At 44.3% G+C, this 72,089-nt stretch overlaps 1 protein-coding gene across 1 annotated transcript; it reads right to left on the bottom strand.

Annotated features, from left to right (window-relative positions):
* Positions 1–1,366: 1,366 nt before the first annotated feature.
* LOC134591172 (lysophospholipid acyltransferase 2-like) lies at positions 1,367–59,473 on the bottom strand. Its single transcript, XM_063444449.1, has 13 exons — positions 59,249–59,473; positions 38,537–38,682; positions 33,887–33,964; positions 33,714–33,803; positions 26,260–26,315; positions 25,358–25,412; positions 25,139–25,268; positions 16,158–16,332; positions 5,802–5,905; positions 5,640–5,704; positions 4,697–4,829; positions 2,637–2,788; positions 1,367–2,316 (listed from the first exon to the last, which is right to left on the bottom strand). The coding sequence occupies exons 1-13, from the start codon at positions 59,324–59,326 to the stop codon at positions 2,175–2,177; spliced, it is 1,404 nt and encodes a 467-aa protein (XP_063300519.1). The 5' UTR covers positions 59,327–59,473; the 3' UTR covers positions 1,367–2,174.
* Positions 59,474–72,089: the final 12,616 nt, after the last annotated feature.

Below are 72,089 nucleotides of genomic sequence, written 5' to 3' on the forward strand. Positions count from 1 at the left end.
TCAATCCAAGCCTCTCTGTATCTCTTTTGTCCCCCATGCACCTCTGTGTGTCACCTAACCCCCTTCTGTCTCTTCAACCAGCACCTTTGTGGGTGTTTTTCTCCCCCCTCAGTGGGTCTCTTTGTCCCCCCTCAGAGTGTCTCTGTCCCCCCAGCCTGTCTGTGTGTCTCTTTGTCCCTTCAGTCCTCTGTGCCTCTCTTGCTTTGCAGTCCCCTGTGTGCATCTCTTCCCCCAGCCCTCTACTCGCTCCTTAGCCCTGTATTCCTGCCCCTAATCTCAGCCCTCTATGGGCCTCTTCCCCTCAATCAGTGTGCCTCTTTTTTCTATCTCCACCCTCTGTGTGCCTCTCCCCCAACCCCAGTCCTCTCTGTGCCCACCTCCCTGTGGCGTGCCTGAGCCGCGGACCATGGAAGAGGAGCTGCTGTAACCTTTCCCTGGTCTGACAGAAGCAGTTCAGCACACCCTGCGTGTTTATATGTGCCAGTGTGTGTGTGTATCTGTGTTTGCATGTGCGAGTGTGTATCTGTGTGTGTGTATGCATCTGACACACAGATACACACACACACACACAGGCACATAGTGGCACACAGATACATACACTGACACACAGATACACATACTGACAGATACACACACCTTGACACACAGATACACACACACTAGCACATACACCCACACACTGGTACACACACTGACAGATGCACTGACACACAGACACTGACACACATATACACACCTTGACACACAGATACACAAACTGACACATGCACACACAGATTCACACACTGACACAGGTACACACACATATGTTTACATTTCCTGTACACTTACCTTTTTTTCTGCAGGAGGATGTTCAGGACTGCTGGCTGAGCCTCGTGTGCTGCTCAGTCCCTGCTTCTCCTTCTCTCCCTCCAGCTGCCTGCGCGCTCTGACTGGGAAGAAGTGCTGTCACTTCCTCCCAGCATCCGATAGTACAGGGGTCCAGTCACGGTTTTAGATTACCGCAGCGCATGACCCCTGTATAGCGATACTCATTGGGTGGCCCTAAATGCTTGGGCCATCCGACGGACAAATCGCAGCAGAACCCCAATTTTGTTCGGAACACTAATTGGGAAAAGCTGCCTTATACTATACCAAGTTACCCCTCTCTTGCTATTAGTCTTCTTAACCTTACCTTATGTAATCAAACCCTCTTTAACCTTAAACCCTTCTTTTCCCCAACTACTTCTAACTTTATCTTTAACCCTGCATGCATTTACTCGCTTTCCTCACAGATTCAAACACAATACACAACACATTACAAATAAGAATATGCAAATACATAAATACATATTTTTTGTTTTTTTACATTTATACATATGCAGTTGTCAAATATGAATATGTTTTTAGATGGCTTTTAGGCCTGCAATGTCCAGTTAATACATTCATTATATTGATTTATATGCCTTTTTTGGGTTGGGTAGCAGGGGGACCTTAAAAGTTAGTGCCTACCTGACAAGTAAATCCAGCCCTGAAACTTATATAGCTGACCGGCATGCCCAACAGTGCAATTTGACCAAGTTTATAGTACCTTTGCAAACATTTATAACATACCGTACTTTCAGGTTTTCTTGCTTTATTTTAGTTTGTATATTTGTTTTAAAATGCTTGCTTACTGGTTAAAAAAATGTCAAGAGATGGACATTCCTTTAAATATATATATTTTGTAAAGACAGGCATTCAGTCAGTTTCTCTGGAAATTGGTTTAATTTGGCTAGTGGACGATCTGTCCATGATAAGCTCCAGGCTTACCGTACTTAAAAAAGGAACAAAAAAACCTACAAACCAACAGTAAAGTATAAAAATATGTGATATTGTGATTATTGTTAAAAATAAATATCTAAACAATTATTAGCTGAATAATTGTTATATACATCTTTCACCAGTAAAAGCATCATTGTCTGGTTGGCGATAGATACATCTTCTTTCTTTGACGTTTCTTACTTCTTGTCCCTAGGTCTGATTGAGACCTTTAAGTTTTTTTAGGTCTGTAATGTTTGGTGACATACTGTGGACTGAGGCTTGACCATGGTTGGTACAGAGTGATGTTTCAATGGTGATAAGGATCAGTAGAAAGCAGTACAAAAGACAGTTTACATATCTGCATCATAAACAATGCAAGATCCTTATTTGTTTCAGGATTGCTTCTTCATATGGTTGTAGTTTCGGTCACAAACTGTCTTGTTGACGCTCTTGTCTGCAATATGTGGTTTCCTATTTTTAGGTAATATTAGAAGCACCAAAACAGGGAGAATGTGTAGACAGAAACCAAGAGATCTGCAAGAAAAAATTATATGAAAGGCTTTTTATGAAAATTAGCTTGGTCATAAATCTCTTATCTTACACTCAGCAGTGAACTGAACTGATCTGCGGTCTGCTTTACCTACAATTTGCATTCATGCAGTACTTAATATTGTTCCCTGACTGGTTTGTAACAGAAGCAATTAAACACTCATCAACCGCTCATTGCAGTTTGCACATTAACCATAGTAACTGATTTGAAAAAAAATTACGTGTGCTTTTTACATTATTTAATTATTTAATTAATGATCCACTCCCAAATTATCAAGAGAGAAAAATGGGCTCGTGACTCTTACCTGTACAGCTCCAGTGACTGCCCAAGTTCAAGCAAAAGAAAGGGTGCCACAGTGTAACTCATTGTTATCTGCGTACATAGCCAGGTTAGCACATCATATACAGCTCTGTTCATCGCTGTGCCTTGGAACAGCGGTCGTATAGTACTCCTCATCTGGCCAAGCAAAAGAAAATAATTTGCTATTTAATCCTTTATAACTACAGACTGCATGCTATGCATCCCAAACTCCGTGTTTAGTTCAGTTATTGCCATGCCATAAGTCATAAAGAGACTGAACAAAATGTAAGGGCTGAACATGTATTTTGTTGAAATCCTCCCAAGGTGGTTTACAGACCAAAGTGGGACAACCTCAAATCCAGGATATTTCAGAAGCAAAGGTCTGGGCACTCAGTGGTTAATCCAATGCAGGCTTTATTGGACACAGGAAGGCTTTTAAAATTTTCTAAGTAATTGGCTAAAATGAGAATTCCCTAGATAAAAACATTAGGAACTTGCTCTATACCCAGGCACCCCGTGCTTCTCACACACTAGTTTTTCCTTGATACTTTTCTAGCTGCTCTTTACTTCTTCAAACAAACCTGTTTCTCTCGTTACCCAAATTGTCATGTGTGTCTGATAATCAGAAAACTTTACTTACAACCATTTGTATGAATGAATGCATTGTTGTATCTTGTTTGTTTAACTCATTATGATTTATTTAGCTTAAATATATGTGCACATACATACATTCAGCATGTTACGTGTGGCAGTGTATGCATGTGGACAGCATCAGAGGCGGCTCTCTAATTAGGTGGTTTAGGCGGCCGCCTAAGGCCTCGCGCTGGCTGGGGCCTCGTGGCCACCTAAACCGCCTGTGGGCAGACTGTGTCAGGTCCTCGGTCACTGACCGAGGACCTGACACCAGGAGGAGGCCCGGCGGCTTGCCCGGTATGCCGCTGGGTGCGAGGCTCCTCCTGGCTGCCCGGCCAGCCACCGCAGACACCGGTCTGCAGCTCCGCAGTGAGCAGAGCTGCAGACCATGTGTCTTGCGAAAACCAGCCAATCAGAGCGTTGCCGCAGGTTACCATTGCAACACTCTGATGGTCTCGCGAGATTACATGGAGCTGCAGACCGGGAGCAGTGGCCACCGGACCACCAGGGAGCCCACTGGACCACCAGGGACTAAAGGTAGGTTCTCTCACCCCCCACCACACTCAGCCTCCCTACCACCCTCCCCACCCCCCTCAGCCAGCCTCCTCACCCCCCCCACCACCCTCAGCCTCACCACCCCCCACCACCTTCAGCCTCACCCCCTCACCACCCTCAGCCTCACCAGTCTCAGCACCCTCAGCCTCACCACCACCCTCCCTCACCCCCCCTCCTTCTCAAATCAACCCCTCCTCACTCTCAAATCAACCCCCCCCTTCACTCTCAAATCAACCCCCCCTCACTCTCAAATCAACCCCCCCTCACTCTCAAATCAACCCCCCTCACTCTCACATCAACCCCCCCTCACTCTCACATCAACCCCCCCCTCACTCTCACATCAACCCCCCCCCTCACTCATCAACCCGCCCCCCCTCACTCTCACATCAACCCTCCCCCCCTCACTCTCACATCAACCCCCCCTCACTCTCACATTAACCCCCCCCTCACTCTCACATCAACCCCCCCCTCACTCTCACATCAACCCCCCCCTCACTCTCACATCAACCCCCCCCTCACTCTCACATCAACCCCCCCTCACTCTCACCATCACCCCCGCTCACTCTCACCATCACCCCGCTCTCCCTCTCACCATCACCCCCCTTTCCCTCTCACCATCACCCCCCTCACACCATCACCCGCCATACACACAACACACTTCAGTCTCAGACAAAAACGCAAACATGCTCACAGAGACATACATTCTCACACACGAGGATACTCTCTGTCAGACACACTCTCAGGCACATACACAGGTAAACTGTGCATCAATGTGTATATGTGACACTTTTTTGTTAGTGGGGCCTCTGGACAACATTATTATACTTCTGTTGAATCTTACCATAGGATGTCTACCATGGCAAATACTTTACTCACCCTGCGAGCAGCTAATGAAACTGGAATAGCAGTGCAGAAAGTGAGGTAGTATCCAGGATGTACACCATGCCAGAATGCCGACAGTATGAATGTGGCAAACAGCGGGCTAAATGGGATCCGGTCATAGCAAACCCTGCAAATGAAAGGAGTGTTAAATATACTTTTCAGGTTGGTATATGATCTTATAGGCACATTGCCTTTACGACTGATGGAATAGGTGTAAATGAACTAGGTATTAAAAGGGACACTATAGTCACCAGAACAACTACAGCTTAATGTTGTTGGTCTGGGGAATATAGTCAGCCCCTGCAGGCATTTTGCTGTAAATATTGCCTTTTCAGAAAAAAGACAGTGCTTTCATTGCTCCCTATGGATAGCTCTAGTGGCAGTCACTCAGATGGCCACTATAGGTGCTTCCTGGGGGCTGAACCTTCCTCATAGAGATGCATTGATTCAATGCATCTCTCTGAGAAGAGGCTGATTGGCCAACATTGTGTTTGGCTCAGTCCTCATTCCACCTCTATGGCTGAGATCATCAGAATTGACAATCTCAGCCAAGGAGGCAGATCTGGTGTGGGGCCAGCACTGCAGACCCGTGCGATGCTAAAACATTCGATTTTTCTACCTTATTAAGGGGGGACGGAAGGGCTAACAGGATTTTTTTAACTCTATAGTGTCAGGAATACATGTTTGTATTCCTGACCTATAGTGTTCCTTTAAGCTTTTGGCTACTGTAACTTCTCTTACACCACACATTAATGATTGAGCCTTATTACCCATTGTACAGCTCTGCAGAATCTGTTGGCATTATTTAAATAATAATAATTATTAAGGATGAAGCATTGGGATCTTTAGAGCAGCCATTTTGAACAGAAACCCTGTCAATTAGCAGTATTATGACAGATTGTGAAGGATCCAGAAACCCTTAGAATTGGTACTTAACTCTTTTAGCCAAATCGCTGTTTGTATGTTCCAGTTGTCAATGAACACCTTGAAACTTGTAGCTGTCTGAGAGAGTGAAAGAAATATGAATTTAAGAAGTAGGCAGAATTTTTAAAGGATAACAGATATTTAGAAACTAAAGATATTTAAATTGATCACTAACCTCAATTTTTACTATATCCAGGTTGGACAGCAAATCCCATCTCTCTGTCCCGTCCTCAGATATCCCATTAAATCCAAAGCCAGCAGCGTTGTTTATGGCATCTGCTACTCACACATGAAAAACAATACATTGGTATCAGAATCAGAATTCACTGATGCAAGTTCTAGAGCAGTTTGTGTTCTATATTTCCTGTAACAATGTTATAGCAACCCTACAATGCTTCGTGTCAGAATAGCCAGCAGATATATATAGATATGAAGAAAATTTTTAAACTGAAAATAATTTTTCGTTATACACAGACTCCCTGTTTCCCCACCACCGTCAGCCCTCCGGTGCCCCCAGTTCTGACGAACAGTGACATTTGCCCCCATCTGCCCCTCGCCCCTCAATACTCCTCTGTTCCTACCGCACAATATGCAGTCAGTCCAGTATATCCGAACATCTCATCTGTTTCCTCACTGAATTTCCAGCTGTACAAGATCTCCAGTGAGGAATCAGATTAGATATTTGCATGTCCCTGACTGTGTCAACTCAGCTCATACATTGCCTCTGAGTCTCAATGCTGCTTGCCCGTGACAGGGCTAAGAATAAAACAAACTGCCTCAGTGAAGACCATGGCAAGGACACATGCTATATCTGCCATACCCTAGGTACACCACTGCCACTTAGTCACAAAACCTGGCCAAATATAGTGTTCATATTTTTATTTTGCGTTTTTCACACAAGCACTGTTCTTTCACTGTTGATGATGTCGTCATCATCATCCTTACATGTTTTATTGCAATACACTACCCATATTTCTCTTCAGCAATGTCCCAAGAGTACAACAGTAACCTACAACGTACAGGTATTATTATTTTATTTTTTGTAGTTGCAGGGCTAAATATGGCACCTGTTCATTTCAGTCTGAATACGTGGAATGGACAAATTAATTTTCTGAGTCTATGTGACCTTTGAGACAATATATGGCAGCCCAGGAAAGAAAATAACCCACGTTATGACATGCCATTTGCCATTTGCGTTCCATCCACGCTGAAGTCCCACGTGACTGGAACCAGGAAGTACAATGCGTTCCATCCACGCCGAAGTTCCACGTGATCGGAACCAGGAAGTATAACGCCGACGGAGGAATGGAACGCAAACTGCGTTCCACTCGAAAAAGACCTTGAATTTTGATTATGCACAGCATATAAAGAACTGTATGGACTTTCAAACATTAATCTAGCCAACTGAGGAAGCCACGTCAGGCGAAACGCGTTTTGGCAGTATTTTGTTTATTCAAATAGATTTTATCCACATTTATTTTTATCTGTTATTCAATAAATTTTTCATTTTACATCTATCTGGATTTTCTGCTGTTTACCACTAGGAGGAATTTTCCATACTACAGGTATCCAGATCAAGCATCCAGACCGGATATCCAGACCATCCACAGAGGGATTTGGATCACCCTAAAAAGATCCTAAGGCCATCCACACCAGAGCCAGGTCCAATATTGGCTCTACTCTTGTGAGTGTAATTATTTCATGTATGATTTAGAGTTATCTGCACTATTTGTATACCTCTCTGTCTCCACAGCATTGCTGAATTCATTGAAAAGAGAGGAAAGGATAGTATTTGCTCCACCTATTGTGTTTGTATTATATATATTTTTAGTGTTGGTATAGGGGATACCACACAGGTGTTTTAGAGCTTTACAGTCACTATTAGATATACCACTGGTCTGGTATTTATTTCTTGCATTTGCAAAATTAGGTAACACAGGGTATTCCAAATCTAGTGATTTCAGTTGTTTGGTGTAGATACTTTATCACAAATTCTGGCCACATTTAGTGGTTATACTTCAATTTTTATTTTTTTTATTTTTTTAATACATGAATTCAATTTTGGCAGGACATGTAATAATCCTAATATGTGCAATATTTGCATTGTCCCATGTACTGGTTTTCTTGGTTTTTTTTTTTTTTTGGGGGGGGGGGGGGGGGGGGGTCACAGGACCAAATATATTAGATGCCCCTTTCAAACTTGAAAATTTTATATGGTTTTCTGGGTCTGTCACTTTTGAGACAGTATGACACCGTAGGAAAGACAATTACCCACATGATGCAATACCATTTTCAAAGGTAGGCAACCCAGAATATTCCTAATGGAGTATTTTGAGTTAAAAAAAAAAATATTATTTCATGAAGATAGAATCTTTATGGCCTACTAATTTTGGCTGCGTTGGAATTTCACTGAAGAGTTACAGTTAAGAGATCCAGTTAAGAGATATACTGAAACAAAGTAGAAGGCCTACTTTGTCTCTGTATATTTTCTACGCCTGACATTTCTTGGCACTGGGATAAGCTACCGCCATCAAGAAGTGTCAATTCCAGGGTGACCAGATCCACCATGTTTTCTGGGACACATAGCATATATACATATTGATGGAGAGCACATGAAGAGGGTAGCCCTGAAATATATAGAATTCAGAAGAATGTGTATAAGATTAAGCAATTAAGCAATGAAGAATCCTGTACAATATGCATTATACATAATGCATGGCAACCCTTTTCATGCATATTCATAACTATGACAAAATTATATGTGTCTCTGTAAACATGGTGGATCTGGTTACCCTGGTCAATTTCCCAGCCGTCTCCACTGAACACTGTCCGGAACTTTCTTAAAGGACACGGAGGCTCCTACTATGCTTATTCTCTTTCTTTATTCCTAAGCAGCAACAGAGAGAGATACTGTAAATATTCTACAAAAATTTAAATAAGAACATCATTTACCCCAAAGGGTTAACCATATATAACACATTAGAGTGGCCCTAGCATAATAATGTCCCATGGGACCTTAAGCCACTCCTCTTTCTTTTGCTGCTGCCTCCTCAGCTAAGTACAATTTTCTTCTCCTGTCATGATTTGAGAATTTGCATTGTGTAATTTTCACTGTTTGGGCTAATTACCCTTTATTACTTGTTTAATTATTACATTTATCTCTCTTAAGTCTCTCTTTAATTGTGTTTTTCAGCTTTGTATTCCCTCCCCCCCCCCCGTCAGGTCGATTTGTTTATTTTCCGACCGTTGCTCTTCTCCCTGCCTTATCTGTGTGCCTTATCACACCTGAGGCTCTCCTCACACGTTGGGTGCTGTTCCTTTCCGCTGTCCTGGAGGATCACGGCGCCAGCCGCGGCTCAGTGCCACTTGCGCATGCTCACATCGCAAGTGCACATCGCGGCGGCCGTAATTTTGATACTAGGCCATAATTCTTACCTTGAGACAACTGGCCAGGATTGTCGGCCTCTTCTCAGCGTCAATCCAAGCCATATTCCCCGGGCCTCTGCACCACAGGGCACTCCAACGACTGAAAGCCAAATACCTTCGCTCAGGGCACTCACACTCAGACTCTGTTCCTCTCGACTGCACCGCCAAAGAAGAACTCAAGTGGTGGCTACAACACATGGAAGCATGGAACGGCCGAGCGATCTTCGGAACCACCCCAGACATCATAGTGGAATCCGTTGCAAGCATGCTCGGCTGGGGGCGCGCTGTGGAGCTACCTCCACTGGAGGAAAATGGTCCCTAGAGGAACAGAGATTACATATCAACTGCCTCGAACTGCTAGCAGGATAGTTTGCTCTATGGAGTCTTTTTTAAGTATATCGACCAACTGCTCCATTCTATTACACATGGACAATATATCAGCGGTCCGATATATCAACCACCTCGGGGGCACGAGGTCAACAATACTAGCAGAACTGGCGAAAGATTTCTGGCAATTCTGTCTGGACCGCAACATTTTGGTACAAGCAGAGTACATTCCGGGGATGTCCAACAAAGTGGCGGATTGGAATTCCAGACACCTACGAGATGCCAGCGACTGGCGGATGAACCCGGTCATCTGCAGCCATTTACGATCACTTTGGGGCCCCCTGGACATCGATCTCTTCGCATCACGCTTGAACACACATTTGCCAAAGTTTTTTAGCTGGAGTCCGGATCCGGAAGCTCTGGCGACGGATGCTTTCCTCCAACCGTGGCCTAAAAGCCACTACGCCTTCCCTCCTTTCTCCCTCATCGCACGAACTCTACTGCATCTCAGACGTCACCGAACCTCCTTGATCCTCATAACCCCCTTTTGGACGTCACAGCCCTGGTTCCCTACGCTCATGGAAATTTCCATAGATCTTTCGAGATTACTACCGGTGACAACCGACCTCATACTGGATGCCGACGGGAACTCACACCCCCTTCTACTTCAGGGACATCTCAAGCTCTTGGCATGGCTCCTCTCAGGGGACCCTGCTACATCCCAAATGTTCCACAGGCAACTCTGGATCTCCTGGCAGGAGCTTGGGCCCCAGGAACAAGGAAGTCATACCTACATGTCTGGAACGCATGGAATAGTTGGTGCATGGAACAACACGTGGATCCCATATCTGCAAATGTGAGTCAGGTTCTAAGTTTCCTTACTTCACTTTTCGACTATGGTCTGGCATATCGTACAATCAACTTATATAGATCAGCGATTTCGGCAGGTCATCAGGGCTGGAATGGACTCCAAGCAGTAAAGCACCCATGTCGACTTCTATGTGGCATCAAGTTTGCATTCCTACCAAGACCTAAATATGCAGCCTTGTGGGATGTTGGCCTAGTTCTCCGACTTTTTTAAAATTGGCCAAAAAATGAGGAACTTTCGATCAAGCAGCTCACTGCTAAGTTGGTTACTCTATTGTGTCTAATCTCCTGTAAACGTGTCTCAGATGTCCGAGCACTGGCACGCTCGTTTACACCAGAAGGTGTCTCCTTTAACATATCAAGACGTACGAAGACATCCATTACATCAGTCTTCTACCCAGCCTTTCCACATAACGTTAATTTATGTCCAGTAGCCTGCCTCAAGGAATATGAGGCAAGGACCGCCTCGATTTGTGATCCCCGGTATCCAGATCTGTTTCTGGCACTCCAACAACCTCACCATCCGGTCTCTACTATTACCATATCTCGCTGGGTTAAATGGATCATGGAGTCGGCAGGCATTGATACCTCCACGTACGGAGCACACTCAGTAAGGGGTGCTATGGCATCAAAAGCCTTTTCTCTAGGTTGTAGACTGGAAGACCTCCTCTGTGCAGCTGATTGGTCCAGAGAATCTATGTTCCGAGAATTTTATTTTATTTCTGACCAATTTCTCATTTTTCAACTTCAGTGATCACGCAGCTTTGAACTAGCATAATAGGAGCCTCCGTGTCCTTTAATAAAATTACCAGATTTTACTAATTTCATGATGTAAAGTCATGACTTTAGAAAGGACACGGTGGCGAGTATTATCCCACCCAATCCAGGTAAGTTGCACTCTCCCTGTGAATATACTGTCACGTAATGGGGCACGAGTTGTGTAATAATGTGATTTTGTCCTTTCACCTGATGTCTAGTTCTGAACTGACAAATTGTTTTTGGTAGATAAGATCGTAATATAATATGGATAATAATATCCAAGAACGTATTTTACCATTTTCATTCTTTGTCTTACAGCCTCCTAATTGGGTTGTTATTCTGGTCCATGCCTGCCCATAGAGTTCAAGCAGAAGGTTGCCTGTTCCATCCGGAGCCCGCTGCACATTTATTGGCTACATCGTTTTTCTGTTTGAGGAAGTGTTCACCGACAACATCAAAAGAAAGAGGAGTGGCTTAAGGTCACATGGGACATTATTATGCTAGGGACACTCTCATTGGTTAATGTGTTATATGTGGTTAACCCTTTGGGGTAAATGATGTTCTTATTTAAATTTTTGTTGAATATTTACAGTATCTCTCTCTGTTGCTGCTGAGGAATAAAGAAAGAGAATAAGCATAATAGGAGCCTCGGTGTCCTTTATAAAATCATGACTTTACGTCATGAAATTAGTCTCTGTCTATAGAGGAACCTGTGGTCTCAATGTGAAGGAAAGCACTCATAAGGCATCAAAATAAACAAAAGTACTGCTTCATTTTAAGAAAACATGCTTTAGCATATAGTCAATGTCTTAATCCTATTACCTTGGCATATTAAGGAAAGTTTGGTAATGGGACTGAACTGGTGACTGTATGACATTGCACAACTGCAAAAAATGAAGTTGTCTTTATTATTTTACTTTAGATATGTTATCGTGTGCACTTAACAACAACTGGGCCACTAATTGCTCATTAAATATACATGTTATGTATTAGTTAGTGTACTGTGCATATATACATGGATATGAATATATGTGTAATATTATAGACATAATAATACATATATTAAAAATGAACACAAATTAATATAAATATATGTATATATACATAATACTCTCAGAAATCACATAAATTAAAAATTCTATCTGTACATTGTGGATTGCTAGTAAAATGTATAGATTGGGAGAAAACTCTATTTAAAAAGAGATCTTTCTATCACATGTCAATCGCATGTCAATTCTTTGGCACAAACTTCTCTGCTGAAGATCTGAGTTACAAGAAGAGCAGGAAAGACTCCCTATAGGCAATCGTCCTGCTCTCCAAGCACTGCAAACACAGCACAGGAGCTCAATGTTTGTGAATGTATATTATACAGTTGCAAGAAAATACGCCTTCTGAAGTGGCCCAGTCAGAGTCCTGACCTCAACCCGATTGAGATGCTGTGGCATGACCTCAAGAAAGCGATTCACACCAGACATCCCAAGAATATTGCTGAACTGAAACAGTTCTGTAAAGAGGAATGGTCAAGAATTACTCCTGACCGTTGTGCACGTCTGATCTGCAACTACAGGGTACTATTTATTAAAGAATACACCCCTGGGTAATTCAAAAGGCATTTTTTTGAACCTTAGCATGGGATCATTTTTTTCACTAGTATGTTCCAGGTGTAGTGGTAATGAGCATTTTATTAATGTATTTTTTTTACTTTTTAAAACTCGTTTTTAAACTTTTTTTTTGCTTATTACATTTTTTAAGCTTTCTTAACTTTTTTACACTATTTTTTATAAACTTTTTTTTTACCGTTAACCCCTAACAAGCAGTTAGCACCACTAACAGTAAATTCCCCACTTTCACATAACTCCCACCCCAGCTAGCAAAATATATAATTTTAAAATATTTTAATAAATTAAATAAATGGAACCACTGAGGGTTAAAAAATAAATAAAGGTTAATCCTCAGGTGTTAAAAAAAATAAGATCACAGTATAATACTGTGATCTGTATTTTGATCACTGTAGGCAGTGATCAACTGGCAGGGAAGGGGTTAATTTTTATTTGGACTGGGTAAAGGGGGGTGGGATTTTTTTACTTTTTTAAAATGTTATTAAAACATTTTATTTAAACTTTATTTTAAACTTTTTTTTAATTTTTTTTTAATTTAAATTCTTTATTTTTCTTGTGCATGGATAGACAGTTAACATTGTTCTTGCGATGCCACAACAGCATTGGCAAGCTAATTAGAGACAAATGGTTTGACATGGCATGCAATTTGACAGCACATTTTTATAATAATGTCGTGTTAAAGCCGGAAAGGTTGTGCCAAAATATGAGACCTAATTTTAAACCAGAAGTACTACAAAAACAAGCTTAAATCAATGCATATTCCGTTTAAGTTTCAAGTAGCCCTCCCTTTATGCTTACAGCCTGGGGAGACAAAGTTGGCTAAGTCAGTGGCAGTACGGGCTAAAATATACACTGAACCTAAACAAGAGCAAATTGAGTAATAACTAGTGAAACATTCGCGATAAGTTGCTGCGATACTATAGATTATTGCTGGTTATCATTGCATCATTCTATTATAGGTAATAACTAGACTGGTGAGGTATGACTTTTTAGCTATGCTTTCTGCTATTAATTTAGTTATCTGATCTCAGCTTAGGTAAAGACAGTCACGTTTAGCTCAAAGCATGGGGTACAGTTAACAGTGGTTAAAACAATGGTTGGTTCGTATGTGATGTGTAGACCGGTTGCGCTATTCTCATATAGGCTATGATGCAGTAGAAAACAGTCAACAACGCTACATCTTGCCTACAATATGGGGTAACATTATTACACAGTGGAAAGCAATGTGGGACTTTGATAAGATGTCTGGTGGACATAGCGGAGCTGGGCTATGGGAGCGAGAGTCGCTGGGTCGCTAATCAGGTGAGTGCGACGGCTCTCGGTTGCGCAGGACAGCTGGTAAGTGAGTTACCAGCCCAGGTATATACGAAAAGACAAAAGAGGAGAAAAAACAAAAGCAAAATAAACTTAGACATACGCGGCAGAACAAAATACTCATTAGTGACGTAATCCACATAGGACCGGGCGTCCGCAGCCGCAGGCCGGTAAGTCCATGGTGCACATGGTGATTCTGCGCTGCCATGCAAATAAACAGTCAGCCTATGCCCAGGGTTGGAAAGCTCAGGGCAGGTCGGTGTAATGTCCTGTGTGGTTGTGGGCAGGTTCGGTGCCCCAGTAAGCTTCTTTCTCCAGTCAGTCGTGGAGGGGCTCTGCTCCCGTTTCTCTCCTCAGTGGGAGTCCGTGCTGCATCTTGGTGAGCGTTGCTCTCAACTGTTTGTGTCCGGAAATGTGAGGTTGTTTTCCACTGGTCCAGAGTTTCTGAAACCGCCGAGTGATGCTCAGGTCGGGCATGCTTATGTGTCTCGCCCTGATGCGTGTTGGTGCGTGTGCTGGCACCCGGGGAGCATGGTTTCGTTTCCCGCCGTTGCCCCTGGGATCCCTCTCTGGAGGTTCGTGGGGAGAGTCTGCCCATTTGTCTTTTGGCTGCCGGTCGGATCCAGACCACCGCTTCTCTTCTCGCCAGCTGGAAGGACTGTACTCGGTTCTTGAGCTTCGTCCAGTGGTGAGTGCAGAGTTTTTCAAAGAACTCTGTGGTGCTTTTGGGAGGCTTATTCAGTGTGAGCTTTGTTGCTAGCCTCATTTGTACCGCCTTTTTGTTTGGGCCTCGCGAGTCTTGTCTAGCTGTAGACTTTGTTGGTTGATCAGGCAGTGTTGCTGGGGCGGTCGTCCCCAGCGTGGACCGGGATATCCCCCGCCGGTCCAGAGGGGGGGGCAGCAGGGTCTTGGTTTTCCCACGCTTGTGAGCGGGCTCCGTGCCGGGAGGTCGGCCGCCTCTCCCTGGCTTCAGGCCCCACTCCAGTTCAGGCCGCGTGACCGGTACAGGTATCTCCGTGGAGCTTCGGCTCGGGATTGGTATCATTCTGCTCTGTATGTAGTGCCCTTTCATTTCCTGGGCCTTGTGTGCTATAGGCTTTGTTGGTTCGGTTAGAATGAGCGTTTCTGCGTTTTTTGGTGCCGGAGCTCTTAGAGCACATGTCCGGCCATCTTGGCTGCCTTGCCCCGCCCCCTATTTTAAACTTATTAAATCTTTTTTTAAAAACTTAGCTAGCCTAACACCAAATTCCCCAATTCCCCACTAACTTCCACCCACCCCAGCTAGCTAAATATATAATTTAAAAATATTTATAACAGTTAAAGAAAAAAAAAAATGAAACCTCAGGTTTAAATAAGATGACAGTAAAATGTAGTCCCTGTCAATTGATCACTGTAGTCATTGATCAGTTGGCAAGGAAGGGGTTAATTTTTATTTAAAATGGGTAAAGGTGGGTGGGATTTTAAACTAACTTTATTTATTTTTTACACAGGGAGAAGATCAGCAGTGATCCGTCTCCCTGCACTTCACAATGGATGCAGAAAATTAGGGAGGCGAATCGTGAGTCCCTGCAGCACATGTGTTTGCTCTGACAGCCTATCAGAGCGAACACTGCTGCAGGGACAGCGCGATCGCCGCAATCTGGGGTTTACTTCAGTAAATTACGGAAATTTGGTCCTTAACGCAAGGATAAGCTTGACGGAAAATTTTCGTCTTTGGTCGGGAAGGGGTTAAAGGTTTATGCCAACCACCTGACCACTCCAGTGATTTGATTTGGTCATGTTGGTAAGAGTATGTATGTGCAGTGTTTCTGCTTGAAATACTGCATATACTGAGTTATTGTTAATTGTGTGCCGAGGGCTAGTTGCACCCCCAGCACACGTAACTTTGGCTCGGCTGCCTAATGTTAATTCTGTGCATATTTTACATCTGCTCCTTCCTCACACCCACTGTGAGCTCCCTCCATTGCAGGTAGTATATATTTTTTTAATATTTTATTATTTTAAAAAAATTGGGGGAATTTTATCTAATTTTAAAAGCTTGTCCAACAATATTATATCAAGGCCTTAGTAGCTAATTGTATGGTCACTCTCTTATGTATATTAAAGTATATTTGTGCTTATTACAGCTGTATCTGCTCAATAAAAATAGGTGTATCAGCATATGTCTCCATTTTGATGTACAATTCTTTACATCTCCTTGAGAGGCAATGATATCTTACCCATGGTCCAGGCAAAATAGTATTTGGGTCTTCTTGAGGCCCCAGCAACATAGAGGTAGAAAAAGGTGCCAATCACAGAGCGTTGTGGATCATTAAACAACAGGAACCGATCTGAGAGTGTTAGGTGAGCAACAAGAAGGAGTGAACAAAGCATCAGTTTTCTGCAGACTGCCACCTGGGGGAACAGAAACACACAGTATCAAACAATATCAAAAAATACCAAAAAATATCAAAAAGGTTTATTATTGCAAGGTGGAATTAAAGCATTTTTGTCCGATCTTTTTCAAATTAGCAATTAACTCACAGCTCCCTGTTAATGAATATTCTCACAGATGTGCAGTTAAAGGATCACTTTAGAGTCAGGAACACAAAATGTATTCCTGACTCTACAGTGTTAAAACCACTATTTAGTCCCCCTGAGCCCCTCATGCCTTCTTAAATATAGCAAAATCTTATTGTATTCAAGCCAGAAGCTGTAACTCTTCATGCTGTTTGACTCAGAAAAACAAGCAGTCTGCTGACATTATCAGAAGTCGTAGCCTGATCCAATCACAATGCTTCCCCATAGGATTGGCTGAGACTGACAAAGAGGCAGATCAGGGGCAGAGTCAGCATGATTCAAAACACAGCCCTGGCCAATCAGCATCTCCTCATAGAGATGAAATGAATCAATGAATCTCTATGAGAAAATTTCAGTGTCTGCATGCAGAGGAAGGAGATACTGAATGTTTGGATGCATTTTAGGCAGCCATGACCCAGGAAGGATCGCTAACAGCCATCTAAGGAGTGACGAGAGGAAGTTATCACTAAGCGGTAATGTAAACACTGCATTTTCTCTGAAAAGACACTGTTTACAGCAAAAAGTCCAAATGATTCTACTCACCAGAACAAAGTAAATAAGCTGTAGTTGTTCTGGTGACTATAGTGTCCCTTTAAATAAGGTTTGTACACTGGTGTCATACATGGCAATAGCACTCAAAACCTACATATCAATAATTTTACCACATGACAAGAGGCTTAATATTTTGCATTGACTTTCTTTACTTAAAACTCCAGCAGCAACAAGTCAAACTTTTTAAACCAATCAGAAAACAACAGTCACGACAGATAAGGTAGGACAGCCCCCAATCCTTCCTCTTTCTTTGGTGCTCCTGCAGGAACAGGTCAGAGTATATGCGTCTTAGCTGGACACTCTTTTATAATCCTATGTTGACTATTTTATGTACTGTAATTTATTTCACCACGGTCTCTTTAGGGTTGCTTAACCTATTCTATTGGCTTGTGCTCCCTGTACTTCCTATCTAACAACATTATATTGTGTTTGTACCTTCCCTGTCACCCTACACCTATTTGCTGTGGCTCCCTGGCCTCTCACTTTTTTTCATCTGTATACTGTATACTCCGGTCTCGGCCGCAACGTTTTCGGGCTTTTGGGGGGTATCTGTGGCTAACACACTAATTTCTAGGGCTGTCAGGGCTTCTCTATCGCGGCACTTATTCTCAGACCCGTGTGAGTTTTTCCTGCCGGATCCTCGCGCGCGACGGCCATCTTGGATCTTGCAAGATTCATGACGGACATTTTGTTTTTACATTACAGGCACTCGGTAATCGGATACCTTCTACAACTCACAACACACTCAGGCACACAGAACCTTAATTCAAGGTGAATTTACAGCCAATATTTAAGTTTTATGCTGCAATGATTTCTATCTATGCATAGTTTCATGCTGTATGAGCAATTACTGTATGTTGACAAGATTTATTACAAGGATTAACCTCTATACAACTGGTACTTGTTTTTGATGCTTACAATTCATACCAAGACTACAACCTGATAGTAATTTTGTATATGAGCTGGATATGCCTGGTGTGCAGACTGCTTGCTACAGCTGCACGTAGGGGTGAGACCCCTGTTTCTTAAAGTGGTAAACCCACATGCCCTGCAGATTCACTCTTGACCTTATGAGCGATAGGGGTAAAACCCTGACTGCGGTACCTACCAAACTGCGCTCCTGAAAGTAAATACGTGAGGCATTACCAGGATTGCAATAAACCCACGTATATACGGTACCTCCCCACTGGGGACTTTGGCTATTGGAGTCACTTAATGCCTTCCCATAATTGACAAAGGTATCATCCCCTTCTATAATAAACCGCTCAATACGACCGGTGTCTGAACCCTCACATTAGAGCACACATAGAGGTGTTGGCATACACCTATATACCAGGCTATTCCGTCTGACGTATCCACTCGAACTATGGGGCCAACACCACAAGACGCGGATGACACTATGGGCTCTGAGGTTCCCTCTAAGGACCCCCCTATCCCTTCCAAAATGTCAACGAGCTGGACTCACTGTATCACACGCTCGGACGAAAGGAAAGGCACCTGCTAAACGTAGCAAACATACAGCTTGGCAAGAATTACCCCCACCAGTAGTTTACTCGGAGGAGGATTAAGCATACCTTCAGAATCTTGACATCATCGACGAATGGCAAGCAGATGCCTCCGATTCGGATGACGAAGGTGGTTGGCAAGATGTTCCATACTCAGAATCAAAATATGTTTAGGAATCCTTTGCGGAGGACGCTGTCTTGCAAGATACACAGGGATCATTCACGTTGGAAGGCGTAGAGCTGTTCTTAGACTCTCAAGGTTGCCCTCTATTTGATCTATGGACCATCCGCAACCCAGGATCCTCGGAGTGGACCCTGCCGACCCACCTGGCCAAGTTTGTCCACTTCTGGATTCGCAAGCCGTTAGACCAGGTGGTACGTGCACATCTTAGGGCAGAATGCCCACATCCCATGCTGCCAGACAAACCCCCGAGTGTTTACCCCCGATTGTGGTCAGACGGTGGTAGTTTTTGGTGGACGCGAAGAAGAAGGGCCTAAAAGCCTCTCAGGACAAGCTGCTGGATCTACTTGGCCCCATCGCCAAGATCCTATATTTCGTGGACCTGGCGCTGTCACAGGGCACACAGCTAGACCCCAACGCCATCAGGGAATGGGTCCAACGTAGGATCTGCATGCTGGGGAACGCCAACGCAGCATTGTGCACTGAAAGACAAACGACTGCACTGTTAAGAATCGACTCAATACTGATGAATATGGCCCATAAAGAACTGGGCTTTTCAGCCAACAGTCAGCATTTCGGGGACACATGATCGATGACGAAATCCGAACTTTCTTCACCAAAGAGTCCTGAAGAAACTTTCATTTGAGTTTTCAAAGTAGTCAATTTATAAACACTATAAGATGTAGTTATGGACAAGAGTGATATGTGGAATCAGGGTCACTACCAATACCTTTCACTTATTTCTTCTTCTTTTCAGTATGAATACTTCCATCAACTACAAGCTGAAGGTACTTCCCTCTCACAATGGTTCCAGGTCGGAGTTGTCAGGATTCTCAAGTTTCTACAGTTTTCCGTTTCCAGTTAAAGGGACTACCTACATTCACACCAAAGAAAGAGGACGAATTGGGGGCTGTCCTACCTTATATCTATCATGACTGTTGTTTTCTGATTGATTTAAAAAGTTTGATTGACTTGTTGCTGCTGGAGTTTTAAGTAAAGAAAGTCAATGCAAAATACTCGCCTTCTGTCATTACTAAAATAAAGCTTATTAGTACACTACGTTAGCATAATCTACAATTATTATTAAACATTGTATTACTCCGGTTACAGTGTTTCAGCTCATTTACCCTTTTTGTCCCCTCCTTCCTTATAGACACGGTAACTTTAGTTTCTGTTGCGTCTCGACACTATTTATAAAACTGTTTCGCTGAATTTGTTTTAAATATGTATTTCTGTTGTTGTTACAATTTCCTTTATAGTTAAAATGTGCTCTTGTAATATGATGGTTACTATAGGTACCTAAATGCCATTCTTAGAAGTAACAAACTTAGTTAAAGTAGGTACCTGTGTATGCAATCAAAGTATACATTCTCTACTGGAAAATGCTTGTTTCCTGAGTCTCGTGCATCACTGAACATGTGCCAGAAAATAAATAGACACAGGATATATGTACAATGTCAGTGTTTGCCGGTAGTCCAGTTGTATTGGGGAGAAGAAAAAAAAAAAGAGGGAATTTCCTCTTTTTCTTCGCCTAAATGCACACGAGTTAGACATGTGCATATCTTGTGTAATTCTGCATTTTTATTGACACTGACATTGTTAAAGGGAAGCTATGGTGTTGCTAGTAACCACTATTTTTTTTTTTTATATATATAAATTATAAAGCATTATAAAGCCAATGTATTTAACAAGTAATATGACAATTTAAAAAACATAGTTCAAATAAAATAAAAAGGACTACCTTTTCCAAGTTCCCTGTTGATGCAGCTACAAGCAGATCCTTCCCTTATCAGGGAGCGATGCTCCAATTAGGAGTGTCTCTGGCTGGGGTATATTTTTATCCCATAAATGTATGTAGTACAAGAGTTTATTAGATAAGAAGTTTGTCCCCCAAGAGTCATTCTACTAAGCACCATGCTGGTACTATTCATTTACACACAACCCAAATAACTGTTTAGTGAGCTGGGCTGTGTGCTGTGATAAGCAGAGGCATTGTCCACACACACCACGCACACATTCTCAATCTGAACAAAATTATGTCAGGCAATTGAAACTGAGCATTTCAGTGCAAGGGGATCATGTTGCAATGATTATTTGAGTCTGTCAAATAGTTACTCAAGCTTGTATTACTGAAAAACAAGGGCTGGTTAATTTCCTACAGTACTCCTGCTTGCAACAGATAACAAAATGTAGCGGTGGTAAAAACAGTAGGCTTTTCCATACACATGGGCTGTCTCATAAATGTTCAACACTATTGGAGTTATTCACTATAGTCCATGTTACTTTGTACCAAATGAGGCAAAACCATCCAGCTGCATCAGATCCAGTTAAAAGGCAAAATCTTATACAGAAAACACAGAGTGGTTAAGGCACTCAAAGGTTCAAAAAGGCAATCTATTCAAACCCAATTTCACACCGCAAGGTCTTGACCTCCGAAGTCTTTGTCAAGCTCGAAACGTTGCAGTGTGACATTGGGTTTGAATAAATTGCCTTCTTGAACCTTGGAGTGCCTGAACTTCTCAGTTTTTTCTGTATATGGTATCTGGGACCTGGTGCTAGGTCCAGGTTCAGTTGCACCCTGGCTCAGAGTGATGGGATTGAGTGCACTTTCTGGAAAATAAGGCAAAATCCTGGCACTGTTCACGCTATTTAAAGGGACACTATAGTCACCCAGACCACTTCAGCTCATTGAAGTGGTCTGGGTTCCAGTTCCTTCAGGGTTTAACACTTCAGATGTAAACATAGCAGTTTTAGATAAACTGCTATGTTTACATAGCAGGGTTAAGCCAACCTCTAGCGGCTGTCTTCCTGACAGTCGCTAGAGGCGCTTCTGCGACGCTGGATGCGATTTTCGCATCCAGCATGCAGAGCGTCCATAGGAAAACTTTCCTATGGACTGTTTGAATGCGCATTCCGCTCCACTCGGGAGCTGATGTTGGGGGGGAAGGGGGGGCGGGGGAGGAGAGATCACCAGCGCAGAGGGAGCCCGGCGCTGGCTTAAAGTAAATAGCTGAAGTGGTTTTAACCCCTTCAGCACCAAGGAAGGGGGACCCTGAGGGTGGGGTCTGCCTTAGGGCACTATAGTGTCAGGAAAACAAACCAGTTTGTTTTCCTGACACTATAGTGATTCTTTAACAATGTCTAGATTTTGCAATTTGTTCAAATTTTAATTTAGTCAGTATTTCAGATTAAACGAATCCTGCTGGACGGTTGAAATCCAAGCAAAATTCTTCAATAAAAAAAATAAATAAAAATCAATAAAAAAAAAAAATCCAGTAGTCAAATAATTAAAACACACCCTATCTGGCCCCGCCCCCTTTTTAGTGGGCCGCTGTAATTAAAAAATGCCCGGGCTGAATTTTCTTCCCAGTCCGGCCCTGATTCAAATCAATTATAGGGGATGGGCAGACTTCTTTTCAGATTTGGCTGTTAGAGCACTCCAATTGACCAATTTTCAAGCTCCTGATATTACGTACCATTGTAATTTTATAGCTGTAATAGGGGACAATAGAAAGCCTTTATAAATGGTTTTCCCACCCTGAGAGCTCATGCCCTTGCAGGGTGAAGATGATGTTTTTTGAAATTTTTGCAAATAGGGTTTCTTTTTTTTCTTTTTTTTTTTTTAGTTGTGTCTGGATTTATGTATTTGAATTTGGCCTTTTCTGGGGCCAAGGAAAGGAAGTTAGAAGAAAGTGTTATTCTGATGGTAAGTACAATTTTTTAACAGGTATTAGTTTTATTGTCTCCCTTACTATTATTAGAGTGAGGAGGTAGGTAGGATTCTTTATTTTTAATGAGGTGGTGGCTAGGGGATTGGGGACCGCTAGCCACCCGGGGTGGAAGACATGCCACTATTTGCTATTTGTGGGGGTTGACAATGGCATGCCCTCTCCCATCATTTATTTTTTTGGAGCCAACACCAATAGGTGGGGGTTGGCAAATTTAGTGCATCTGGACTATTGTTACATATTTGGTAAATATTAATAAATCTGAGAATTGCCATTCTGGATGAAATCCGGTCATTTTTTGCTGGATTATGTCCCAATGTTTGGTGACTATCAGTAATATTCCAGGGCTATGAATAATAGTTTTTTGGATCTTAATGCTATTACGTCATCCCGGTGATGGACAAGCTTTTTCCGCAGATGTGTCGGCACTACATTTCCCATGATTCTCAGACATCTGTAAGGCTGTACGAACATCAAAGGAATATGTAGTTCAGAAACATTTAGGGTGAAAAGGTTAGCTATTACTGATTTATAGCAACACTATTATAACCTTTTGTAATGAAACTGTGGGGCTGGAGTCTGAGCATTGATGTCCTAAAATATAAGTGCCAGGGGTGTGGTATAAGACAGGATACAGCAAGCAGAGTGGAATTGAGGTCCTGTGTGCTGTATCTGTGCTAGGGGAAAATGTGATGCATATTTTTTTACAGGCGCAGACATGTGGTCAATTCCATGCAGCTAGAGATCATGTGAGCATTTGGCTTGACTTTATTAACCCAAAATGCCTGTGATACCATGTCATCTGTTCAGTGATATGTGTAGTCTAATGTGGTACAGACCGATCATTATTTGTATCTTTTAAAAACTTGGATTGAAAAAGATTAGTTATTTTATATTTTTCTTATAAAATAAGTATTAGCATGGATTTAGCACCAACATGTGCTGCTGTGCTTTAGAATTAGAAAAGGGTATATGAAGAAGGCCCAGCTCAAACGAGTTTACAATCTATGAGGATTTGTATTGAATTTAAATGAGGATAAATATTTAGCTTGTTTAAAGAAGAGTTTGGGTTATAAAGTGCCTTGTTTCAAAGTGCTATGAACAACTTCCTCCAATCTCAAGTAGGTAAATTCTCTCTCAAAAACAACAGCATCTTTTTTTACAACGTGCATTCAGGTCAGCGGCATCATTGTCCTTTATAGTTTTTAACTTGATTTTTAAAGATCAGTTTTTATTAAAAGGTAATCACAGTACTTGAGCATGCAGTGTCAGGATATTGCTTAGTGCATGGAATGCTCAGAAATCCAGTTTATGTTTTAGTCTGCCAGCTTTTGCAGATGACACAAACCAGATAAGATAATACTGGCTGAGCAGGATTTTATTTCTCTACAAAGGGATTTGTTTACTTTAAACAAAGTTCCTGTTTAAATGGCATGAGAAATTAAAATATTGTACAAATATATATGATTATACAATCAGCTCTCTAGTGACCTGTTCATTAACAAAGCTGTACAAATGACAAAACGCCATCCTCTCAGACTTGAAGAAAGGTGGTATTGTCTAGCAGTAGAAATTATATGTGCCTAAAGCAGAGGTAGGCAACTTTCAGCACTCCAGATGTCATGGACTACAGTTCCCCTAATGCTTTGCCATAATTTTGGTAGATTTTCTCCGCAACATATGGAGTGCCAAAGGTTGCCCACCTTTGGCCTAGAGAGTTTGTTTTATCAGATTTGGTAGATATCTTTAAAGAAAACGAATATGATGCTAATTAGTCAAACAGGATTTTCAGGTTGGTTATAGCTAATATGCAGGGTTGACTGAATTAGAGATCAAACTGCCACAACGGTTTGGACTTTTTTTGCATTTTTTGCAGCACAGTTGGAAATCACTATAAATTGGCTTTTATAATCATTATGTTCAAGGCAGAAATTAAAAACTTGAACTTGTTGGACCTTTTCAGAATATAAATTTTATACTATACGTATAAATTTGGGCTACTGCAATCTTATGCTAAGGTACCTAGACTGAATGCCACCCAAATTGCAGCTCCTTGACTTCAAGTCTGATTGATGCTGGATTGTTCCTGGCATCTTCCAGTTATGGCAGATCTTGTTTGTGACTTCTTGTCATCATCAGTCTCATTGAATCTGTTCTGCAGATGATTTCCGTGGTATTTTGCCCCGTAATTAAACAGGAGAAGCCAAAGTGATGAAGCAATCATGCTTGCATCACTTCGTGGGTCTTGCTCTGTGATGGTTCTTGCAATCCTTAAATACGTTTCTGAGTGCATTGGTGTTTTGATTATATGATTCCACTAATTTTGAGTCTTCTATTCTCTGAACTCCTTAACTTTGCTCATTATGTGTTCTGAAACCCTTACCATTGCCTGTATTTTCACATTGCCAGCCAGTATTTCTGTGTTCTGTTTTTAAACCTCATTGAAACTGTTCCATTAACTTCAGTCACTCTAAGGACTGAAAATAATTGTTTTAATCCCTTTCATCCTTTCCTACCTTTCTTATTAAGCTCTGAAGGATATCTTGTGAATATTATATCTCAAGTAGGTACTGCCTATAATATTATATCTCATGCCGAGTGCTGCCTATAAGAAATAGAATATATAATACAAATAAACACAGTGATAATGCATCCCCCCCAAAAAAATCACTCACCCCTGGGTTCTTCCATTTTTCATTACCATGAATGAATATCTGGTAATCATTGAATGAACAGACGGGACCAGCCAACAGGCCCAGAAACCCAAGGGTATAGCTGAGGTATGTAAGTAAAGGTGGTAGAGACCTAAAGACAGAAAGAAATATAAAAAGATATTGTGAAATGGAAGAGAAAATTGTGGTATGGCAACGGCATAAATTATAACTAAAACTTACTGTATAGAAAGACGTTTCTGTGAAGGGCTAAGCACTTGGTCGGTCCGAACAGTGCCTATATCATAAAGAAGGTAAAATAGTTCACAATGGAACTGCCAAACATACAATTTTTTTTCCAAATTGAGCTTCCTCAACATCCTTAGTGTAGCTCAGAAACTAACACGTCTGTGCAAAATGTATGAACAGTAATGTTATTATTGTTCTCTATTCTAATGACCTGCTTAAATATTTATTTTTCCTGTTCACATTCACAATAATGAAGATATTTGTCATCATAATGTGTAATAGATTTTTTTTAGATTTGCACTGTAATGGGGATAATTCTTTATATTATGGGATTTTTATGTGGGCAAGTTAATGCGTAAATTGGCAATCTCCTTGAATAAAGACCTTCATATGGTAGCTGCATGTTTATATCAAGGTTCTGCAAATGATGTCACAACATTTCAGGTTCTGTTTCATGATTTCCGTATATACAGTGATATTTCTATTAATCCATTTTAATAATCCATTCAAAGAAATATTTTAAAGCGAATTATCACAAGGTTGGGTTTGGTGTTAAATAAAAAGAGCCTACCATGTCAATTTTTCTCTTGCTATAGCTGCCTTCATTTGCAATGGAAAATCAGGTTTATGAGCAAAACTAAACATCAGATTCTAGTGGAATAAAAATCAAAGTAAAATTTTATGCCAAAGATCCCATTTTGCAAAAAATAGCTAAAATGAAGAACACCATTTATTTTGATATATATTGAAAATATGTAGCAATCTGATATTTAGTTTATCACTATTTAGTATATATATATATATATCAGCTATGTGATAATAGCAACATAAAATCTATGGTTCTCCCCTTCCTCTCTAAGCAGTATGTCATTCACACAGAACTGCAGATGTTTTACCATCGTGAAATTCAAAGGCCACTTTGCTGATTCTCTGTGTCAACATCATCAAAGGCCTGAAAAACAGAAATGAGTTTGCATGTTTAGTTCTGCTTTTAAATTATAATAAAAAGAGCATAACATAAATCTTGCAGCTCTGGTGTATTTTATTTTTAAGATAAACCTTATTTTTAAATTCTCACTTCACAATAGGTAGCACGTAAATTACATTATTTGTTTTTTCTGTCTCTGGGCTTCAGCCATTACCCTTACTCCCTCTAGGTATGGTAGGCACCCAATCTATTTTGAGTTGTGCAGAGGTTGTCTTAGAACTATTCCTTCATACTCAATCCAGGGTCTCTATACCCTGAAACCTGAACAGTAACTAAGACTCTGAGCGATGTCCCTTTACCTAATAGTATCCTTAAATCATATATCGCTGTGTAAGCTGTCATGCAATATTTAGCATTTTAAGTGTGTATTCAGTATTTATACTCACACCATTTTTCTCTTTGTACATTTGAACTATAAGTATTAAAGCGGCACTCTCATGCTGAACTTACCTTTCTTTTATCGATTCCTCTTCTCTCCCTCTGTCAGGGTCTGTTCTTCATTTATTCCGGTCTGCTCTAGTTTTCTTTAAAACATAAGACAAAGTAGGGACTACTTTGGCTTATGGAGGTTTCCTACGCCTGACCATCTATGACCAGCGAAGGAAAAAAGTGTGCTCCATTTCCGGTGGTCAGAGCAATTTTCCCACCATTCTCATCTTTCCTCTGTGATTTTGCGATGCTGCCTGTCAGTATTCCCAAACGTCCTTTCACTTAGACAGAACGCCGGCAAAAGCACCTAATTTCATCCTAACAGAATGAGAACAGTTTGTTCATTCATGTTAAGACGCAATTCCGGACTTTGTTCGTATCGGAATTTCATTCCCACGGTATCAGGGAACTATCTACCAAAAGGCTGAAAGACCTAAATTGGTCTTTCAGCCAAATGTACTTATACTAAGTAAAAATACACGAGGCCATAAACCGGGGCAAAAGCAGCGCAAAATAGCCCAAAGCCGCTCGGGGGTGCGCCACCCACGTCGGGGGTGCCCTCCAGAACTCACCGATACTACCCCGGGGCCTGTCGAGGCCGGGAGCTCAGAGATACAAATGCGGCGTACTGGGCCTGAAGCCGGGGGGAGGTGGCCGCTCTCCTCGGCGCGAGAGCCCTCAAGCGATTCATCTTCCACTCAGCCCCCCCCCCCCCTGGACCGGTGGGGGATATCCCGGTCCCCACTGGACACGACGACCAGGATTGCAAGCAGGCGATCCAGCCACAAGACACGCTGGGGCTGCTGGCACACAGGGCATAACCAAGATGCTATTTGATTGACTCTGCATAAGCCTTAAGGACATTTTGCGTAGCAGAGGAGAATCCTACCGTCAAGCAGAGATAACTGATATCGTGGATACGGCCTGCTGCGCGACGCAGCTATTACAGGCAGACACCACGAACCTCCAAAATGGCCATCCGGCAACACAGACATCTGCAGGCCCTAAGCTGAAAAACGGTGCCAAGTCTAACGGGCACATTCTCCTACTCGCAAAATAAAACACCTGGCAACACAAAACAACCGACGCAAGCAAGGAACTCACCCGATCAAAGGCTCGGCACCCAACACAGCAGGTACACACCTCACACGAAGAACGCTACACCTCCAGCGACTGAGAGGCTGGTCGCGCTGCGGAGCACCGCTGGAGCTGACCCACAAAGCAGAGAAAGCAAACCCAGAGTCAACGACGGAGAGATAAACAAGGAAAACACCCAGGGCTTACCAACGCTAGGCATCGGCTGAAGCGACCGCTAGCTCGCCTTACACGAGCACTCTGAGCCTGGACTGTCCAGAATCCTCATAGTGGCCACCCAGACACAGATGCCTCAAGCACATCCAGTGGCGTACTAAGGGGGGGGCGGGGGGGGCGGTCCGCCCCGGGTGCCATCCAGTAGGGGGGTGCCACACTCTGTCCCTCCTGCTGGTCGTCCTCTCCCTCGCGGCTCCAGCGCTCAGTGAGTGAGTCAGAGCACAGGGAGGGGATTCCCAGCCTGTGTTCTGAGTCATCAGCCTGTGTTCTGAGTGTGCCAGCAGGGGGCGCAGAGCGTGCACTCTGCAAGGTTTCTCCCCTGCGGCCACTCTGCCTGCACCTCCTGCACTGCCTGCACCTCCTGCACAGCCATTGAATCATGGTAAGAAAATATTATTGTAAATTCACTCTCACCCCCCCACTCAGTCACCCTGTCACCCCCCCTCAGTCACCCTATCACCCCCCCTCACCCCCTCCCTCAGTCACCCTGTCACCCCCCCTCAGTCCCCCTATCACCCCCCCTCACCCCCTCCCTCAGTCACCCTGTCACCCCCCCTCAGTCACCCTGTCACCCTCCCTCAGTCACCCTGTCACCCCCCCTCACCCCCTCCCTCAATCACCCTGTCACCCCCTCCCTCAGTCACCCTGTCACCCCCACTCACCCTCTCACCCTGTCACCCCCCTCAATCACCCTGTCACCCCCTCCCTCAGTCACCCTCTCACCCCCTCAGTCACCCTGTCACCCCCCCCTCACCCTGTCACCCCCCTCAATCACCCTATCACCCCCTCCCTCAGTCACCCTCTCACCCCCTCAGTCACCCCCCCCTCACCCTGTCACCCCGTCACCCCCCTCAATCACCCTGTCACCCCCTCCCTCAGTCACCCTCTCCCTCAGTCACCCTGTCACCCCCCCTCAGTCACCCTGTCACCAGTCACCCCCCTCAGTCACCCTGTCACCCCCTCCCTCAGTCACTCTGTCACCCCCTCAGTCACCCTGTCACCCCCCCTCACCCAGTCACCAGTCACCCCCCCAGTCACCAGTCACCCCCCCTCAGTCACCCTGTCACCCCCCCTCACCCTGTCACCTCCTCACCCTGTCACCCCCTCACCCTGTCACCCCCCTCAATCACCCTGTCACCCCCTCCCTCAGTCACCCTCTCACCCCCTCCCTCAGTCACCCTGTCACCCCCCCCCTCAGTCACCCTGTCACCCCCCCTCAGTCACCCTGTCACCCCCCCTCAGTCACCCTATCACCCCCCTCACCCCCTCCCTCAGTCACCCTGTCACCCCCCCCAGTCACCCTGTCACCCCCCTCAGTCACCCTGTCACCCTGTCACCCCCCCTCACCCCCTCCCTCAATCACCCTGTCACCCCCACCCTCAGTCACCCTGTCACCCCCACTCACCCTCTCACCCTGTCACCCCCCTCAATCACCCTGTCACCCCCTCCCTCAGTCACCCTCTCACCCCCTCCCTCAGTCACCCTGTCACCAGTCACCCCCCTCAGTCACCCTGTCACCCCCTCCCTCAGTCACTCTGTCACCCCCCTCAGTCACCCTGTCACCCCCCCTCACCCTGTCACCCCCTCAGTCACCCTGTCACCAGTCACCCCCCCAGTCATCCTGTCACCCCCCTCAGTCACCCAGTCACCAGTCACCCCCCCCTCAGTCACCCTGTCACCCCCCCTCACCCTGTCACCCCCTCACCCTGTCACCCCTTCACCCTGTCACCCCCCTCAATCACCCTGTCACCCCCTCCCTCAGTCACTCTGTCACCCCCTCAGTCACCCTGTCACCAGTCACCCCCCTCAGTCACCCTGTCACCAGTCACCCCCTCCCTCAGTCACCAGTCAACCCCTCTTTCCCTCACTCTGCTACCTGTCACTCCTTCCCACGCTCTGTCAGCCCCTCCCTCCTACGCTCTGCCACCTGTCCCCTCCTCACTCTGCCAACCCTATCCCACAGCACACTATGTGCCTTACAATGCCCTACACACACTACATCCCACCCCCACACTATGTGTCTTACCCATACTACATCCCTATCACCCCTACACCAGGTCTGTCTCCTAAATTACTATCAATAAAGATTTGTATCAGGACAAGTAGATTGTCACGGCAGACAAGTAGATTGGGCAAACACTTTAGTCCCTGGACAAGTAGTTTTTTTTTTTTTTTAAATTTCAACACCCCTGCCCTCTCTGCCATATACACCCCCTCCATATACACCCCTGCCTTGTCATAATATCCTCCCTGCTATAAACCCACTACCTGGTCATAATTCCCACCCTGGCATATACCCCTTTAACATGTCATATAATACCCACACTGCCATAATCCCCTCCCTGCTATATACCTCCACCGTATCATAATACACACCCTGCCATACACCCTGGCCCTGCCTTGACATAATATCCTCTCTTCCATATAACACCCAATCCCATTGTTCCCACCCGTGACATAAAACACCATATACTCACCACCTCACCTGCAGTCACCTCCTTCAATCCACTGTGTGCAGTGGCACACACTGTCATAGTATCCACCACACTGTCCCACCCTGCCATATACCTTTCTCCTGATAGTAATACTCACCCACTTACATATACATCCACGTTGTCACATTCCCCCAGACAGATAGGACAGATATATACTGGAAGGCAGTGAGATTAAACATTTTTATGGACCATATAGGAGTTTGTGTACGCCCTGCAGTAAGCCGGCAGCCGGGGTATGACATCATCCTGGCATCGGCATCACTACTGGTCGTGCAAGTGAGCTGTGAAGGAAGAGCACAGAGATCCCAGCCCAGCAGCAACCGCTTGTCACTCCCAGAGTAAGGTAGGGAGGTTGGTTGGACCTCTTAATAACTAAATGCGTTTGTATATCTGTGGTTGTGTATATGTTTAGTAGATAGCTCCCTAATTTGGTGTCCTTAAATATGTCAATCCCACATAAGGATAACAAATAAGTGAGTTATCTACTAAACAACCTAAAGATTAGAATTAAGAAAAAGGCTTTTTAAATTTTGATCTTTTAGCTATTTAGTAGAGAATTCCCTAAATTGGTGCCCTTATGTGAGATTCCATATGTAAAGATACCAAATTAGGGTGCTGTTTAGCAGATAGCTCCCTTATTTGGTGTCCTTAAATATGGCAATCCCACATCTCAGCATCTTGCCAACACTACACACAAACACATCCCTGCATTCCAGTGCAAACACTACATACAAACACACCTCTGTATTAAAACATCACCATTATATATAACCACACCACTGCATCTCGCCAACACTACACACAAAAGCATGCCTGCATTAAAATGCCAACACTACATACAAACACACCCATTCATTCACTCACACTTACTCCATACAAAAGCATGCTTACATTGAAACATGCAAGCACTGCTCAATGCTACATACATTAAAAAAATGTGGGTGTTTTGTACATTTTAAAGTGCAGGGGGGGTGCCAAAACTAGGACCCGCCCCGGGTGCCATATGCTCTAGGTACGCCCCTGAGCACATCACACGCAGATTTTGCCCCAAGCCAGCATTGCCCTGTGATGATAATGACATTTATGATGGAACTTGTAGCCAGTGGTATGATACCTAGCTATTATTTGCAGAACCATAAGTTCACTATGTTTAGAGAAAATAGCGATGTTACTTTACAATATAAACAGGTTTTAGCGATGTTATGTAATATGAAATGCCTCCTAGCCTACACACAGAGCATGATGCGTATATATACCTTATAGTACCCAGCTACTGCCACATTATGAAACATGTCAACATGTTATACTTACACTAGCACAACTGACCTAACAATGTTCAGCCTTTCTTATTCTTATTTTATTTCACTTAGTTATAATCTGTTGAAACTACTGTATAGCTAAGCTTATAAAACATACAAAATGCTTCCTATTACATGTTCTCTCTCCTTCCCAATTTGCATCCTATAAGCATGTCTGTAATCTTGTCTTTACCTAATCACTCATATGTCCAGCTAACCCACATAGAATGCAGAATCTATAGTACTATCTAATCGGACATATATGAATAGCCTGAGACCCAGCTACTTACCGTAATTAAAAACCTATGCGATAACACTATATGCCTTAGATCACTCATCACAGATATTAACATCTCTAGTTACCACTTAACGTTACAGCTTATTCCAGATTCAATTGTTAAGCCTAGTGCAATAATGTACTAATTACACCTGAGAACTAATACTCAAACTCTTATATCTCGAATCGTTACTTTTTATTTAAAAAATGTATGCAAATCCAACATGCCACAATATTGTTATGCTATGACCATAAAAAGCGAGCCTGCAGCTGCTGTTGTGGCGATACAGGCACTGTTGTACCTACCTGCATATCAAAAATAAAGAATTATAAAAAAAAAAAAAAAAACACCAGGCAAACAAACCTAAGCCACCTAACACTAAATCCATCTTATCCACTGTAATGACATGCAATCATTGTATGTAACTCCCACGATTCTTAGAAAGCAAAACACCACTACTCTAAACCTCCCATTCCAAGTCCACCTAACCCTGCTACAAACATAAGTCAAATATGGGGTGCTGTGCACATAATTACTGCACTGGGTACAGAAGTGCCCACAACAATGCTATTATAGAGGAATGCTTGTTTAAACACAGAGCATTGATATAACAACTGTCACGAATACACCCTACTTGAAGAGTGTGAGTGACGTAGTTATGATGGTGAAAGGGTTAAAGTTCATTATTTGTCTGCACTAGAACGGAAATAATGATAAAATCCCCCTTAACACGACCCACACTTAAGCATAATAATATAAATATTACTATTTTACTCTGCCACCATCAAGACATTTTATAAATGGGGTGGCATTTATCATTAGAGATATACCCTGTGGATTACCACACCTTACCCAGAGGTGGAGTTAAGGCTTATCTATAGAGACACTAAGTGACCACGCCCTTGTGTCCAGACCCACATCAATCCAAATGGAAACATTTGGTTCTATCTTCTCTTATGTACCTGCCACATAAATAATAATTGAATCTACGAACTTGTTATTATTTTTCCATTACATGGATATGTCACATACCTTACTTGCGACTCAATATTGTGGTCATCACATACCCTTCCCCTATGGTTATACCAAACATGTTTGGACTTGTTTAGAAGATGGCGCTTGTCACATTCCAAATATAGCAAAAATATTAATGTTTCTTCTTTTGGATATGATACTGGAACAAGGCTAATGGTCATTAACATATTAAAGAGATTGACCCATCAATTAAGAAGTACAGGCCATATGGCTGAAGCCAGACATTCAGGCTTTTCAAGTGTAGAATCTCACACATTACCCCTTCTGTCATCTGACCTCTGTGGGGGGTCCCAGATTCAAAGGGGAATTAAGGCTATAAACCTTCTGACCTTCCATACAATCAAATTACCCCCTTTTGACATTAAAGGACAATATTCCATAGTGCAATAATGAATTATGCACCCTTGCCGTGACAACAACCATAGTTTTTAAAGTCATAATTTTAATAACAACATTTTTAAAGTTAATTGCACTGTCCATATAAACATGCAACTATTTTTTTCCAGCCTTCCTTACACAGTGAAGTCCAGCTCTTCATCTGTTGGGTATAAATATCTTCTGATGTGGAAAACTGTTAGATATGTCATGCTCATCAGCAACGTGAACCTGTGGAGATCCGCATTAGGTATCAATATTATGGGTCAGGGGTACAATATCTAAATATATAATAATTCTTCTTTTAGACTTACACATGCACTCTTCTTGGGTCAGCAATGAGAAGTAAGAGATACCCAAGGACCACCTCGCCTATCAGAAATAAGGCAAGCCTGATAAAAATAGAGGAAAGCATGTGAGTGTGATTGCTAAGGGTGGGGCACAACAACCAGTACAACAATGGAGAAGTACAAACATATTATCCTTTATCAGAATGTGCAAGATTTTCAACAACAAAGCATCCTTAAAGGGACTCTATAGTCACCAGGACCACTACAGCTTAATGTAGTTGTTCTGGTGTCTATAGTCTGTCCCTGCAAGCTGTTCCATGTACACCCTGCTGTAGCGGTACTTACCCTCTCCAGGGGCCGGCCGGGGTCCTCTCTTCTCGCCGCGCGCGGTCCTGCTCCTGCACGAGCCGCGCGCGGCTCAGCCAACGATATGATCAGTCAGGCCAGGCGAGAAGCGGTCACGTGTCCCGCCCGACACTAAGAGCGCGCCGCGCGTCTCGGGCGCGCTCTTAAAGGGACAGTGGGAGACTAAATTAGAATCAGTCTCCCATTGGCCCCTGTCAGGCCACATTCCCCATACACTCACGTTTTGGGGGCGTGGATATGACAGGGGCCAATCAAAGTGAACCTTAGGGTATTTATACTCACCTGTTTCCCTTGCTCCTTGCCCTATCGTGGTTTCTGTCCAGTTTCCCTTTAGTGCTTGTATCGTTCAGTTGGTTTTTTGGTGCTTGACCTTGGCTTTGTTCCTGACTCCGCTCTCTCTTTATCCTTGCTTGCTTATCCGCTGTTTTGTCCTCTGTGTACCAGTCCTCGGCTTGTTCTACGTTACGCTGTCTCTCTGTTCCCTTGACCTCGGCTTGTTCTAGACTCTGTCTTGCTTATTCTCGTCAAGTCCGGCCATTCTAAGGTCCGGTAAGACGACCCCTGGTTTCTTGTCTCCTGACTATCTGTACTATTCCTGCGTGTTGGGGTATATTACCGTGACACCTGCCTTGTTTTTGTTGCCTAGTAACAACTCTAGTGGCTGTCACTCAGAAGGCCACTAGATTTGCTTGCTATCTTAGCGTTGCACCTACATTCAGCGTCTCTTTGCTCTGCAGGGAAGTGTTGAACATTCCCCATAGAGATGCATTGATTCAATGCATCTCTATGAGGATATGCTGATTGGCGCAGTGCAGCGTTTTGCAGGGCATGTACGATAGCCTCCCAATGCTTTCCTATAAAAAGCATTGAATTAGCTGAGATCATAAAGACTGATGTTCTCAGTAATGGAGGCTGGGTCAGCCGTGGCACGACCAGCAAAGCGAGGGAGAAAACGTAAGTAAATTCAGCTTTTCACTGCAATTCCTAACACTATAGTGTTCCTTTCAACCTGATTTGGTAATCAAATATATTGGATTTTTCAAAGAACAAGCATTCATTAGCACTAAGATTTGCATTTGATCTTCAAAGACATATAGTGGGAGAAAAGTGGGCAATTCAATATGAGTTTAATCAAGAAACAGCTAATGCTACAATGTAAATCCACCTGTACAGAACCAATCAAAAAAGGGGAAAATAAAACAAATATAAGTGATGTAATATAGAGATGCAGATAGTTAGTAAAATGGCTACTTATATCTGAAACTGTGCCACTTACACTGCGTGCAGAATTATTAGGCAAATGAGTATTTTGACCACATCATCCTCTTTATGCATGTTGTCTTACTCCAAGCTGTATAGGCTCGAAAGCCTACTACCAATTAAGCATATTAGGTGATGTGCATCTCTGTAATGAGAAGGGGTGTGGTCTAATGACATCAACACCCTATATCAGGTGTGCATAATTATTAGGCAACTTCCTTTCCTTTGGCAAAATGGGTCAAAAGAAGGACTTGACAGGCTCAGAAAAGTCAAAAATAGTGAGATATCTTGCAGAGGGATGCAGCACTCTTAAAATTACAAAGCTTCTGAAGCGTGATCATCGAACAATCAAGCATTTCATTCAAAATAGTCAACAGGGTCGCAAGAAGCGTGTGGAGAAACCAAGGCGCAAAATAACTGCCCATGAACTGAGAAAAGTCAAGCGTGCAGCTGCCAAGATGCCACTTGCCACCAGTCTGGCCATATTGCAGAGCTGCAACATCACTGGAGTGCCCGAAAGCACAAGGTGTGCAATACTCAGAGACATGGCCAAGGTAAGAAAGGCTGAAAGACGACCACCACTGAACAAGACACACAAGCTGAAACGTCAAGACTGGGCCAAGAAATATCTCAAGACTGATTTTTCTAAGGTTTTATGGACTGATGAAATGAGAGTGAGTCTTGATGGGCCAGATGCAGTGGTGTATCCTGGTTTTGTGCTGCCCTAGGCAGGACAAAACTCAGGCGCCCCCCCTCCTCCCGCGCCACCCCCACCCAACCTTTCCCCCCGCCCCGCATACTAAATACACACACACACATTCACTGACAGATACGCATACACTAGCTAACAGAAACACACACACACACTAACAGACACACTCACACTCAGTAACAGACAAACACACTCACTAACAGACACACACTCACTCACTAGCAGACACACACACTCACTAACATACACACTCACTAACATACACACTCACTAACATACACACTCACTAACATACACACTCACTAACATACACACTCACTAACATACACACACAGTCAGACACAGACACACACACTAACAGACACAGACAGAAACACTAACAGACAGAAACACTAACAGACACACACACTCACTAACATACACACACAGTCAGACACACACACTAACAGACACACACACTAACAGACGCACACACACACACACACTAACAGACACAGACACTAACAGACACACACTCACGCACACACATTAACACATTTTTTTTTAATTTATTTTTAACACCTTTTTTTTTATTTTTTTTTTAACACTTTTGTTTTATTTATTTTTAACACTTTTTTTTTTATTTTTTTTTAACATTTTTTTTAAATTTATTTTTAACACATTTTTTGTATATTTATTTTTAACACGTTTTTTTTTTTTTTATTAACCCCCCCCCCCAGCCTCCTTACCTTTGGGAATGCTGGGGAGGTGGGGGTGTCTCTTCGTCCCTGGTGGTCCAGTGGCTGCTGGGCGATCGGGCGGCACTGCATGGCGGGCGGCCGGCCGGCGAGGGAGCACTTCCCCTGAGCTGTCTGCTCAGCTCCCTCGCGCGCCTCAGAGTGAGGCTGGGAGCCGGAATATGACGTCATATTCCGGCTCCGCCTCCCAGCCTCACTCTGCGGCTGGCGAGGGAGCTGAGCAGACAGCTCAGGGGAAGTGCTCCCTCGCCGCCCGCCCGCCCGCCAGCGCCGCCCGCCCGCCAGCGCCGCCCGCCAGCGCCGCCCGACCGCCGGCATGTCTGTTAGCCGCAAGGCTAACAAGACATTTGCCTTGGGCATTTGGGGGCGGCTTTTTTTGCCGCCCCCTGGAAAATGCCGCCCAAGGCAAATGCCTTGTTTGCCTCGCGGCTAATACGCCCCTGGCCAGATGGATGGATTGGTAAAGGGCAGAGAGCTCCAGTCTGACTCAGACACCAGCAAGGTGGAGGTGGAGTACTGGTTTGGGCTGGTATCATCAAAGATGAGCTTGTGGGGCCTTTTCGGGTTGAGGATGGAGTCAAGCTCAACTCCCAGTTTCTGGAAGACACCTTCTTCAAGCAGTGGTACAGGAAGAAGTCTGCATCCTTCAAGAAAAACATGATTTTCATGCAGGACAATGCTCCATCACACGCGTCCAAGTACTCCACAGCGTGGCTGGCAAGAAAGGGTATAAAAGAAGAAAATCTAATGACATGGCCTCCTTGTTCACCTGATCTGAACCCCATTGAGAACCTGTGGTCCATCATCAAATGTGAGATTTACAAGGAGGGAAAACAGTACACCTCTCTGAACAGTGTCTGGGAGGCTGTGGTTGCTGCTGCACGCAATGTTGATGGTGAACAGATCAAAACACTGACAGAATCCATGGATGGCAGGCTTTTGAGTGTCCTTGCAAAGAAAGGTGGCTATATTGGTCACTGATTTGTTTTTGTTATGTTTTTGAATGTCAGAAATGTATATTTGTGAATGTTGAGATGTTATATTGGTTTCACTGGTAAAAATAAATAATTGAAATGGGTATATACTTGTTTTTTGTTAAGTTGCCTAATAATTATGCACAGTAATAGTCACCTGCACACACAGATATCCCCCTAAAATAGCTATAACTAAAAACAAACTAAAAACTACTTCCAAAAATATTCAGCTTTGATATTAATGAGTTTTTTGGGTTCATTGAGAGCATGGTTGTTGTTCAATAATAAAATTAATCCTCAAAAATACAACTTGCCTAATAATTCTGCACTCCCTGTAGTATCAAATGGATAGTTGTATAATTAGATATCATAAAACAACTAATAACATTGTTATTAACATCAACAGTGGTAATAATAATTATAAAAATATGCACTTGCATTACACTAATAAAACATATAGAAACCACTGACAAATTGACTGCATAGTGCTGCCATTTAGGAAGGAAACAGTTGTAGTTATAAAATTAGGACATTGTACAATGGCATGCATGAGTGTGCCACTCTGGCACTTACTTGATGCCTAGTGTTCAGTTAAAGAATAGCAGTGTTCTTCATTGTATCTCACCAGCCAAAGCAGTAGAGGGATAGACATATGCCCAGCAGAAAGGCAACACCGTGTCTGAGGTTTGGACCACATGTCGACGGAGACACATACCAGCGAAACAGGAAGGCAAACAGCAGGGATAACAACTGCCCAGTGAGGAAGATACGCTGCAGGAGAGGAGGCTGGTTAGTGCTGGCTCTCGACACACAATACAGTGTAAAAAGTATTAAACAATAGGCAAAAGAAACATTTCATAACACATTACTTTTCATGGACAATCTATAACATCATATATTTCAGAGGTTAATTACATAAAATACTCCAAGGTGTCTGATGTAGGCATGCTTGATAAAGTAGAAGGCATCTCAGGTATCCATTGCATATGCTGCTGTGTACCGGAGTGGAATGTATACAAATATTGTCTTCATTTATTTTGTCCCAAGGTTCGACATTGTTTTAAAAGGTGACAGTTCTAGGATGGAGTTACTCAGCCACATTTATGCCAAAATGGCACCTACCCACACACAAAGACATACATAAATATTATCACTAATATTTTATCAAGTGGCAACATAATCCACAGTGCTGTATATTATTTAAACAAAACATAGAAGTAACAGGGGGCTAACACATGTCAGTATCCAGGAACAAGAAGTTACCCATGCTGTGCTGATAACATCTTACCACAAACACAATCATTAACACATTTTTGTGTTTGCTAATGCTTTACACGCTATGCATTTTTCAATTACTTTTTACAGGCGTACACAAATGTGCACACACCCATTTGCAAATGGAAATACACTAATACTAACACAGACACCCATGCTTATATTTGCAGGTAACCAGAAATACAATTACACAATTGTGCATCATAAACTAGCCTTCTACCTAGTGCATACAGTTGTAATCAAAATTATTCAACCCCCATACAAAATCAGGTTGATTGTAAAAAAAAATTAAAAACAATACAGACTTTCAGCTGTTTGCAATGAAAAATACAACAAAAGCAATTAAAATAGCTCAAACACTGAAATAAAACATCCCAGCAACTGGTAGTAGATGAGCACCTGCTGTACTGCTATACACCTGGGGTTTACCCCTGACTGAGTTTCTACTTCGTCTTACTGTACGGTGTCAGGCAATTGCAGCTGCTGACCAGGACTCCCAGGACATATGGTTTAAAGAAATATACCCGCTTTTCGCCAGAAACCCTGGTGTTTGCCTCTCCTATGGGACGCGCATAGCAGCACTCCTCCGTACTGATGGATGGTTGGCGGATCTGGGTGCCAAATTATTGGAACCCCAGGCACAAGGCACACCAATTCCATCAGTACCCAAACCTCCAGGAGGGAGGTGTTACGCGGTTACCTATATAAAGGATGTTCTTTGGGACCGGTTGACAGCAGAGCTTGTCGCCAACCACTTCGGGACTTCTGACCCGGTACTCCGCTATCGCTGACTCTATTGCCCATGTAGAGCGAGAGTCAGCCTCTGGTGCTCCAGATGATCGGACAGAGAACACGGAACGCACAGATGCACTAGGTACCTTTTTCCTCAGGGGAACGCCCCTAGGGTACTATCGATTTACTTCCTACTACATCCACAGGACATTCGATCGCATCTACGTGGAAGGCATTAAAACCTAATTAGAACCCCTTTCATGTAGCCAACTGGCTTGCGATACTGGATCTGAAGACATGTCATGTCTTCAGATCCAATTTTTTCCATCCCTCTTGGCGACATTATATAGGTTCCCTGTGACACGTCCAGGCATCAGCTCTTCCCCTGTTCCCTCAACTCGGACCCTTGAGGGCCTAGATAAACTACCAAAAACAACGATTAGTTACGTGTGGTATTATCTTTCTGGACGCGAGGTATTATCTTTCTGGACGATCTCCCTCCGATCGATTCAGGGAACTGAAGACTGGTCAACACCCACGATTCTCCGAGGTCTGACTAGAGTCTTCATGTTTTGTATGATCCGCTTGTAAGATTCGTAAGCGATTCCACGCCTTGTGAATATTCACACGGTCCTCCACGGCACCACCGTGACCCTTTATGTTGCATACCTAGAATTCTTAGTGCAATACTTCAATATCCGTAGATTGGTAAAGAAGTACTAAGTCTGTTGCATCCTACTACAAATGGCCAAAGCTTCGACGATCAGGTATACCACCCGCCTGGATGGAACCAACTCCCGTCTTCTATCGGACAGCATGAAAGACTTCTTCGACTCCTGCCTTCCTCGCAGAACCCCGAGATCAGCCCGTCTCCCGGGGGAGACGCATGTCATTTGAATGACTGAATTTGGTGTTTTCACTTGGCACAGTGTACGGTGGTGCACGATGGTGAACGCGCTCCGGCCGACCGGGCCTCCCCGAGGGACATATGCTTTCCCTACTTCCAAGGTTTGCAAAAATTCTCCATCTTCTTGTTCGGCGTATAGCAACACCTTGACCATCCCACTGTGACAGCAGTAACCTTGTTTTCCTAGACCATACGGGGCTGACTGGTAAGGATCTCCCCCTTCTACATTCATATCCTACTATTTTTCATGGACCCAAAGGGAAACCACATCATCTTTTCCTAGGGGCCTGGACTCGTTTTGGGGTTCTTGGCAGATCGGTTGACTATCGCAGGCTTCTGGGAACCTCTTGGGAGTCTCTTGGGCCCAAGGGATATGACATTGCTACCTCTCCATCTGGATGTTCCTGGCCTGACTGGTGTTCAGCACTGTGATCCCTTATTTGGTGATTGGGACGGATCAACGGCCCGTGTTCTGGCCTGAGGACTCCTGACGGACTGGGATCCTCTTGTGTACCAACTACTCAGTGACATCCACCTCTGGCTTATGGGATGTGGAGGTCGTTCTCCATTTTCTCTATGGGACTAGACATTCTGCTGACAGACTTCCAGGCTTGGTCTGGTGTGGTTTTCCGTCAGGTATCGGATGTGCGGGCGTTCGACGGAGAGGTCTCTCCCGTAGCCCCGAAGTTCTGGGCATTTTGGTGCACTTTAGGATTCTTCCTTAGTTTTATATTCTTTTCTCAGCGTTAAAAATGCAAAATACGAAGCCTCCTGCCTCCTAAAGATTATGCTAGCGTTAGTGTACTAATAATCTAATCTAATAATTTTAAAAATGACAGGAGGAGAGTATTTTCCCTCCCATCTTCGCTACCCACCCTTTCTGGTCGTTTTCTTTGTATGTATCATGGGTCTAAGGTGGGTTTGGCTCTCATGTTTTGTGCTTACATCAATGATTGTATTTCCATTAATTTATTTATAAAAATTTTTACCAGGAAAGATACATTGAGATTTCTCTCGTTTTCAAGTATGTCCTGGGTCTCTGGAATTCTCAGTGGAGTTTTACATTATAGTTATTCAGTTATCAGATCGTAGTTTACAATATTCTCCTATGGGATGATGTATACGGTACGTTACTTGGATTTACATGTTCATGACTTGGTTTCTAAACCTGTCACACATTCTCTTTTCAGTATGTTCGTCTCTGAGGACATTTGGTTGTTCTCGTGACACTTTCTGGAATTTTAATCCTTTGGATTTGATTCGTCCCTGAACACTTTTTCATTGTTTGTATGGAATTCTCTGGACTTGGGAGTTATTGTTATTGCTTGTTATATGTTTACTTCCGCTTGATGTCGCTTTCTGAAAGAGGAAATGATGAGGTCACTATGCCTTATGTACATCCTACTCTCTTGTGATTGGTTCTTTTTTCTATGTGTTTCTTTGCTGCTGTGTGGCGTTAGTAAAGAGAGATTATAAATAAACTCGCCTCCTGTCATTATTAAAATTAAGATTATTAGTACACTAAAGCTAGCATAATCTTCAATTTTGATATATGATTTTGAATTTCTTGAAAAATATTTACTGATTAAATGTAGCATAATTTAGATACTTTTTGTCTCTATTAGACACATTTTTTGGTGTGTCAGAGTGCGGTATTAATATTTATTAGGTTGTCCAAATAGTTTATGTTTCTGGCCTTTATGCCATAGGCTAGTGATCCCGCGAGGCCATCACCCATCCTCATACTTGGAGGTATACGCCCATCGGTCCAAAGCATAGTTATTCACCTCACATGGCTGCATGGAGAGGGCCTCACATGTCGGTCCCATACTATCTTCTACTTTAATTATCACAGAGAAGCCAGCACCCCACCACAATGTTCGGTGGCCTTAAATCCCCTCGGGCCAACGCATAGTTAGAGCCTCTCAAGCTGCTTGGCACCAGCCTGGCTGAGGCGAGGCGGGGTGACCCGCGCGCACCGGCCTACCATCTATCCTGCTCTTGTACCCTCTCTCCTCTTACATACCCCCTTCCTCTCTACTGCACCACACTTCTAACTAATTTGCATTCTTTTTGTTCCTTCTTGATTATCTTCTCACTTTCCCTCATCCAGACAGATCCCTACTCTTTCTCCAGAAAAATACTAACCACAGCACTGCGAAAAAAACTTATATTGAACGCAGGGGACGACTCATGCAATGGAGCACACATATGTAATAGCTCACACACTGATCTACATGCCTGACAACAGCTTCTCCACTGACAGACAAACTCATACTGCATACCCAACTTTCACCATCCTAGCATAGGATTGCGTAAAAAGACTACACATACAACACATCCACACTTTTGGGCCAAGAGGGTGCTCCAAAACCCCTTACTTAGGAAGTAACTAGCATCTGCAATAATAGGTTAGCGAATGATTCACTCGAAAGCCGTGAAGTAATACATATGTATGACATTACGCACCTATTTTGCATGATTAATGGCACAATGCATGGAAACCGTACGTGGTCCACCTTAATACCAACTTGCAGGAGACCTGCGAGCCTCCGTTTATATTTACTCACAACTATTAATTTGTGAGAACACGCTATTTTATTGTTTGGCCTGTATTTCCTTTGAAAACTCAATAAAACTTGTATATATTCAAAAACAAAAAAACAAATGACTCTGGGGTCCATGGCCTAGATAAATTAAGTCCTCTTTGGTATTTAAGAGGTTTTTGAGGAGACTCACAAGAGTAGCGGCCACTTGCCAATTTTTCCATCATCTGTATTCACGTTCCGGGGGTCACAAATAAATCAGCTGTTCACTTGTCTCGTTTTCGCTTTCAGGCTTTCCTCCAGACTCAGCCCACCGCTTCCTGTCTGGCTACCCTTGCCCCTCCATTCCAAGACATGCTCCTGATTAAACGTTTTAATAACTCATGCACATAATCTTTCCCACCTTGCACTTTCGGTTAACTCTAGGAAATCCTTTGATAGGGCTTTTCACATTTTCACCAAATTCAGAGCGGAATTTCAAGTTCAGGACATGATTGCTTTGGAGACTATATTGGGCTTCACTTCTTTTTACCACCTTAACTTAAAATTATCTTTCAACACAATCAAACTTTATCTAACGGGCATTCAACACCACATGCTATTACAACACCCTAATGAAACAGGATTCCTTTCATCATACCAGATAAAAACTTTGCTAAAGGGAATCCAAAAATCCACAGAAAAATATTCCAAATCTTTATCCGACTTGTTAGATACAGCTCTGTTCGAACATATAACCAATATGCCATATATCTAGCTTTTTATGGATTCTTACGTCCAAGGGAATTCACCACCAGTAATGTAACAGCCACCGACTACATTAAAATAGTCGATATCCACAGTAGTAAAATCCATTAGTAAAATTCCTTTATTATGTTAAAAGATTACATAAACATACACGTAAAATGTAAATATATATATATTTACATTTTACGTGTTTATTTATGTAATATTTTAACATAAGCAAGTGATTTTATTAATTACAATTTCATGGACCTGCCTGACTGCCCATGCAGAAAGGCCCGACTATCATGGCGACTGGATGTGTCTCATGCGTTCTCCTCGAGAAATACTGAGCAAAACTCATGTTAAGGCTGACAAAGCTAAAATTATGCAACTTTCTACATAATCTTGACTACACAAACCGACTGACTGTTCTGGGGGTGCACCCAGCGGTCTTCTATGCTGATCCAGATGCCGAGAACCAGTGCGGCCCAGGAGGCGGCGTGGGAGGGAAATACGGCTGATCTCCCAGTCCGTCGCAGGCAAAGCTCCAACTAAGCACCTGACACCCTGCTAACCCCTTTGGACCGGTGGGGTGGGGTGATCCCAGTCTCCAACCAGACAGCTCCCAGGGCCCATCAGAGAGCTGCAGTAGTGTGATTAGTGCCTGCAAGCCCATCGGAGATACATCCAAAATGGCGGATGCCATGAGTAGCACTATCCCCGGAGATGTAGCGCTTCCAATACGCCAGCGTTTGGAGGCCCTCTTCAACGCTTTTTGGAGAACATTGCAGCACAGACAGACCCTACCTGAGATTGTGGAAGCTTCTCTCGAAATGACCCGCCGCACCCTGAGACGTCCTGTTGCTTCCAATAGAGGCCTCCAACACTGGAGGTGGCGGAGGTGCATCGTGAGGAGGGCAAAATACCGTCCAGCCCCGCATCCAATAACCTTCAGAATCGGCATGAAAGACAAGCGGGGGGATGGTGAGGTAGAGGGAAGGCAACTGCAGATGCAGGATCTCCTGATAACATCGCCGGCTCTGAGTCTGAAGACACAGGCAACATGGGACTCGGATCTCCCTGCAATGGGGATAGGTTGACCATCACTAAGAGTGTCCGGCTGCATGAAACCTCCCAAGCTATTGACTCTTGGTGTAAAATGCATAGTTTAACTTACATATATTTGTAGTATCTACCCTAAAATCTATGTAGGCATACTTCAGATGACAGCACGTTTTCTTTTCTATACTATGCTACTAACTAAGTAAGATGTTTCTACAGTGTCCCTGGAGCTGTTTAGGGTGGTGTATTCTGCTATCCGTTTAACCCAGTTAACAAGCTTGTTTCTCTTTACTAAAACATTGTGAACAAAGTGATATATAATAAGTGTGGGTGCACTTAGTATGAAAGAGGTGAATTACGGTTGAACAGATATATTACGCAAGTTCCAGGTTTTGTTTACGTTTTGTTTTGATCACAACATGTACAGTTGACTCCGTCCTTAACCCCTTATGGACGGCGGGCGTTCTATGCCGTCCTTGGAGAACCGGCTCTAAATGCCGGCGGGAGGCATAGCACGTCCCCACCGTCCTATGTACTTATCCACTCGCCGGCGATCCTTTGCCGGTGATTGCGGTGGGGGGACTCACCTGGCATCCCAGGAAGTCCCCCTGCTGCCGTTCTGGCCTTTCTGGGCCATGTGATCGCGAGGTCCTTGCGAGGACCTCACGATCACATGGACGGCATAGCTGTCCACAGCAGTGCCAGCAGGGGGAGTGCATGTAATTACAGGTAGTCCCCCTGCTGCCTGTAAAATGTAAAAAAAGTTAAAACACAGTTTCAAATAAAACAATATATACAATATATACATTTCACACACAAAAGGCACTTACAATGACAATATAATTGTTGTGATACGTTTTACTGTTTTGAAACACTAATATTTGTGTTCAGAGAAGTCTCCCGAGTATAACAGTACCCCTCATGTACAGGTTTTATGGTGTTTTCAAAAGTTACAGAGTCAAATATAAGGCTTGCGTTTCAATTTTTTTCACATTGAAATTCGCCAGATGGCTTTGTTGCCTTTGAGACCGTATGGAAGCCAAGGAATAAAAATTACCCCCATTATAGCATACCATTTGCAACAGTAGACAACCCAAGGTATTGCAAATAGGGTATGTCCAGTCTTTTTTAGTAGTCACTTAGTCACAAACACTGGCCAAATGTGGCGTTCAAATTCGGGTTTTTTTTGCATTTTTCACACACAAACAAATATTACACTAACTTTGGCCAGTGTTAGTGACCAAGTGGTTACTAAAAAAGTCTTTGACCCTGTAACTTCCCAAAACACCATAAAACCTGTACATAGGGTGTACTGTTTTACACGTGAGACATCGGTGAATACAAATATGTGTATTTTATTGTAAAAGCAAACAGTATTATGACATTCACAGTTAAAACGTCACGTAGACTAAAAATAATCTTATTTTCTCCCATTTTTTTTCATACCTAAATATTTGATGTTAAATGAAAGCCCTGTTTCCCCTGAATAAAATGATATATAATAAGTGTGGGTGCACTTAAAACGAAAGAGGTGAATAACGGTTGAACAGATATATAGTCAAATTCCAGATTTTGTTTACGTTTTGTTTTGATCACATTACATTTGGCTCAGTCCTTAACTCCTTAAGGACACATGACATGTGTGACATGTCATGATTCCCTTTTATTCCAGAAGTTTGGTCCTTCAGGGATTAAAAGGTAAATTTGTTCATTGCAAACAGCTGAAAGTCTGTAAATATTGACAATAAACCTGCTATACAAAGGAGGTTGAATGATTTTGATTTCAACTGTATAATAAAGATAAATAATAATAAATAAATTATATATAATTATAGGCTCACATATACATACTAATACATACACATACAGCTTATTTATCTCCTCCCCGTCTCTCTTATGTCATAATCTCTGTGTAAAACAATTCAATTACCAGAAATGTATTTTCCTTCAAATAAGTGCATCTCCCACCAAAATGTATTTGAACACTTGTCCCAGGGCCAGAATTCCTTTCAATTAATACCTGCTGCACTCATCCCTGGTTCCCTCTCCCTGCACTGATGTCAGCATATGAATGTTTCAGGTCAGCTGATCCCTAACAAACATTACTGTGTGCAGAGGAATCCTTCTGCCACGAGCACTTAGCATTCATATTAGTCAGTCTGAGCATGACCTAGCCAAACTACCAATTGTAACATTTTATTCTTCTCTACTTAGTTGCTCTTAAATCTGTTGAATCCTGCGGGGTTCAATGGAAATCTTTTTGAAGACCGTGGACAATATGCTGCTTTTGTCATTTTATTCTGAGTGTAGTCACTCACTATTTACAAACGCCATGATACAATCTAGCAAGTAACTAGGCATAAACAGCAACTGAACAACTGAATCACAGTTCTGCTAAAACGTCACTTTATAACTCCCAGCAATGTCCTCTAGGGTTAACCCTTACCTGCCTTTCATTACACTAGGTCACAATTAAAAAAAATAAAATAAAAAAATGAATAATAATAATAATAAATATATATATATAATTGTTTTCCCTTTGCTGTTTTTAAAGGAAATCTCCAAGCACCATAACCACTACAGTGTGCTATTGTACTTTTGATGCTTGGAGTGCCCTGATGAACAGTATGATTTCTAACCTTAAGTCCACTGGGAGCCACTCCCTGCCTTCACTATTTCTGATGGAGACCCTGGAGTGTCCATTAACTCTCAGTTCATTTGCTAAAAGTGTCAGGGCATAGCTCAAACAGAGAGATTCCCACTCACTCTCTTTCTAAAGTATTAAAAGCATTGATTATTCTAAAACGCTGACTACTTACAATAGAGGTGGCATCAGGCTAGGGTTATGATTTTTTGAGTTTTCCTTGAACCCTTTCTTTGCTGACAGTTTTAGCGCAAACATTTACCCCTTCTGTGCAGCCAGTAGGCAGCCATTTACATTCTCACTCCACCTGTTTATTCCCCACTATAACACCTAAAACCACAAAAATGCAATTAAATTATTAACTGTTAATACATTATTGTGATGGTCCTGAACTATTACCAGGCCCCTATAACCTGCATTATGTTGCATTAAATAGGTTAATGTGCACACACACTACCCAATAACTTGGGTCAAAGCCAGTTTCCCGTTAGGAGACCAAAGCTGCAGCCTAGGGCCCGAGCATAGACAGTGGCCAGGTGCACCCCTGTCTGAGCCTGGATCCCTGGCTCTGATAAAGAAAATATCTCCCTTATAGCCCTTAAAAGCAAATCCTTACCTGGAGTTCCAGTGCTCTGTGAGGGAGTCAGAGCACAGGCAGTGGGATTCCCAACCTAGGCTCTGAGGTCATCACAGAGTGCCAGTGTTCTATCAGATAAGTATACTTATCAGATTTCTATACGGGCGTCATTTCCGGTGCACTCGTGTCACGGAAGTGACGCGAGATCAGCTGAGCGCATGCGCGGTTGCTGATCTTGGGGTATAGAATTGAGACGGACGCCGCCTCCAATGACGCGGGATCAGCTGCTCCTCTAATCTGAAGGTGTACTGCGCTGTACATCAATCAGATTTCTATACTACAGCTTTCACTGTGTACTAACACAGTGGAAATAGCTTAGATGCAGGATTATGGGGGTGACACACTAGGGATGGGGAGGTTAATGTGGGTTATATACTGGGGATGGAGGGTTTATCGGGGTTAATGGTGTGACACATAGGGGATAGGGGGTGACACACTGGGGATTGGGGGGTTAATGGGGCTGTGGTATATTAGCAAACTCTATAAATTATGTATGCATACACATATAAACTCTGGTCCGTCTACTTTAACAAATAAATATTTATTCAGAGACAACAACAATCAAACTTCCTAAAATAACAACAGCAAAAGCATATGTGAGGAAGGCTGAACTTGATGGACGCAAGTCTCTTTTCAGCTATGTAACTATGTAACTATGTAACTATGTAACTATGTAACAACTAAATCTTATAAAGTCACCAGATCCCACTCAGTTCACCATTATAAAAATTAGCCCATGTCTGCTCATGTGTCTGCTCAGAAGCACAGGCGAAAAAAAAGGAACAGGGAGGAATGGAGATAGGGGAAAGTGGTTCTCTTTCCTGACTTGTAAAGGTATTGAATTACCTAATTACCATATCAAAGGGTAAAGCTTATACCACTGTAAGAAAGGCATACATGAGCTTGGTCGCATGACCCCTGGTCACCATATTAGTTTGATGACAAAATGTCACCACAGGGGTGACAGGTGTTAGGGGGTGACACACTGGGGATTGGGGGGTTGTTGAGTGACAGTCAGGGGATCACCATCATTTACCCCCCTCCCCATCCCTGCGTGTCACACCATCTACCCCCCCTATAACTCCCCTATCTACTGTGTATCACTCTCTAACACCTGTCACCCCATTAACCCCCCAATCCCCCGTGTGTCACCCCCTAACACCTGTCATTCCATTAACCCACCAATCCCCAGTGTGTCACCACCTATCCCCTGTGTGTCACACCATTAACCCCTATAAACCCCCCATCCCCAGTGTATAACCCCCCCAGGGCCGCCATCAGGGGGTGACAACCGTGACAGTTGTCACGGGCCCGGCGGCCCTGGGGGGCCCGGACTGCTCTGGCAGTCCTGGGCCCCACTTTCCCTCTCTGCATACATAGATCGCGAATATCGCGATCTATGTGTGCAGCCGCGGGCCCCCGGCTCCCTGTTGCCGCAGAGGGGGCCCAGGCCTCCAGCCTCTTCTCTTCTCCTCCCTGCTAATAACTCTCGCGAGACCCGGTTGCCATGGCAACGCTCCGCGGGTCTCGCGAGAGTTATTGGAGGAGAGAAGAGGAGAAGCTGGAGGCCTGGGCCCCCTCTGCGGCAACAGGGAGCCGGGGGGCCCCACCATGCCACCGGACCACCGGGGATGGAATCTCCCCCCTCCCTAGACACAGGTAAGCAGGGAGGGGGAGAAACAATTTAATTAATCAATTTTTATTTTTTTTTATTTTTTAATAATGTTAAAATGACCCCCCCATCCCCCTCCTCATTACAAATTTACACACACACACTACATACACTGACACAACACACACACACACACACACACACACACTACATACACTGACATAACACACACACACACACACACACACTACATACACTGACAAAACACACACTGCATACACTGACACAACACACACACACACACTACATACACTGACAAAACACACACACTGCATACACTGACACAACACACACACTACATACACTGACACAACACACACACACACTACATACACTAACACAACACACACTACATACACTGACACAACACACACTACATACACTGACACAACACACACACTGCATATACCAACACAACACACACTCTGCATACACTGACACAACACACTATGCATGCACTGACACAACACACACTGCATACACTTACACAACCCACACTTTGCATACATTGACACAACACACTCACCGCATACACTAACACAACACACACTCTGCATACACTGACACAACACACACACCGCATACACTAACACAACACACACCGCATACACTGACACAACACACACACCGCATACACTAACACACACACACACACTGCATACACTGACACAACACACACACTGCATACACTGACACAACACACACTCTGCATACACTGACACAACACACTGCATACACTAACACAACACACGCTGCATACACTGACACAACACACACTGCATACACAAACACACACACTGCATACACTAATACAACACACACTGCATACACTAACACACACAGTGCATACACTAATACAATACACACACTGTATTCACTAATACAACATGCACTCTGCATACACTACACACTAACACACTCACTGCATCCACTATACTGACACACACTCTGCATTCGCTACACATTACCACACTCTGCATTCACTACACTAACACACACTCTGCATCCGCTACACACTAACACACTCTGCATTCACTACACTAACACACACTGTGCATCCGCTACACACTAACACACTCTCTGCATTCACTACACTAACACAGACTCTGCATCCGCTACACACTAACACACTCTCTGCATTCACTACACTAACACACACTCTGCATCCGCTACACACTAACACACCCTTTGCATTCACTACACATTAACACACACTCTGCATTCACTACACATTAACACACTCTCTGCATTCACTACACTAACACACTCTCTGCATTCACTACACTAAGACACTCTCTGCATTCACTACACATTAACACACACTCTGCATTCACTACACATTTACACACACACTACATTCATTACACTGACACACTCTGCATTCACTACACCCTAACACACACTCTGCTTTTATTACACACTAACACACACTCTGCATTCACTAAACTATGCACACACTCTGGATTCACTATACTGACACACACTCTGCATTCACTACACTAACATACACTCTGCATCACCTGTACACACAGCATCCACTACACAAACATCCTGTATTCACAGTACACACACTACATCCACCACAAATTGAAACATTCTGCATTCACTATACACAGACACTGTGTCTAATACACACACTACATCCACTACAGACACTGCATCCACTAAACACATTTCATCTAGTACATACAAACACTACATCCACTACACAAACACACACTACATCACTGTACACACACTACATCCACTACTCAAACACTCTCTGCATTCACTACACATTAACACTCTACATTCACTACACTAACACACACTCTGCATCCGCTACACACTAACACACCCTCTGCATTCACTACACATTAACACACACTCTGCATTCACTACACATTTACAAACACTCTGCATTCGCTGCACTAACACACACACTACATTCATTACACTGACACACTCTGCATTCACTACACACTAACACACACTCTGCATTCATTACACACTAACACACACTCTGCATTCACTAAACTATGCACACACTCTGCATTCACTAAACTATGCACACACTCTGGATTCACTATACGACACACACTCTGCAGTAACTGTACACACAGCATCCACTACACAAACATCCTGTATTCACAGTACACACACTACATCCACCACAAATTGAAACACTCTGCATTCACTATACACAGACACTGCGTCTAATACACACACTACATCAACTACAGACACTGCATCCACTAAACACATTTCATCTAGTACATACAAACACTACATCCACTACACAAACACACACTACATCACTGTACACACACTACATCCACTACTCAAACACACTCTGCGTTCACTATACACACTGCATCTGCTACACTAACACACTCTGCATTCACTGCACAAACAGTATCTAATACACACAAACACTACATCCATTACACACATTCTAATTCACTTACACTATACACACCACATTCAGTCCCGCATCATTGTCAGCGGACTAGGTAGGGCGTGGGCGGGCCCGGGAGGGAGGGGTCGGGGGGGGGGGGGCCAGACCTTGTGCTTTGTCAGGGGCCCCAAAATTTCTGATGGCAGCCCTGAACCCCCCCATCCCCTGTGTGTCCCAACATTATCCCCCATCCCCAGTATATAACCCCCATTAATCTCCTCATCCCTAGTGGGTCACCCCCATAATCCTGCATCTCAGCTATTTCCACTAGTACACAGTGAAAGCTGTAGTATAGAAATCTGATTGATGTACCATGCGCATCTGCAGTGCACCCATCAGATTTCTATATCTAAAGGGTGTGCGGTACACCTTCAGATTAGAGGAGCAGCTGATCCCGCGTCATTGTTCTGATAACGCATCAGAATTGTATACCCAGAGACCAGCACCGAAGTGACGTCCGTATAGAAATCTGATAAGTATACTTATCTGATAGAACACCGGACTGGAAGGTCTGTGGCTGGCTGCACCAGCAGCCCAGTGAACCACCAGGGACCCCACCGGACCACCAGGGAATGTGTTTGTGCACCCCCCTTCCTGCCCAAGAGGTGAGCTTGAGGGGGGCAAATGTTATATTTAAAAAATATATATTACAGTGTATGGAGATTGTGTTTAACACATCCTCCCCACATACTGTCACTCCCTCACATACCCTGCCACAGTCAACCTTCTCACACTCACCACCCCCTCATCATGCTACACACCCTGTCAAACTCACCCCAAACACTGTCACACTAATTCCCCTCACCTTATTACACCTAACCCCCAGACCCTATCACACTCACACTCCAAACACTCACAGTCAACCTAACCTTGTCACGCTCACTCTCTTCAAACTGTCTTATTCACCCCCCACCCTGTCACACCTACCCCCAAACCCTGTAATACTCACCCCAAATGCTGCCACACTCACACCCCTCACCAGTCACACATTTCCCCCTCACCCTACCACAGTCACCACCTGGCGATAGTCATTGTCATACACAGTCACCTCTCACACATGAAACACAACACAACACAAAACAAAAGCAGCCCCCCTTACTCACAGCACAATGCAAGCAGATACCCACACACATATGCTCCCAGACACAGACATACACATGCATACCAACACAGAGACACCCATTCACACACAATGATGCTCTGGCGCACACACACAAGTACACAACGTCAGAGACACAGACACACTTAGTCAGAAATGCGCACACACACGCACATTCTCAGGCACATACACATGTTTATAATGCTAAACACACATACACACTCTTCCACACATGCAACACTCAGCCCCTACACACACAGAAACAGAGCTTAGGACCCAATTTGGTGCCCTGCCTAGGACTCTGGACAACCTTATACAATAAAAAGGAAGATACAGCACTAACTTCAAAGGCAGCAACCTTAATCCGGCTCTGACTTGAGTATATCAGAGAAGGTCACAGAAATTATACACAAATGAGGGCATAAAACCAACTGACTGTTGATTTTCAGTAATATTGAGAATTCACATGGAATATAATAATAATAATAATAATGTGAGTTTGCCATGCAGCCCTATCAAGTAATTTTGCATATGTAATTATTGTAGGCCTGTGGGCACACTGGCCTTGGACACAACTTTGTCAAGTATCAAGTATTTAAGCATATTTAATTATTGAGGGTCACTGGGGACTTTGGCCCTTCCATTTAACCAAGAAGTACTGATAAGATGAACGGGCACTGTACCTTTGGGCAGATTAAACAAACAGCTCGTCTACATAGTACTGTCATATACCAGGAACCTACTTGGCCTAATTCATTTTAAAAGTAGTTAGTAAATCTATTTCTGTTAAAGGACCACTATAGGCACCCAGACCACTTCAGCTTAATGAAGTGATCTGGGTGCCAGGTCCCTCTAGGATTAACCCTTTCTGCTGTAAACATCGCAGTTTCAGGTCGGTTTATCCAGCCTCCAGTGGCTGTCTCATTGACAGCCGCTAGAGGCGCTTCCCACTGTGATTTTCACAGTGAGAAGACGCTGCCGTCCATAGGAAAGCATTGAGAATGCTTTCCTATGAGACTGGCTGAATGCGCGTGCGGCTCTTGCCGCACATGCGCATTCATGCCGAGGACGGCAGAAGAAGGAGGAGATTCCCCAACGCCGGGCGCTGGAAAAAGGTAAGATTTTAACACCTTCCTCACCCTAGAGCCCGGCGGGAGGGGGCCCCTGAGGGTGGGGGCACCCTCAGGGCACTATAGTGCCAGGAAAACGAGTATGTTTTCCTGGCACTATAATGGCCCTTTAATACATGTGCGCTTATATGTTTGTATAACGAATGCATTCACTAACCTGTGAACTGTAGTGAGCTGACAACCAAATAAGGTTATTCATGAAACCATGAATTGTTAGCAATTCACCACTGGATTGAAAATTTCAGTTCAAAATAGCTTACGGTAATTGGAAAATGTTAGCTATGTCCAATTTGTCTATTTTGGCCTTGAATTTGCAATTCCATGATGAATTCCCAACACTTCACAGGCAGTAAATATATTCACAGATATATTTTCAGTCCATCTCCTTGCACCTCAGAAGACCCCAATTAATTATTTAGTGAATAAACCACTTAGTGTTGCTATCAGTCTGTTCAACTACCTTTGTGTTATGGTTACATGTATTTGTGCAGTTACTTGTTGCTTCTCTGTATATCTCTGTATACCAAGTAACTTAGTAACAGTGCTTGTTCTGCTGCACAGTTTGCTATTCTTGATATTTGTCGGTTTATAGCTACATTAATGTACTCTGTTTATATTTATTATATGTTTGCATGTATGAATATTCGGACGATGTGTAATAGTATGCATATACTCATGCAAATACCCATCAGTCTGTACAACTATGAGTCGTTATTCTTAATTGGTTTGGCTGTCTAGACCCTAGGAATCAAGAGTCCTGAGGGCATAAAAATCCAATTCTCTTATTATTTTGTGTTTTAGGCGTAATGATGGCTCTTCCATATGTGAAGCAGGGATGTATTTATTGGGAGGCAAACAAGGCATTTGCCTTGGGTGGCAATTTCCAGGGGGCGGCAAAAAATGCCAAGGCTAATGCCTTGCTTGCCACCTTTGGGTTCCCCCGGGGCAGGCAGCCAGTTAATTCCCAGGCGAGGGAGCACTTTCCCCTGAGCTCTCTCTGCTCAGCTCCCTCTCGCGACCCTCAGTGATGCCGGGAGCCGGAATTTGACGTCAGTCCAGCTCCCGGCATCACTCTGCGGCGCGCAAGAGAACTGAGCAGAGAGATCACAGCTCCCTCACTGACAACTTAGAGCGCCCCTTCCCCCACCCCCCGCCTGCACATCCGGCTGCCTTCCTGTCCAGCAGCCCGGCCAGCATCCCCACAGGACTCCAGGTGAAAAATCCACCCAGCTATCCCAAAAGTAAGGAGGCTGGGTGGATTTAAATTTAAAAAAATAAATAATAGTAATTGTGAGTGTTGGGGGGGAAGTGTGTGTGTTTGTCAATGAATGTGACTGTGTGTGAGTCAGTGAATGTGAGTGTGTGTGTCAGTGAATTTGAGTGAGTGTGTCTGTTAGTGAGTGTGTGTGTTTCAGTGAATGTGTGTGTGTCTGTCAGTGAGTGTCTGTGAGTGTCCGTGTCCAGTGAATGTGTGTGTGTTTGTCAGTAAGTGTATGTGTCTGACAGTGAGTGTATGCGTCTGTCAGTGTGTGTCTAAATGATTGTATGTGTGTCAGATTGTGCCAAATCAGTGAGTGTTTGTGTGTGTATGTCAGTGTATCTGAGAGTGTGTGCTGGTCCGTGAGTGTGTGTCTGTCAGTCAAAATGTGTGTAAATTAACAGGAAGAGGTGTGGCCTTTGCAGTAAGGGGAAGGTACATTTCAATTAGGGGGTGCCTGAGATCTGTCATGCCTAGGGCAGCAACATTTCAAAATACACCACTGATGTGAAGGTATGTCCTCCCCCCCACCCCCCATTGATTAATAAATAGCCCACCGATCATGTGTGGGGACTAGGGAGAAACAGTGGGATTCCCCCCCCCCCCCCTGGTTATTATATCAATAGCTCCCCCTGGACACCTACAGGTCTGGACTGGGGGGGTACATTAGTATTGCATTTCACTGTTCCCATCCGCAGTATGGCACGTGTTACAAGTTTGTAATCTCCCTTAATATGGGAGTCATATTGATGGCCAGTTGCCACATGATTAACCCTCACACTACCAAGGTGTTTTTTTTTTTTTTTGTCACTGTTTGTTTCTGGCTGTAAGCACTGCCAGTGGGCAAATAGTACTCCAAATTATTGTTTGTACAAAAGTAAGTCAAGAATAAATTGCAAATGTGCATCCTGCTGGTTGCATTTGGTCCCTCGTTAGTTTCAATTCTGTACTTTGTACATATTCTGTATCCTATATTTTGTATAGTGTTTGCATGCATAAAGCATGCATCCAGTCAGTTGGGAAACGTTAAATTGGGCTATCGGAATTCCGACTGCCATTACCTTTAGTAATTATGAACGCTGTTAATCCGGTCGGTATTGGGCCATTTTCATGAGATTTTGTCTATTCGGACAAAACCAAGTGTTTAGTAAATAACGCTGTGTTTGTTTTATAATTTGGTCTATTATGTGGCACTGCATGATAATAAAATTTTGTGATACCTTTGTTGGCTAACAAAAAAGGGATATTTTGCAAGCTTTCAAGAAACTAAGGTCCATTTATAAGGCACACCCACAGTAGAGATGTCTTAGTCTGACTTCTACATATGAGCCTTCCCGTCAACTCCACTCAGGGCAGACTATGCAAAGAGCGCAGCTGAAGCAATATCTGCATTGGCCTAGTGCCCTCATCATAGCACAAGCGCGTCTAATGATGCTTTCATGGTTTTGGACACCAAGAAATCACCCTTCTACTTTGAATTCTCTGTGATTACTCAAGGCTTATACGTCCGTAGATATGAATCCTCATATAATGCAGCAGATGTATGATCAATATGACGATAAACTGCCTCATATACTAAAGTATTCCTATTATTAGCATAGAGAGTGCCTGTCTCTTTACTGTACAAGAAAACTCAGGAAACTCAACATGAGGGATCCTATTAGGGTTAGCTTTGCCAGATCACAGGTGGCATTGCGGGATTTGTTAGAGGTGTTATTTACGTAAAAAATACATTTTACAAAAATGTATTGATTTAAATGGTAAAATGATCAAAACATAAACAAATTGTATCCAATCACACTTTCAGTGATTTCTCTTTTCTGAATATCCTAATAATAATCTTCAGCTCTAGGCCACCACTAGCTTTTGTCAAATCATATAAACTGCAACTTTTTGGTTTGGATTTCTACTTATAGATTCATAAAGCAAGTCAATTAGCTTGATCTGTTATCAGAAAGAGAATGCAGGTAGACAAAAAAGGAAAGAGAATAATTTGTACATTCTATGGTATGTATTGGGCCCACAGAAATGTTGTGGATTTTCTGCAATTAATATTTAAAAATATTACTCAATTTAAGTAATTATCAGGTACAAAATTGCTCAGGCCCTCCAGTTCCATAATATCTAAATTAGATACATAGAATGATTTTATTACATTCTTCATGGAATTAATGTAACAATGTACATTTACCTTTTACCCTTGGAATTGTTACACTTCATTTTTCCTACTCTGTCTTTTATTTTTATGTTTTTTTTTTTTTTAGATATAATAAATGTCATAGTAACCCAGTTACACTAAGAGATGGAGATAATTGTATTATTTTATCTTAAGTAAGAGCATATATCCATCAGCACCCCCACTATCAATTTCAGTCACTGCCCAGTTCGTTATGTACCTAACAGCCCCAACATGTTCCCCTCTTGTCATTTAAGGTACCACATGCCCTGCACAATTCTTTTAAGGCCCACAGTTAACATCATAGTAAGACAAACAGCTGGCTTGGGGATAGCCCTGAAACTATAAGCAGTGACCTACTGAGAGCAAATCAGTATGCAAGTACCAAGTTACGATGTTACCAATCTGTGCATGCCAAACAGCAACCACTAGCTTATACTTATCTCACACATTTTTTTGTCCTTGAAGTTTTAAGTGATCCTTTAGTCTTGTGAATTACTTTTTAAATGTTTTTTTTTATCTACTTCAATACATAAGGTTATCTGTTATTGCAGGGGTTTCCTTTGCCATCATGAGCAGTGACAGTGAGTGTGCGCCACCTGCTTGCTAAACTTAAATTAGCAAAAATACTTGAAAAAAACGATAAAAAAATTCATCAGGTACCGTCCTGCCCAGGTTAATGGGTCTGTCATACCTCACCTGTTTGTTAACAGACAGAAAAGCAGAAGCCGACAGAAGAACTAATAATTGTTTTTATATTAAATTATACAATGCACATATCTATGCAATGTATATGCTGCATAGATAAAATGTGTTTAGAAATCACATTCTCTTTTCCTCTGTTGCCTACATTTCCGCAACATATAACTGTACATATGCATCGACATATAACATGCTGACAACTCTACATGCCTTTTCTATGACATATGCCCACATACGCTTCATCCTTTTATTTAAAACTAATTATATACAAACACACTAACCTTCTACACACAGACCTATCTATATATATATATATGTGTAGATATGTACACACCTGTTCTGTAGGTAGATTAGTCACCATGTGGCTCACAGATTCCAAAGGCTCACCCTCATTTCTTTCTGTGTACCCCATATCTGTCCCCTCTTTCTTGTTAGTGAGTCTGACACTCGTACAGACTGAGATTCAACTGACAATCTACCTGAGGAAACTCTGGCCCACACACCACACCCGTAAAACACTGTGAGGAAAGTGTCGGAGATGTTCTGCAAGTCCTTGTGAATGAAGGGAGGAACTCAGACTGTTTAAGGAGGGGCCATGAAAAAAAACTGTGGTTAAATGTTATGCAGAGTTGGTGGAACTTAGAATCTCTCCAGGGTTGGGCACATGATAGAATAATAACAATAGACCATCGTTATTAACGATCATGTACACAGCGCAGAGTTTCAGGGTTTTCCTGGAATTTCCTGTAAAGATTCTTTTTTTCATCTGTTTTCATTTGCAGCAGTTCAGCTGTCAGACAGCTATAGCTTCCTGTTGCTGGAGTAGTTTGTGAAACAGCATAAACTGACTGCCTGGTAACGATAAAACACTGAATAAACAATTCTTTCATTTACAAGTAAGAAAGTGTTTGAGAACTGCATACTGGAGGAAAAGATTTAAGAAGATAGCGGGAATCAGAAGAATAAAAATGCCAGGGTTGGTCACTAAAAACAATATAATTGGGGAATGATTACAATCTAGTTAGTGTAGCCCAAATCATTCTCAATTCTGTTTTAGTAATTAAATCCTGAATTAGTGTCGGTCAGAGTCCTGTGATATAATACTGTTTACATTGTGTATTGAGCGCCACACAATATGTTGACACTATATAAATAAGTGATGGTAAAGTGAGTATTAAAGCAGCATTGTCACCACCACCATGAAAAATTAGTATTTCATAAAGATAGACGGCTGCAATATATTGGCTCTGTCTGTGGAGGATCTCAGGACCTTGTGGGATCCTCCATAGACCTTAATGCAGTGATTAGAGGAGCAGAACGACAAAGATGGCGGCGCACGCAAGGGACAGGCTTTAGGTATGTACATCTCATGTTTACATGCCTTCCTGCTATCGGACACCCAGCGGCAATATCACCATTGGGGGCCTTTGCAAACTTTTCAAAGTCCCTAGATGTTGACAGTGCCTCTTTAGGTGATTTAAAAAATAGCTAAGTAGGGGGCGGAGCCAAGCAGGCAAGCAGCCCAGACGTGCCCAGCAAGAGCTCCCACGTCTGGGGACAAAAAACGGGGCACAGCGCCTGCACACTGACTCCCACAGACTGCAGACCTCGGTACCCGTACTCAGGGAAGGCTACCGAATCGTTTGGTACCTCTTGCAATCCTCTGCACAGCCGACCTGACACGACGAGGCTTGCGGCCTTCATGGGACTGAGCCACGGAGAGACGGACGCTCTCCGGGCATATCAACAGTAACAGGGACCGTAGCGCAGTACTTCCCCCCCCCCCCCCCGACCGGTGGGGGTTATCCCGGTCACCGCACAGCAGCCGCACGCATCCACACCTCTCTACTGGTCGGCCAGCGCTGCACACTCTGTCGAGCCACAGAGACCAAGATGGCGGCAGCTGACCACGAAACGGAGGCAGACGAGCAGCACACAACGCTGGAACAGCGTCTGGACGACCTGTTCAAAAGATTCTGGCGAAAGCTCCGACACAACGCACAACAAACAAAGCAGGTACAGCAGGGATACTCACCTCCCGGGGGCAGACAACAACAGGGGGGAACCCCCGGGTTGCAGCAAGCAACAAGCACTGACCACGAGGCTGGGCCCAGCAGTGCTACCATGTGCGCCCTGCTGAAAAGACCACAAGGTCCCACGAGAGCGGCCAAACCTGGCCAGCTGCAGAGACCGCCATACTCCCTCAGGGCGTACAAAGCACACCATGGAAAAACCCTGTATAAGCGGCGCAAATATGCTCAGGGAGGGAGAAGAACAAAGCACCCAAAAGGCAAAATGCACCAAGACCAACCTCGACCTAACCTAAACCAATTATCCACTACAGGGACAGTCACACAAGCGCTCTCCACTAACGGGCACTCACCCGCACGACTCTCCCGCGAGCTGCACCCCTGGTACGCCTGGAAACAGACCCCATCGGCGCCATCGAAGGCCCCAATGGAACCGGCCTTGCGTAGAGGCATTGGCTAAACAGACCCACCTGGACTATCCATACAGTCATAGCACAATATATCACAGTCAGCTTTATAGCAGAATTTACTTTGTTTAACCACATATCTGACTAGTCTTTTTTTCTACCATTTAAAGCGTATAGTTTTTGCCACTAAGCATGATGTTACTTGTAAAACAGAGCGCATACTCAGTACCACATACTTGTTAGCATAGCAGACCACTGTAGGCTGAGAAATATAGTCTATTGGCAATGAACATAAGTATTCGCCATAATCTCGTTTAAAATATGTTCTACGCTTGTTTCTTTAACTCATAAAAAAGTGCAATTGTTTTTCATGTCATGGCATTATATACACATGTTTGAATATATTACGCCTGTTGAAGCTGTCGTGGCTTCGCAAGCCTGTATGTTATTTCTTTTATTGCACACCAAAATAAAGAATTAAAAAAAAAAAAAAAAAAACAAATAGCTAAGTAAAATGAATAACATAGAAGTTATTAAAATGTTACAGCACAACATACCAGAACATAGAGCATCCCATTGAGACAGAGCTACTTTAGAACTTTACAGAGAACTTTACCCCCTACTGAACAGGTTCCAAAAAGACCTATCTGATTGGGCATACCCACACATATCCTGGCTCGGCAGGATACAAGTCATAAAAATGAACTCCCACGCCTGTTGTATCTCATGCAGGCACTCCCTATCACTATCCCCAGATCCTTCTTCCGCACACTAAGACAGGCAATGGGGAAATACGTATGGAATCAGAGGAGACCGAGAGTCAGGATGGCCACACTGACGTTGCCCAAAGACAGGGGCGGCCTGGCTATGCCAGACTTTACCCTGTACTATGACTCTTGCCACCTTCAACGAATCATTGAGTGGTCTAAAGGGGGGATAAATAAGAGATGGAAAGACTTAGAGGAGGCGGAGGCCAGAAGGCTGCTGTCCACCCTGCCATGGCTGAGGGGGGTGGACCGGGGGACAGTGCGCACCAAGCACAACAGCAACCATGCGAGTATGGAAGACAGCAATGAAGAGATATGGGCTGGCGCCGTACCCGTCCCCCCTCCTACCCTTGACACACAACGAACGCTTCCCACCGGGCATGGACACTAGGGCGTTCAGAGACCTGCTTCGCCACGAGACGCCTCGACTACACCACCTCCTTGACAGGACTGACTGTAAGACACTACTGACCTTGCTAGAGGGTAGCACTCCCACCCCCCTACAGATACTTAAATACAGACAACTACAGAGCTATGTACACACCCTCGCAGGGGGCACGGCACGAACAAGGGCCCACACCACGTTTGAGAGACTATGCCTAGACCCCGACCCCCAACCCCACGGGATCTCACTTATCTATGCCACGCTACAGAGGAAAACCCCGACAGAGACGCCCAAGTTCATGGGGATATGGGAACAAACACTAGGTAAAACATTCACGGACGGTGAATGGGAGAAGATATGCTACCTAACACACCACTGCTCGGTCTTCAGCAGGACCCAGGAAACGGCGTTCAAGCGGCTAACAAACTGGTACCGCACTCCCATCATGCTTCACGCCATGTACCCAGATCACACTGACCTTTGCTGGCGATGTAACAAAGAAGCCGGCACCATGCTACACCTTTGGTGGAGCTGTGAGGTCATCCAACCCTTCTGGAAGGGCATACACGACTTACTCCAAACATTCTCGGACGCACCACCGCCCCTTCTCTCAGAGGCCATGCTCCTCCACCACACGAAGACACCCAGATCCCGCTATAAAAAGTCACTCACCATTAGAATTCTAAACGTGGCCAAGCAAGTACTTCCACAATACTGGAAGCAAGCACTGACGCCCCCACTGACAGCATGGTTCTCCCAAATGGAAGAACTTAGAGCCATAGAGGAACTTAACATGAGCGCAAACAACATGCCAGACAAATACCTGGAAATATGGACGCACTGGATGCTGAAGACTAGTAAGACTGAGTTCATGGATAGGCTCCAATACGACGGGTAGGCAGGGAGGCAGCGGGGCAGCCCGGACCGAGGCCATGACAGACAACGCAGACGAAGATAGCCTTGACGACCATACGTCTCCCCTGACAAATAACCCAGCTTCCAAACCCACCCAACACTGCACACAAACCAACAAACCCTGACACCGACCTACGGTACCGACACAATCCCACCCAGGTGGGGCACTCACGATCACAACACTGCACAAGAAGCCGCACACTTGTCTAGACAACCAATACACCGAGACAAGCCGAAACACAAGAAAGCCACCACCCTTTGGTGCAGGACATTCCGAACTAGGACTAACACACGAGGCAGAACCTAACAAAAGACACACACAACCAAAACACAGAATGCAGCAAAACCCACCTATTACAAACTAATACTTCGGGCTTACGAGCCACAGAAATGCAGAAAGGCGAGAGACCTGCGCGTCTCCAAAAGTATGATGTACACACAACTATTGAAACCTGCGAGTTTCGAAACGTACAATTGAAATGTTAACACAAATGGTTACAAATTGGAGACCTGCGAGTCTCCCCGTTACTCCTACTATTTGAAAACAAATAAAAACATATTTACAAAAAAAAAAAAAAATTACAGCAGGACACAGAGGAATTTATTAACTAAAAAAGTAGTGTATTGAAAAATAAATTATAAAATGTATTTTAAAAAAATCACTATCTGGTGTTTAGCAAATAAACCCTATAGGTAAAGGGTTGTTTTAAAAATAAGCTTATGGAGTCAGTATGATTACGATAACGGAGGTTATATTATTAGCATTTATATAGTGCCCACCTATTCCGCAGCACGTACAATATTATGGGAGATATTTAACAATCAATGAGACGATTACAAAATGTTACAGAAACAATACGTTGATGAGGACCATGCTCAAACGAGTTTACTTTCTAGACTTCCCTTGGTGGGGACATATCTACTAAACATTAAATACTAATAACTGGGCAGCCAATACTGCCCAGTTGCTAGAAAAGCCTTGGGGATGGGGACTACAAAATAACTGGGGGGAAGCCGGTGCAAGCATTTTTTTAGGCGAAAACAAATTTGCCATCCCGTTTACTTCAGTCACCAGGTGTGTTAGTCTGCATGATTGGGTGAAGCAGACATACATTGACCATGCAAACTGACACACACGCACTGACCTTTGCAAACACACACAATGACCCATACAGACACACACTGACTCATACAGACACACACACTGACCCATACAGACACGGACCCATACAGACAGACACACTGGCATACATAAACATACTGACTGAAGCAAACTAACACACATTTTCTGACTTACCTTACCTTCATTGCTGTTCATTCCCTGCGCCTGGCTGCTGTTTCTCTGCACATTTCCTCCTTTTTCTGCACATTATGCTCCCGCCCACTTCTCCCCACGTATAGGGGAAGGGGCGGGAGTGAGGAATTGAAGAACCCGTGCGCTACCGCAATGCATGCCTGGGAGGGGGAGGCCTGGCTGAGCGGACAGATCTGTATGCCGCCGGACCTGTGTTCTACCAGGCACTAGTGAGCAATAATGTAAGTGCTTCCGAGCGCCCGGTAAAATGGCCAGTGGCATACTCAAGATAATCTAACTTGTCAGGACCGGTCTCCCCCCCTTAAGTAGTGCCCTAGGCGGCCGCCTAGTTTGCCTATAGGGATGCCGGCTCTGGGAGGAAGACTTAGTACCCCTCATACCTCCACCCATCAGTATTGGGTATGGGACTTTAAATGAAATAATGGAGTGTGAACAGATCATTGTACAAACTCTTCCTACACCCATGGCTCAGATGTATCCCTATTCACTGGTCACAGGGGGGAAGGGTGTTGACAGTGATCTGTCCACATCCCATTCTGTATCTACCCACTGCCTACAAGTGAGGAAATTGAGGTGACTAGGTGCTTCACCATTATTTTTCTGGCTTCATCCCTACAGGACGAGCATTTCTAATGGCTGGGCAGCAATAGCTGCCAAATCACTAGTTTTAATGTTTAGTATATAGGTTTCTACCTCCCACATCCTACTGGATGCATTTGGTCTCCAAATTTATAAGATCAGTGCTTTACAAATATTCAGACCTCTATGCTTTGTACAGGGTGGGCAAAATTCAGAGTAGGGTTTAAGGAGTCAACACCCCTTTTTTTTAATTTTTTTTTTATTATCAATGGACCAATTTCAGTGATATTACATACAATGAATGCCTAATATAAGTAGATTTGTTTGACTAGGTATGGAAGATGACATCTTTTAAATTAACTCCATTTCCTGTCTTGCAAAGTCGGCTCTTTCGATTGCATAGTTCATAATATTGTAAAGCGCTATGGAATCTGTTGGCGCTATATAAATGGCAATAATAATAATAATAATAATAATAACAACAGTTAATGTTCCAGGCTCTAGTGCTCGAATATTTGCATGGTTATTCTCCATGAGATGCTCAAATGTACACGGTTTGTTCATGTACACCCGCTCTTTCAGATATCCCCACAGAAAGTCATCGATAGCTGAAATGTCAGGCAAACGTGACGGCCAATTAATCTAGGAAATTCTTTCATTTATTCGCTCACTGAACTGAGATCTCAGGAGACCCACTGTGACCATGGCTGTTTAGGCAGTAGCCCCATCCACATTTCAGAACAATTATCCACTACAGGATGTAAAAAAATTTCAATAATATTCCCATATCTCACATCAGTAATGGTCAAAGCACCACCGTCAGTTTCAAAGAAGTAGGGTCCAATAAGTTCATCAAAGAAACCGTTTTCTCAAAAAGTTTGAGGAATGCAAAAATGCATTAGTTTCCAAATCCTAGTTAATGATGGTCCATATCTAACATTGAAGTGGTGGCAGTAAGCTCTTTGTGACAAAATAATAGACCTGCCATTTTGAATATAAAATTCCACTTTTTTAAATGTATTGTTCCTTCGTGAAATTACCCATGATGAATCTCCCAAGACTCAATTATAAAATGTACCTGCAGCAAAAACATGTTACTACTAACAAATAAGTTATTTACCTGTCAAATTCTACACTGAACTTTAGTTCATCCTGTATATGGTTCTGATGCGAAAAGTACGATTTTGCCATTTTAACCAGATCCAATGTTTTGTGAATTATCCTGTCAGTTATTTTTTCATCTCAGATATTTGAACCTAACGTTTTTTCTTATGCTGTCAATTATTCGTGAATAACCCTGACAGGAACCCAGTTTACTAATTAAAGAGTTACCGTGAGGGTATTCACTAAAGTGAGAATTTAAAGTGAATTCATGGTGAATCTCAAGTTCAAGGTCAAAATAGACAAAATGGAAAAGGGTCAACTGAGCCCTGAGGGAGTGCATGGAGGGAGGGGAGACCTAGAGCTGCTTGCAAAGGTAGAACGTGAACACACCTGTATCCAGCATGCAGTGCGTGGTGATGACAGATGTAATTTTTGCACAGAATGGACATTAAGTAGTCAGGAACAGAGTTCCAGACTTCCTAAGTCACATGTGCTGCAGTTGCAACGAGCCCTCCGCAAACCATAGTGCAAATAGCTTTGTGCAGTATTTCGAGCAGAAACCCTGCACATACAGATTTCTTCCTCCATGACCACTTCTAAATGCAGAAGTGGTTCCTATTTTTAAAGGACCACTATAGGCACCCAGACCACTTCAGCTCAATTAAGTGGTCTGGGTGCCAGGTCTCCCTAGTTTTAACCCTGCAGCTGAAAACATAGCAGTTTCAGAGAAACTGCTATGTTTACACTGCTGGGGTAATCCAGCTTCTAGTGGCTACCTCCCTGACAGCCACTCGAGGCGCTTCCGTGATTTACACTGAGTAAATCACCCTTATTTGATGCTGGATGTCCTCACGGAGTCCAGTGTCAAATAAGATCCCCATAGGAAAGCATTAAGTTATGCTTTCCTATGGCCGCGCATGCACATTCGGCTCCACTTGGGAGCTGACGTCGGCGGGGGAGGAGAGGTCACCAGCGCCGAGGGAGCCCGGAGCTGGATTAAGGTAAGTAGCTTAAGGGACGGGGGCCCCGAGGGAGGGGGGGCACTCCAAGAGCCTCTAGTGCCAGGAAAATAGGTTTGTTTTCCTGGCACTATAGGATCCCTTTAAAGGGACACTATAGTCACCTGAACAACTTTAGCTTAATGAAGCAGTTGTGGTGTATAGAACATGCCCCTGCAGCCTCACTGCTCAATCCTCTGCCATTTAGGAGTTAAATCCCTTTGTTTATGAACCCTAGTCACACCTCCCTGCATGTGACTTGCACAGCCTTCCATAAACACTTCCTGTAAAGAGAGCCCTATTTAGGCTTTCTTTAAGTTCTGTTTAATTAAGATTTTCTTATCCCTGCTATGTTAATAGCTTACTAGACCCTGCAAGATCCTCCTGTATGTGATTAAAGTTCAATTTAGAGATTGAGATACAATTATTTAAGGTAAATTACATCTGTTTGAAAGTGAAACCAGTTTTTTTTTCATGCAGGCTCTTTCAATCATAGCCAGGGGAGGTGTGGCTAGGGCTGCATAAACAGAAACAAAGTGATTTAACTCCTAAATGACAATGAACTGAGCAGTGAAGTTGCAGGGGAATGATCTATACACTGAAACTGCTTTATTTAGCTAAAGTAATTTAGGTGACTATAGTGTTCCTTTAAGGATGGGTATTTAATATTCACAGGTATAGTAATACTGAAGCCCATGGAACAACGCAGTAGGAGGAGTGGGCCTTGACAGAGCCAGGGAGTGGGCAGGTGCTAGTGTTTGGGGGTTGGACTAGTTTAATGGAGCTTGGGGGCGGAGACAGGGAGTATAAAGAGCAGCCATTTTAGAATAGGGGCCATTTTAACCAGAGCCTCTCTTACCTGTAAATTGTGTCAGGTCGGCGAGGTTCTTTTTCTTTGTCGTTTCTGCAGGATTATGGCGTCGCTAGATGAGATCCTGGATGGCGTTCGGGCAGCTGTGAAGGACAGAGGACTGGATTGGCTTCATCAGCAGTTGGGGACTGCCGGGCCTGCTCCTGCGGTACCGGCCCGTCGACCGGCGAGGAGGACGAGACCACCTCAGCGTTTGAGCCCGGGCGCTGGGCCCGCAGCGCGGCGGAGGAGGAGCCCTTCGGCGGGATGTGGTGTGACCGACGGTCCGGGTGAGGCCCGGTCAACAGAGCCAGGCAGGCGCACGGCTCACTCCGGTGGGCGCGGCAGCGGCCTGGCGAGGACGGCCGTACAGCGCATGGTGGCGGAAGGATCCAAGCCACGCGGTTCCGCGGCTGGCAGGAGGAACGGTCCGGGCGGATCTCAGAAGACGGCCGGGACGGAGGCCAGGCCGGCTGGGAGTCATGTGAGCGGCGGCACGAAGCGGACACGTCCCGGTGAGTCAGTCACTAGTGCGAATGCTGGAGGGCAGGGGAGTGATGGTGATGGCGGATATATGACGGCCCCTCAGGCCTTGGGGGGAGGCCAGGACAGCGGAGTGATGGCAGGGACGTCTCAGGCTGAGGCAGGTCAGGGAGACAGATGCAGGGACAAGGGGACCTCACAAGAAGCGAGTGGGTCTGGGCGCACGGCAGGCTGCCAGGATAGTGATGATGAATCGGGCTTGGGGCAGACGGCCGAGGAGAGGCCAGGCTCGGCACTGACAGTTGAGGGACAGGGTGCTCCTACTGTTAAGCTGGTTCGGGATGTCAGCGGTAGGCGAGAGGGCCCATCTGGCCGCTCCCAGGGTCAGCTTCATGACATGGAGGCCGCAGGGAGTGAGTGGAGAGCAGAACGATGCTTCTCTGGCGTCAGGCGCAGCGTCTCGAGGAGCAGAACAAGGAGTTCAGGGAGCAGGGAAAGATCACCTGCGCGGAGCGGGTGCAGCGTAGCAGGCTCCTGTTGCAGGAGGCGTGATTCCAGGGATAGCAGGAGGAGGAGTCAGCGGAGAAGATCAGGTTCACCGGGAGGGAGGCTCAGTGATCGGTGGAGGGGACCACCTCGTGAGGGCAGTCGCCCTGCGAGACGAAGCGTTGCTGAGGAGGATTGGGAGGAACGTAGGGAGGAAAGGCGGGTGAGGAAGGTTCAGGACAGACTACCCAGATTTCCTTCTCCCTACAGGTCTCGGAGCAATACCACTAAGGTCTCGATGCGAGTCCAGGCGGATGGGAGTCGGCGACAACGGGATTCTCCGGTGCCTGAAAAGGTGGACGGCGCCTCTGCAGCCAGCTGCGGCCAGAGGTTCGAGTGGTGAGTTCCCACACACACGACACCCAGGACAGTTGTTAAATGATTTAAGAACATTTTTAGATTCTTGGTCTGGGACGGAGGGGTCGCCTGCGCAATTCGGGAAGGTGTGGGCGCGAGAGAGTAGTCGGGACACGGCGGCAGGGCTCGGGGGGACACGGTTGTCCGCGCCCGGCGGAGGTGAGTCAGGAGCGGGGGCTGAGTTGTCTGGGTTGGAAGGAGGGGGCGAGGAGCGTGAGGTAGGTGATGTCCCGGATGCGGCGCGGCAGAATGTGCACGTGTCCTTCGCGGGCCCCCTCGGATGTCATTTAAAAGTGGAAGTGAAAGAGAAGATATGGAAAGGTGAGTTTGTGGAGATATTTTCCCTCCTTCCCCTAGAGGAGTTCTTAGACTTGAAGGAGGAGGATAAGAAGGATGCCAAAAAGGAGGAGGAAGAAAAAAGGCGGAGGTATCGCAAGATACCTAAGACCTTTGGGAATTGGTTGAGGGCCTTCTGCATTCTAGCTAGTGTAATCGGGGAGAAGGCTCCAGGGCGTTGCTCAGAACTATTTTGTTATTTGGATGGGATAGGTGATGCGTACCGAACCTACGGAGGTTTGGCTTGGTGGAGGTACGACGAACAATTTCGTCAACGGCTGGCAGCGAATGCGAGCATGCGGTGGGACCAAATGGACCTGCCGTTATGGATGCGCCTTATGATGGCCCAGAAGACGGCGCCCTTTCCTGGGGCAGCCGGCGCGGCCTCAGGGGCCGGGTCGGCTGGGCAAAAGAAGGGTTTCTGTTGGATGTTCAACGAGGGACATTGCAAATGGGGAAATAATTGCAGGTTCCGGCACGAATGTTCAGGCTGCGGGGGGACCCACGGTGTCAACCGTTGTTTCAAAAAGGGTAAGTCTGGCGGGGGAAGTGGGCCCGCAGGGGCGGCGGCTACCGCAGCTTCCGTTGGGAGTGTCTCCGGTGAAAATAGACGTGATGTTGCCTTGGCTAAGGCGATACGTTAACAGGGAAGATGCTATTTTCTTGTGGCGGGGTTTTCGGGAGGGGTTCTTTATTCCCTACGTAGTTAGGGGACCTGGTACGTTATGTGGGAATCTTAAGTCAGTGCGGGAACACCCGGAGGTAGTGAAGGAAAAGCTAAGTAAGGAAGTGCAACTGGGGAGGATGGCGGGACCGTTCTCGTCACCGCCATTGCCCGATTTGCGAATATCCCCGCTGGGCGTGGTCCCCAAGAAAGAGGCAGGCAAATTCAGGTTGATTCATCATTTATCGTACCCGAAAGGGGCTTCGGTGAATGATGACATCGACACGGCTCTTAGCTCCGTCTCTTATACGTCATTTGACAAGGCAGTCGAGTTGGTTCGGAGGCTGGGGCATGGTGCGCTGATGGCAAAGGTAGATGTGGAAGCAGCATTTCGACTGCTCCCGATACACCCGGACTGCCATCATCTGCTCGGTTGCTGTTTTGAAGGGGAATATTTTGTTGACCTGTGCCTGCCTATGGGGTGTTCGATCTCGTGCGCCTATTTCGAGAGGTTTAGTACCTTCTTGGAGTGGGTTGTGCGGACGGAATCGGCAGGGGGCGCGGTGGTGCATTACCTCGACGATTTTCTTTGCGTGGGCCCGCGGGACTCGGACCGTTGTAAACAGATATTGGACGTGTTTCAGTGGGTGGCGCACAAAGTAGGGGTTCCCCTGGCGGAGGACAAGACGGTAGGGCCTACGACGTGCCTTAGTTTTTTGGGTTTAGAAATTGACTCCGGTAAATGGGAATGCAGGCTACCGGGGGACAAATTATCACGGCTACGGGAGCTGGTGGCCACGGTAGGGAGGGCCAAGAAGGTGACACTGCGTGGGCTCCAATCGCTGGTAGGGAGCCTTAATTTCGCGTGCCGGGTCATACCCATGGGGAGGGTTTTCTGTAGGCGCCTTGCGCAAGCTACGAGTAAGGTGCGACTGCCGTCACATTACATTAGGGTTTCGGCGGATATGAAGGCGGATTTAATGGTGTGGGACCGGTTCTTGCAGGCTTTTAATGGGACGGTGATTTTTCGAGAGCCGGCGGCATCAGGGGAGGTTGTTGGTCTATACACCGACGCTTCTGGTAGCATAGGCTTTGGGGCTTACCTGGGGGGTCACTGGTGCGCTGAGCCATGGCCTGAGGCTTGGAGGCAGAGCTCGCTGATTAAAAACCTAGCGTTTCTGGAGCTATTCCCGGTGGTGGTAGCGGTGAGTTTGTGGGGGCAGGTGTTGTCCAACAAGCATATTGTATTTCACTCGGATAACATGGCGGTAGTACAGGCGATCAATAGTTTGTCGGCGTCGTCTCCCCCTGTTTTGTGTTTGCTGCGGCGTTTTGTCCTTCTTTGTATGTCTTTTAATTTGGTGTTTAGGGCTAGGCACATCCCTGGTATGTTGAATGTGGTAGCTGATGCGCTTTCTCGTTTTCAGTGGGAACGATTT

The sequence above is a fragment of the Pelobates fuscus genome, chromosome 1 (genome assembly GCF_036172605.1).
Source record: "Pelobates fuscus isolate aPelFus1 chromosome 1, aPelFus1.pri, whole genome shotgun sequence".
NCBI classification, from domain to species: domain Eukaryota; kingdom Metazoa; phylum Chordata; class Amphibia; order Anura; family Pelobatidae; genus Pelobates; species Pelobates fuscus.

Excerpts from the sequence above, each read along its gene's own strand:
- LOC134591172 (XM_063444449.1), bottom strand. The coding sequence starts at position 59,326 with ATGGGGTACACAGAAAGAAATGAGGGTGAGCCTTTGGAATCTGTGAGC. Across the intron at positions 25,413-26,259 it reads GGCCTTTGAATTTCACGATG|GCACTGTTCGGACCGACCAA; the intron begins GTAAAACATCTG and ends TTTATGATATAG. Across the intron at positions 2,317-2,636 it reads CAGTCACTGGAGCTGTACAG|ATCTCTTGGTTTCTGTCTAC; the intron begins GTAAGAGTCACG and ends TTTTTCTTGCAG.